The 60,038-nt window shown below is 41.1% G+C and overlaps 4 protein-coding genes across 6 annotated transcripts; 3 read left to right on the top strand and 1 right to left on the bottom strand.

Annotated features, from left to right (window-relative positions):
* The first annotated feature begins 25,888 nt into the window (after window positions 1-25,888).
* Window positions 25,889-52,437, top strand: LOC101169026. Of its 2 annotated transcripts, none has more exons than XM_020701953.2 (5): window positions 25,889-25,953; window positions 26,058-26,753; window positions 50,651-50,773; window positions 50,843-50,880; window positions 50,966-52,437. In XM_020701953.2, the coding sequence occupies exons 1-5, from the start codon at window positions 25,899-25,901 to the stop codon at window positions 51,092-51,094; spliced, it is 1,041 nt and encodes a 346-aa protein (XP_020557612.1). In that variant the 5' UTR covers window positions 25,889-25,898; the 3' UTR covers window positions 51,095-52,437. The 2 variants fall into 2 exon arrangements, with proteins under 2 accessions (XP_020557612.1, XP_011471722.1); XM_011473420.3 differs by lacking the exons at window positions 50,651-50,773; window positions 50,843-50,880; window positions 50,966-52,437 and adding exons at window positions 26,845-26,958; window positions 29,125-29,174; window positions 29,363-29,736.
* LOC101163310 (basement membrane-specific heparan sulfate proteoglycan core protein-like) lies at window positions 32,440-34,138 on the bottom strand. Its single transcript, XM_020701956.2, has 3 exons — window positions 34,042-34,138; window positions 33,604-33,969; window positions 32,440-33,506 (listed from the first exon to the last, which is right to left on the bottom strand). The coding sequence occupies exons 1-3, from the start codon at window positions 34,070-34,072 to the stop codon at window positions 33,049-33,051; spliced, it is 855 nt and encodes a 284-aa protein (XP_020557615.2). The 5' UTR covers window positions 34,073-34,138; the 3' UTR covers window positions 32,440-33,048.
* On the top strand, window positions 37,849-39,635 carry LOC101163558. Its single transcript, XM_004086748.3, has 6 exons — window positions 37,849-37,952; window positions 38,052-38,384; window positions 38,450-38,494; window positions 38,580-38,687; window positions 38,753-38,781; window positions 39,197-39,635. The coding sequence occupies exons 1-6, from the start codon at window positions 37,886-37,888 to the stop codon at window positions 39,317-39,319; spliced, it is 705 nt and encodes a 234-aa protein (XP_004086796.2). The 5' UTR covers window positions 37,849-37,885; the 3' UTR covers window positions 39,320-39,635.
* Window positions 52,438-55,125: 2,688 nt separating the features above from the next.
* On the top strand, window positions 55,126-56,972 carry LOC101164041. 2 transcript variants are annotated; one of them, XM_020701952.2, is made up of 5 exons: window positions 55,126-55,320; window positions 55,421-56,128; window positions 56,224-56,346; window positions 56,416-56,453; window positions 56,542-56,972. In XM_020701952.2, the coding sequence occupies exons 1-5, from the start codon at window positions 55,263-55,265 to the stop codon at window positions 56,668-56,670; spliced, it is 1,056 nt and encodes a 351-aa protein (XP_020557611.1). In that variant the 5' UTR covers window positions 55,126-55,262; the 3' UTR covers window positions 56,671-56,972. The 2 variants fall into 2 exon arrangements, with proteins under 2 accessions (XP_020557611.1, XP_004086798.1); XM_004086750.4 differs by having other exon boundaries at window positions 56,215-56,346; window positions 56,542-56,970.
* The last annotated feature ends 3,066 nt before the right edge of the window (window positions 56,973-60,038 follow it).

Genomic DNA, 60,038 nt, shown 5'->3' with positions numbered 1-60,038 from the left:
CCCAAGTGGTGGCACGCCTCTCGTCTGGGCGCCGGTGTAGGTCTTGAGCGGTCGGGGCATTGGATATAGCCCCGGAGTCCCTGCCCTTGCGGGGTCCGACTCTGTGTGCTCTCTGTTTCTCCTACTCCTCGGCCGGGGGCTGCCTGGTCTTTTCTCTGCCGGTGGGGCTCTTGGATGCCTGTATCGTGCGGGCTGGTACGCTGCCTGCCCCTGGCTCTGCGATGTTGGTGACTGGCCTCCTGCATGTGATCAAGGTACACTCTAAGAAGAACACATTCATTCAACCCACCTGCTTATGCCCTTTTTGCACAAATTTGGGCACCGGTTCCGGTTTAAAAAAGTAATAAAGCTAAGCCACAAATACAAAAGGGGTTTATACAAATATACAACTGTTTGTCTGAAGATCCATTAACACGTATTGTAACAGTAAAATCTGTCCAACACAAGAGGCCTTAAGCTCTGATCTGCTTGCCCTGCTGTTGGACAGGACAAGTTGGGGAGGAAAAAAAGAAAAAAGGTCCAGCTACGGTCCTTACCTTAGGTCGTGGTGTAGGTCCACGTTCAGGTCTAGGTCCAGGTCCTGTTCTATGTAAGGTAAAGTAAGGTCCAGTTAAGGATATATGACCTTATAATTCAGGTAAATTCAACTCTGTTCAATTTTCTTTGTATCGCCTAAATTCAAGGTCCAGGAAAGGGACTGATAAGGTCAGGTCTGGGTAAAGAAAGGTCCGTGTAATATACAGGAAAGGTCCAGGTAAGTTACAAAAAAGGTCCAGTAAGGTTCCAGGTCTGGGTCACGGTCCAGGTAAAAGTCCAAGTCCAGGTCCAAGTCCAGGTTCAGGTTGGGTCAAGGTGAGGGCCAGGTATGATAAGGTCCAGGTAAAGTAAAGTCCAGTTAGGGCAGTGCCTCTCAATTATTTTTGCAAGGCCCCCCCTAGAAAAAAAAAAAAAAAAAGATCCCCCCCGATCCCCCACACACTCGCTGCGGTGACTAAAAATAAGATCATTATCTATAAAAATTGTGTAAGTATACCTAAAATTGTATCTTTTTAACAATAACAAAAGAAAACAGCAATATAAATCCACTTTCAACAAATATTACATTTATTTAGCCACAGAAACCCTGGTATAGTCTAAAACAGAAAATGAAGCTTAAAGTGCCTGAAATAAAAAAATCTGTCAGTCCTTATTTAAACTAGAAACATTTTGACCAACTGAACCATTTGATGCTGAGAAAAATAATTCAATCAAAAAATAATATTAAATATAAATTAATCTTAAACATTAACACAGCAGCACCAATATATTTAACATTTTTAGTCTGAAGAAATAGGTAAAAAACATTGTTCTGATTTTTTTTCTAAATGACGGATTGTTTATTTCTGATCTCATAAAGTGCAGCAGTTTTCCTGCATTACCTGCTGCCTTTATGTCAAATACTGACACCAACTAAACCACACGTAGACAAATAATACATTTATTGAAAATAAAGATATATAACAAAAATGTCTGCAATAGTTAATAAAGAATGACATCTCTGTGTGTCAGACAGGAGCAGCTGCAGGGACGGCAGTTCACAGTTTCAGGCTGTTCCAAACTCTGTCATATAACAGATAATAGGAAACCAATAGTGGAGCAGATTTTTTTCCAAGCACTGAGCTGCTGTCCCCCCCCCCCCCCCCCCCCCCCCCCCGTTAAATTTGCACCCCGGGCAATTGCCCGTATTACCTGTGCCAAAAACTGCTGCTCACTGCCCCCCCGGCATCGCATCGCGCCCCACTATTTAAGAAGCACTGAGTTAGGGTAAGCTCAAGGGAAGGTCCAGATAGGGTGCAGATAATGTAAGGTTAGTATAACCTCCAGGTAAGGTCCAGATAAGGTCCAGGTAAGGTCCGGACCACTTTAATCCTGATCCAAAATTTCCAAAGGAGCACAGAGCTCACAATGTCCTTGTTGGGAGAGAACAATTTCAGTCGTCATCCTGTCCAAAACAGTGGACTGTGGCACTGTGTGATTGAAACATGCATTCAAATTTATTTTATGCTAAGTTCTGAAACAAAGAAAACAATAAGTAAAATAAATGGTATGGCTACCTAAACTGCCATAGTTTGTGTGGAAAAGGGGGTTTTGGCCAATATCCAGTTTCACCAGCAGGATGCGCTTGGTGCTCCATAGATCACTATGTGACGCCAACAAAAGAAGGTTAGTGGGACGTGTGATCTTGTGTGCTCCTATGACTATATGTTTTTCAGGTAAGCTGGTTAAAGTCTACACACAAATGATGTTTAACAGCACTGATGCATCTGAAGTACCTTAGAGAGTAATAGAAGTTAAGCTAATGTGTGTGGAAAGCCACAGGTCCAGATGGCATCTGCTCCAGACTGCTCAGGGACTGCGCTGACCAACTCTGCCTGGTTGTAGCATACTGTGCTGTGGAAAACCTCCTGCGTGGTCCCAGTACCAAAGACAGCACAGGCAAGGGAGCCCAACCATTACAGACCTGTGGCTTTAACGTCTCACCTAATGAAGACCCTAGAGAGACTTGTAACCCGGTTGAGATACTGCGTTTAGTCTCCTCTTGCATCTCCTACGTGATGACATCATCACCCTGCGTGCGTCGGTGCGTCACACGGTCATGTGACTCGGCCCGTGCAATCGGAACCCTTTAAAAACAGCTGTGGGTAGGTTGCCGGAAGAAGCGTGTGGGGAAGGCTCGGGTGTTTAGCTGGAGAAGCCAACTGCTGGCGCCGATTTGTCCGGAGACGAGCGAAACACGAACTTAGGAGAACAGAACTGGTCAGGTGATTAGTTTGGATGGCGAGCTACAGCCCAGGACCTAGAACCAACCGGAACTCTGGACAATTAGTCCGAAGCACTCTATGAATTCCACCTGCTCCTGTCGGGCTGGTAGGAGGCTTCTTACAGCCACCCTCTTTTCCTTCCCTTCAGTTCTCTTACGATTCAGCTACGCGGCCATTCACATCTTTACTCTTACAATCCCCATCCTTCACTCAGGATTACCCTCTGTTGGACACTTGGCCGTTGTAACGGACTCTGAACTCTTGCAATGAACTATTGAGTCGAATCGTGAGAAACTGAACTTTCTTGGAGGAGGAAAAAGTATCATTTACAAGGGTGAATTATTTTTTCCTGTAAATATTGTACGGCCATTCTATGCGTCGGTGATTGCAATTGTTTCTTTCCTTTTGTTTTTTTTCAATTACATGGTACCAACAAACGCAACTCAGTCTCGGTCTCTTTCTCCACTCCTAGAGTCGAACAGGGATCTTCTGATCTAGCCCGGTGTACATTGAATATCTACTGTGTATCTGATATTGATACACGTAAAGGTTACATAATTTGTGGCGAGCTAGCTAGGAGTGGAGTAAGTAGAGTTGAATCGTGTTGGTTATGTTGGTGAAAGAAATGGAAACATTGGAGAAACGTGGTATTAAAATCCCCAACTAGGTTTTGATACAAGATGCAACTAGAACAGAAACTGACGATGAGGTCGTCCAATTTTTGAAACGTTTTGGTTCAATTTCAAAGATCGAACTCTTTGACGTGTCCGACTCAATTTTTGATCAATCAATTGTGGTTGAATTCAATTTGGGTGCGCCGCTAGTTGCGTTGCGAAAGATTTTGCCTTACACGTATGTTTGTGAAGATGACAAGGTGACGTATGAAATTCTACATTTGTCTGTGGTTTGTGCAGAAGGAATAGGCAAAATGGAAACTAAAATTTACCTGGAAGAATTGCAAAAAATAGCAAAACTAACAGGGCAAGATTTTGCGGTTGTATTAAATGGGGTGATGCCTCTGCTTGGTCAAACTGTTGGCCGGCTCCATCCTGGTTCTGATGAGACTGAGAACGCAACAGAGGACACGGAGGGGGGGCCAAAAACTCCTGCACCAGTCACTACACTTCCTTCGGTCGTCAAGATGGGTCTTCAAAGTATCCCAGTTGCCACTGATGAGAACTCCAGTGGAGGCCAGCCGACAATCAAACCAGATCCCAGTTATTTGAATTCACCACGACTGTCACTGCCAGCTATGTCGCAGCATGATTTGAATCCACCTGAAGTCCAACGCTATATAGTGGAACATATAGTAAAGAATGAAGACAGCACAGGACATTTTTCTGCACGTGTCAGAGTCTTCTCAGGAAGAGTGCCTCGTCCCCAGAACGAATCAGACTACGACACCTGGAGATCCAGCATGGAACTATTATTTAAGGATTCTGCAGTGTCTGATTTACAACGCTCACGTAAAATTTTGGAAAGTTTGTTACCACCTGCTGCTGATATGGTGAAACATCTGTTACCAGATACTCCACCAATCACTTATCTTCACACTCTGGACTCAGCATATGGCGTCGTACAGGATGGTGAAGAATTATATGCAAAGTTCTTAGACACTTTTCAAGATGCTGGTGAAAAACCATCAGATTATTTGCAACGGCTGCAGGTTGCTTTGAACGCCGCAGTTAAGCGTGGAGGAATTTCAGATGAAGACACCGAAAGACATCTGTTGACTCAATTCTGCCGTGGTTGTTGGGATAACTCCCTCATAACAGAGCTGCAACTGAAACAACGGAAACACAACCCACCGACATTTGTTGATTTTCTACGACTTCTGCGAATGGAGGAAGATCGAGAAGCAGTTAAAGCAACTAGAAGGAGCTGCATTTCCAGAAGAAAATGCAGGGTTGAATGCTGTACTGCTGAATGAAAGCTAAATTTGCTGAAGAAATGTCTGAACTGTACTGGAAAAACCTTGAAAAGTTAAATGATCAAAAGTCCTAGTAGGAATAAGCTGAAAAAGGTGAACATTGTAATAGTAGAATGTCTAAAATAGGTCAAAATTTGTAGAAGGAGTTAAGCATTAAAGCTGAAATTGTTGAAAAAATGGCTGAACTGTTGAAAATTTGAAGATGTTGCTAAAATGGCTAAAAGTGCTAGCTGTGGAATCAGCATCATCAACCGACTCAAAAAAACACATTGTTTGAGAGTATCATATTGGTAAAAGCTACATGTCTAAGTTGATAGAAAATCCACTTTTTTCAAAATGGCGGCTTTTCTATTAATTCTATCTCCATAGCAACCATTTTATGTTTGGGTCGCCTGGGGATGACGAACCAATCGACGTCAGTTTCAGACAAATCAGAAAAAGTAAACCTTTTGACGTCCATAGCAACGAAGTTTGTTTGCTAACCACGCCCACATTCCTTATATGTCCAGATCCAGTGAATTTCAATATGTTCAGTTCCAGCCATGGATGAAGTTAAATGCAATATTTGCTTCAGATTTGGTCAAAAAAATGCCACCAAACAGTAGGTTGTGTCGACATCCCATAATGATTTCTAAACCTATTTTATAGTCCAAAGCCTTGTGATCAATTTAATGTTTGAACGGTATCTCTAGCTAAAGGCATGTTGAAGTTACAATGGTTGAAAGAACCAAAGGTTTTCAAGGATTCTCAATGTATTTAAATGGAGCGAAAATCTTGGAAAATCCTGGAATATCTTGAAAAGTTCAAAGATTTGAAGGACCAAAAGTAATAGCTGAAAGGAATAAGCTGAAGGAGTTGAACATTGAAATAGTAGAATGATTGAAATAGGTGAAAGTTTGAAGAAGTTTAAAATTGCCTCACATTTTGGCAAAAAATGGCCGCCAAACTGTAGGTGGTGTTGCCATCCCATAATAATTTTGAGCCTTATATTGAAGTCCAAAACCTTGTGAACATTTCAATGTTTGAACGGTGTCTCTAGCCAAAAGAATTTTAAAGTTACAATTGTTTAAAGAAGCAAAGGTGTGGCCAATGGAGCAAAAATATTGGAAAATCCGGGAATAACCGGGACTATCTGGAAAAGTTCAAGGATTTGAAGGACAAAATGTCATAGCTGGAATAAGATGAAAGAGCTGAACATTTTAATAGTTGAATGGTTAAAATAGGTGAAAAATTGTAGAAGTTCTGCACGAAAAATTCTCCATGTATTTCAATGGAGAAAAAATCATGGAAAATCCTGGAATATCTTAAAAAGTTCAAGGATTTGAAAAACCAAAAGTCATAGCAGTAATAAGCTGAAAGAGCTGAACAGTTTAATAGTTGAATGGTTAAAATAGGTTGAAAATTGTAGAAGGAGTTAAGTGCCGAAAAACGGCGGAAGATAGCGTAAGAGGAAAACAAAGGGTTGAATGCTTTACAGCATTCAACCAATAAGAATGAAGCAACATCTCGGCTCAGTAAGGCCCCGAGCTTCAGCGCATGCACAGTATGCTTACACAGACAACACAGAGAAAGGAGAGATTGCTGCTCTCACTGCTGTCACGCAGCAGCTTGCTCAACAAATGGCTGATATTCAGAAGAAGCTTGCCTCACTCACTGCTGCCCATACAAGATCCAGTCAAGCTGCTGTTGCCAAGCCTAGAACAGGATGCAAACCGGGGGAGGGTCAGAAGGCAGGTAAACAACCAAAGACCCCGCCTTCTGCACTCAAACCTGGATACTGCTATAGGTGTGGTGAAGACGGCCATATCAAACCTAATTGTGAGAACCCCCCATACTCTGCTCTTGTAGCATTCAAGAGGAAGCAATTCGCAGAAAGACGAGCAAAAAGGCAAGAATTTAATTCCACAATGAACTCTTTAAACTAGATCCAGGGCCTGTTGTGGGGCAAACTGGAATTGTTGTGGACCTGCAATGTCCCAACCAGAACAAGAACCATGGGAAGAATAAAACTGTGATTTGTGATGAACAAACGCAAAGCAGATGCAATGTTCCATTTCGATTACCAAACGGGTTAATTGGTTCTCGTTGCACAGCCAATATGAAGATTGCTAATGCAGAATGTAACTGTCTCCTCGATACAGGGTCACAAGTTACAACTGTTCCAGTTTCATTCTATAATCAGCACCTGTCAGACCAACCAGTGAAACAATTAAATGATCTATTACAAGTTGAAGGGGCTGCCGGACAAGCAATTCCTTACCTTGGATATGTGGAGATGATGGTTACATTCCCGAAAGAGTTCCTGGGGGTGGCCTTTGATGTTGTTACTCTGGCACTTGTTGTTCCTGACATCAAAACTGGACATTCATCCCCAGTATTAATCGGCATGAATACATTGGAGTCATTATACAGCCAGTACACTGGAAGTGAGTGTGCAGAGTTCCAGCCAGCTACTAACGGTTACAAGGCTGTGTTTAAACTGCTCCAGACACGTCACCAGCAACATCAGGCAGGCATCGATGGGGTTGTGAGATTAGCCACTAAATCTCCAGTTGTTATTCCTGCTGGGCAGACGATCGTCACCATTGGCTCAGTGTACAGTAGCATGCCAGCTCTCGGCGCTTGTGGAGCACCCAGCTTCACCACTGCCAGGTGGGCTGTGTGTTAAAAACTCACTCATAGTGCTCCCAAGTCAATCCCATGAGACTATTCCTGTCACACTTGCCAATGAGTCCGATCACGAGGTAACCATCCCACCATTCTCCACTATTGCCAAACTTGTATACTCACCTCAGATTCTGTCACACAGAGTGTCCCAAAATCATCCATTCTCTGGAAAGAAATCTCTGAAGCTGGATTTTGGAGCATCGCCTATTCTTCCAGAGTGGAAGAAAAGGATCATGTCCAAGCGTAACCCTTGTGCTATCCTAGGCACTTTAATGTTGGGAGTTGGGTCATCTAGACCCACTAGACAGTGCACTGAAGCTTTTATCTTCAATGATTTGTGATCTTCACTGGTGTCAATGGATTACATGAAATCTTTCCACCTTTATCCACCTTTGTCATGGTAGATAGAACACGTGAATTTAAGGGTGGGGTCATCTAAGATAGCACAAGGGTTAATGAGATTCCTGAAGTCTTTTCACACCATGACTTGGATTTCGGATGCACTGACAAGGTGAAACACCGAATTAAACTATATGACGAGACACCCTTCAAGCATAGAGCCCGACCCATTCATCCTCAAGACATTGAGGCGGTGCGGCAACATCTGCGCGATTTGCTGAAGGCTGGTGTCATCAGAGAATCAGAATCTCCATTCTCATCACCTATTGTTGTGGTCCGTAAGAAGAACGGGGACATTCGGTTGTGCATTGACAATCGCAAACTAAACCTACAGACTGTTAAAGATGCCTACGCCCTGCCAAACTTGGAGGAGTCGTTTTCAGCTATAACCGGTTCAAAGTGGTTCAGTGTGCTCGATTTAAAATCAGGATATTTTCAAATTGAGATGGAGGATTCTGACAAGGAGTAGACTGCATTTGTGACGCCAATTGGATTTTGGGAGTTCAACCGTATGCCCCAAGGAGTGACTAACGCGCCAAGTACCTTCCAGCGATTAATGGAAAAATGTGTGGGAGATCTCCATTTGAAGGAAGTACTTGTTTTTCTTGACGACCTTATTGTGTTCTCAAGCTCCTTGGAAGAGCATGAATGGAGACTTCTGAGAGTGCTCAACCGGTTGAAAGAATATGGTCTGAAATTATCCCCAGAGAAGTGCACGTTTTTCCAGACATCTGTGCGATACCTTGGACACATAGTCTCGGAGAAAGGAGTGGAGACTGATCCAGAAAAGCTCAAGGCTCTAAAATCCTGGCCAGTATCAAAAACTTTGAAAGAGCTCAAATCGTTCCTAGGGTTTGCTGGATACTACAGGAGGTTTATCCAGGGATATGCAGCCATCGCAAAACCCCTGAATGACCTTACACGTGGCTATACACCTGCCTCCAAATCCAGGAAAAGATCGAACACACTGGCATTATATGACATCAAACAGCGTTTTGGAGAGCGATGGTTACCTGCCTGTCAACATGCTTTCGAAACTCTAATTGAAAAGCTGACTAGTTCTCCAGTCCTTGGGTTCGCTAATCCAAAACTGCCATATACATTACACACAGATGCCAGCACTACAGTGCTCGGTGCAGCTTTATATCAGGAGCAAGACGGTCAGCTGAGAGTGATTGCTTATGCCAGCCGAGGTCTGTCCCCAAGTGAATCGAGGTATCCCGCTCACAAGCTTGAATTTCTTGCGTTGAAGTGGAGTGTGACAGAGAAGCTACATGACTACCTGTATGGAGCTAACTTTGTGGTGGTAATAGACAATAATCCTCTCACCTACCTGCTAACATCAGCAAAGTTAGACGCCACCAGCCATAGATGGTTTGCTGCTCTGTCCACCTACACTTTCAAACTGCAGTACAGAGCAGGAAAGCAGAATCTCGACGCATGACCGTGTGACGCACCGATGCACGCAGGGTGATGATGTCATCACGTAGGAGATGCAAGAGGAGACTAAACGCAGTATCTCACCCGGGTTACAGACTGATCCTGAATCACCTCCAGCCCCTAGTGAGCCCAGTGCTTGACCCCCTGCCGTTTGCATATCAACCTGGCATCGGAGCGGATGACGCTGTCATCTACTTGATGCACAGAACCCTGCTACACCTCGAGGAACCTGGAAGTACTGTCAGAATCATGTTCTTCGACTTCTCCAGCGCCTTCAACACAATTCAACCATCACTGCTGAGGGGAAAGCTGGAAGGTGCGGGGGTTGACAACCAGCTGACCTTGTGGATTGTTGACTACCTCACCAACAGACCACAGTACGAGAGGCTCCAGGACAGTGAGTCTGCCCAGGTGGTCTGCAGCACGGGGGCACCACAAGGGACAGTGCTCTCTCCTTTTCTCTTCACCCTCTACACATCTGACTTCCGCCATGACTCAAACAGCTGCCATATCCAGAAGTTCTCCGATGACACAGCCATCGTTGGACGCGTGTCAGAGGGAAATGATCTGGAATACAAGAAGGTGATCAAGGACTTTGTGGACTGGTGTGAACTCAATCACCTTCACATCAATGCCACCAAAACGAAAGAGATGGTGGTCGACTTCCGGAAAAAGGCTTCTCAGCCTCCCCCCGTAGTCATTCAGGGACTGGACCTCGAGAGGGTGGATGTGTACAAATATCTTGGTGTTCATATCAACAATAAACTGGACTGGTCAGACAACACAAAGGTCCTGCACAAGAAGGGCCAGAGTCGCCTCCACCTCCTGAGAAGACTGAGGTCCTTTGGTGTGTGCAGGCCACTACTCAAGACCTTCTATGAGACTGTCGTTGCATCAGCAACTTTCTATGCTGTGGTCTGCTGGTGTGGAGGCATTAGTGAAAGGGACAAAAAGAAACTGGACAAGCTGGTCAAGAGAGCTAGCTCTGTCCTGGGCTGTCCCCTGGACCCAGTGGACTCTGTAGGTGAGAGGAGGATGCTGACCAAGCTGTCCAGCATCCGGAACAACCCCTCCCACTACCTGTATGCGACGGTGAGGACTATGAAGAGCTCATTCAGCCAGAGACTGCTGCACCCCCAGTGCAAAAAAGAGCGTTACCGGAGGTCCTTCATCCCAACAGCAGTCAGACTATACAATAACACGGTCTAGGACTGATGAAAACCACTGCTGCTATTTATTGCCTTATTTAATCCGTTATTTGTAATGTACTTTTACTTCCACCTTGTATTATTTTTATTCTTACTCATTGCTACTTTGTTTTTCGTACTTTCCAACTGCTATTTTTTCTTGTTTTTGGCTGCTGTGACAACCCAATTTCCCCCCGGGGATCAATAAAGTCCTATCCTATTTTATCTTATCTTATCTTTAAACCAGTTGTCAGTTCTCAGACACCGCGCTTTGTTACTAAGACAGCAGACGTGAATCAGTGGCGAGCGCTGTAAAACATTGTTTGAGTAAGGCGTAAATTTAAAAGTAATAAGCTAAAGGCTGAGAAATGAATAAACATTTTGCACAACCCTGAGTTTATGGAGAAGACATGTCAACAAAGGTTGATTAAATTTGCTCAAAATTCAGGTAGAGAGGTGATCATGACTTTCTAGGTTTAGGTGTAGAGCGTGGAGGATGTCATGAGGCCTTGAGGCATTCAGATGTAAAACTCAATAGTTAGTAATGTTTTATAGACCCACCCCAATGAAAATGTTGTTTTTACATGTTTGTGTGGGATTTTTTTTTTCTTATGACGGAGGACATCTCTAAAAAAATTAGGATTAAAATAGCATTTCTGACTTTGTCTTTATTTAAATTATTGTGAATCAGGAGCAGACTAAAAAAGCAGTCAGAAAAAGTAGTTTTGACGTCAGTGGGCCACTGACTATGAGGTGCCGTGTAGGACATTATTCAGAATTAGCATTCACATACACATGTGAAATCTCTCACACACACTAGTGAAATGCTTGTATACATACAACTGAAAATGTATTCATTCACATACACATGTGAAATCTCTCACATACACATGTGAAATCTCTCACATACACATGTGAAATCTCTCACATACACATGTGAAAATGCTCTCACATACACATGTGAAAATGCTCTTACACACACTACTGAAAATGCTCTCACATACACATGTGAAAATCCTCTCACATACACTACTGAAAATGCTCTCACATACACTATCGAAAATGCTCTTACATACACTTGTAAAATGCTCTTACACACACTACTGAAAATGCTCTCACATACACTACTGAAAATCCTCTCACATACACATGTGAAAATCCTCTCACATACACATGTGAAAATCCTCTCACATACACATGTGAAAATCCTCTCACATACACATGTGAAAATGCTCTCACATACACTATCCAAAATGCTCTCACATACACTACTGAAATTTTCGACAGAAACGGAAGGCATTTCAGTAGAAACGGAAGTTGGCTGATTATCGCGAGATAATCATTCGTCTGAATCATTCGAAAATGGCAGCCGGTTGCGCAAGGAAAACCACCGAAACGTGTAAGTATATTAAAAAATATCCAGTATCTGTTGTAAAATATATTTGTAAATACTTAAGATGATGTGTTTAATATGTTATATTCCTCAATCAACAACCTAGATTGTTTTGAAGCTCATCAATTTCAGTAATGCTAAAGCTAACGCTAACGCGAATTAGCGCCGAAGGCTAAAAACAAACGCTAGATATTACATCAAAAAGCAGTGACTTCTAACCGTAGTCACAAGTTATTAACACATGTTTTAAATGTGTTCATATATGTAGGGACAGACGAGGATGAGGAAAATCGGATCCATTTGCGGATGAAGAAAGATAGCCTGTTTGTTTTCAAGCTAGCTCGTGCCAGATGGGTAGAGACATGATCAGATTTGACTTCATTTTAATAAACGGTTAATCGTTGTCGTACTGGGTTAAAGGTTTATGTTAAAGACCCAGAAGAGAGAGGAGGAAAGGGCTAGAAGGGAGGAACAGCGACAGGAGAGTCTGTTAAGTTTACTTGAGTTGAAATTATTGTTCTAAAATGTAATGCAGCCATTGTTTTTCCAATTTGTTTAATAAATGTATAAACAAAAATGAATAATTTTCATGTATTATTTAAATCTGAGCTATTTTTAACAATCTTAAAAGGATTTTCATATAAATATCAGATGTACATATTTAGAATTTCGTTTTATATGTTAATATTTATTTTTATACATGTTAACAATAATCCTGGTCTTCTAGAGTCATGTGTGTCACAGTTGGAGCTGAAAGGAAAGCAAAGATTTGTCCTTGCAGACAGACGTGACTCTGCTCGTCCTGCATGTTCCTGGTGTTGTCCTGCTGTGGCTCAACATCTGTGGCTAAGCAGTCGCCTTTGCTGATGCACAGAATGTGCAGAATTGAACTGCAGGCAATGATTTTCATTGCAAAGGTTGGTTTTACTTCCAGTGCCCCCAGAAATATTGCTCTCCTCCTCATCTTTATCATGCCAAATGCTCTCTTCACAACAGAGCGTGTTCTGGAGTGGTTCTGGTTGTAACTGCCTCAATGGCATTCCTCATGGGTTCCCTGTAGGGCAGGGGTCGGGAACCTATGGCTCGCGAGCCATATATGGCTCTTTTGATGGTCACATGTGGCTCGCAGACAAATCCTTAATTATACTTTTTTTTTTCATTAGACCAGTCCTTCTCGGGCGCGATGCGATGCCAGAGGCGCGCAGTAGTAGCGGTGCTTGGAGAGAAAACTATCAGTTTACTATTATCTATTATTTCACAGAGTTTGTACCACCCGGAAACCTGTGAATTGACGTGCCTAAAACTGCACGCACCCGTCTCTGAGGAAGAGCGCGCAGTATCGGGGACGGGATGTGTGAGGAAGAAAGCCGGGGGGGGGGGGGGGGGGGACCGGCAGCAGGTGAATTGCGCAGGGATGGTAAAAACGTAAAGCCGCTGCCCGTCACTCATTGCAGCGTGTGAGTGAGTGTTTGGTTCCTTGTCCACATCTAAAGAACATTCAGAACTAAGATCCCGTTTAAAGTCTCAACGCCTGCATGAAGCAGAAACTCACCACGTATCAACCAGACCAGACCATCAGCAGAACTACCACGAGAAATACTCATCATTTATTAGCAACAGCATAACAATGTTATTAAAAAGAATCCACAGACTTATTGTACTTTAAAAATGTTGAAATTACATCAAATGCACACATTCACTTGTATATTTAGTTTTAAACATATTTTCGCGGACTGAGTTTAACTTTGCTGTTGGGCCGCGTTAAAAGTTCTGGAGTTCATGGAACGCATCGATCAAGCAGAGATCTGATTGGCTCTCAGTTCTGTCGCTCAGCCTGTTGTTAGATAGTTTGGACCAATGGGGTTCAGCTATGGGCCGAATAAGGGAAATGGGGGGGGGGGGGGGGGGGGGGGGGGCTGGAGCGGGAGGGGGGAATATAAAGTTGGGAGAAGCGCTCTCTCGTCTCGGCGGGAGAGAATAAGGAGTTGCTGAATTAATTGAACGGCGTTTGTTGCGGTCTACAGTAACCAGAATAAAGAACCTTAAAAGAGGTTAAGTCTCCGTGCCTCAGTGTGAGAAAAGGACACAACATTATTGTATGGCTCTTTGGAAATCACATTTAAAAATATGTGGCGTTTATGGCTCTCTTGGCCAAAAAGGTTCCCGACCCCTGCTGTAGGGTGTCAGCAGCATGATGGGATGTGCAATGCAGGGATACCCACCATCACCCAAAAGGATCCTTCAGGTGGGTTTGTTTGATTTACATAAATTGGGCTTTTACGTAGAACCCGTGAATCATGGATTGATCCTGGATTCCCAACAAAAATATCTATAAATTTGGCATTAGAGTCACAAACAGCATGCATTTTAATGGAATAAAAAAGCTTCCTGTTAAAATAACAAGCTGCATTATCTTTTAGGGCCTTTATTCTTATGTGGCAGCCATCAATGCTCCTTGTGACCCTTTGGAAGGAGAAAGACCAAGCGAGCTGCTAAAATCCAGAGGCGACTTATGGTAGTTCATTCTCACTGGGAAGCTGGGTGACCCTGCTCATCAGCTGGAGGATGCGGTCTGCCGTCCTGTGGACAACATCGCTCACGGTGGACCGTGTCATGTCAAAGACTCTGGCTACCACACTGTAAGATGTGCCACACGCCAGCCAGAAAAGAAACACCAGGACGTCAGTCTCCTGTGACCCCCCAGAGTGTGAGGAACCCGAAGCTGATGCTTCAGGACCATCGACCCAGATGCTCGATGGTCCTGCGGGTCAACCGAAAATCCAGTCTTGTGTCGGACTGACCGTCAGCGTAAAGGGCCAGGACAGACACCTTTGTGTTGGTAAAGCAGTAGAGACGTGGAAGACCCTGGAAAATGCAACATTAATTATTTCATTGAGGAAATTAAATCACATTTTTTTAATGTTTCTATTTATTTTGATGTCTTACATTTTAGATTATGAAGTATTTATTAATTCTGGAAAATCTCGTGGTTTTTATTTGGCTGGGTTTTTGGATTTTCATTTTAACTTTTAAAAATGAAAGTTTTTGTTTTGTTTTTGTTTAAAACAAGTGATATGGTTTGACTCTGAATAAAAAATTCTAAACTTTGAACTCACAAGTGTTTCATGTAATTGGACTACACAACTCACTTGAAAAAGAATGTTAAACTCTTACCCAGCAGACTGTGTAACCTTGAGCATGATTAGTAACAAAGTTTAAGTTAAAGTTTAAGTTTAACTAAAAAAAAAGCTTTAAGTTTAACTCACAAGTTATTCTGTCTGGTCAGGGCATCCAGAGGAAATCTTCTGAGATGTCTGCTTGTCCTTGCCGTCCTGTGATGCTGCATATCTGCTCGTTTTCAGTTTGATCTCACGAAAAACGGTTGAATTATTGCCAGGAACACGGACAGATTCATTTTCAAAGCCATTTTCAGTAAGGTGTAAGAAAACTACAGAAAAAAATGCCTCCTTGCAAGAGCCCGTTAATCGTTCAGCGGCACAAAAACAAAATAAATATTGGCATGAAAAAATAACTTGGGGGTTTATTTATGAACAAATACATTAAATCAACACCAAAGTGTTTGTAATTTAATTATTTATAAATCAGTCACGTTTTCCATGATCAGAACACAGCAAATTCATAAATAGTCTCTGTAAAATGTTCATATTTATTATGTTTTTACTCTGACAAATAAGTGTCATTCTCCGCGTTAAATAGGAGTAGTTCGCCTCCAGACCAGGTGGTGGCGGTAATGCGCCACTTTGTTTCCGTGTCAAGCGCGTTATGAACAACACCCAAAAGAAAAAAAGTACTGAGCACGGGTGTCTGAATTGCTTTTAAATTCAGAGAACTATATATAGTTCTGCACTATATAGGGTTTTAGTAGTTAGGGATCAGGGCAGGAATTCGGACACAGGTTCATTTCCACTGAAATGCCTTCACTTGACCAACTTCGTTTCTAACAATAAAGTAAAAAAAAAATGTTGTTTCTACTGAAATGCCTTCCGTTTCTATTGAAATTTTCACATGTGTATGTGAGAGCATTTTGGATAGTGTATGTGAGAGCATTTTCACATGTGTATGTGAGAGGATTTTCACATGTGTATGTGAGAGCATTTTCAGTAGTGTGTGTGAGAGCATTTCACATGTGTATGTGAGAGCATTTTCAGTAGTGTGTGTGAGAGCATTTTCAGTAGTGTGTGTGAGAGCATTTCACATGTGTATGTGAGAGCATTTTCAGTAGTGTGTGTGAGAGCATTTTCAGTAGTGTGTGTGAGAGCATTTTCAGTAGTGTGTGTGAGAGCATTTTCAGTAGTGTGTGTGACAGCATTTCACATGTGTATGTGAGAGCATTTTCAGTAGTGTGTGTGAGAGCCTTTCACATGTGTATGTGAGAGCATTTTCAGTAGTGTGTGTAAGAGCATTTTCACATGTGTATGTGAGAGCATTTTCACATGTGTATGTGAGAGATTTCACATGTGTATGTGAGAGGATTTTCACATGTGTATGTGAGAGGATTTTCACATGTGTATGTGAGAGGATTTTCACATGTGTATGTGAGAGCATTTTCACATGTGTATGTGAGAGCATTTTCAGTAGTGTGTGTGAGAGCATTTCACATGTGTATGTGAGAGCATTTTCAGTAGTGTGTGTGAGAGCATTTTCAGTAGTGTGTGTGAGAGCATTTCACATGTGTATGTGAGAGCATTTTCAGTAGTGTGTGTGAGAGCATTTCACATGTGTATGTGAGAGCATTTTCAGTAGTGTGTGTGAGAGCATTTTCAGTAGTGTGTGTGAGAGCATTTCACATGTGTATGTGAGAGCATTTTCAGTAGTGTCTGTGAGAGCATTTTCAGTAGTGTGTGTGACAGCATTTTCAGTAGTGTGTGTGAGAGCATTTCACATGTGTATGTGAGAGCATTTTCAGTAGTGTGTGTGAGAGCATTTTCAGTAGTGTGTGTGAGAGCATTTTCAGTAGTGTGTGTGACAGCATTTCACATGTGTATGTGAGAGCATTTTCAGTAGTGTGTGTGAGAGCATTTTCAGTAGTGTGTGTGAGAGCATTTCACATGTGTATGTGAGAGCATTTTCAGTAGTGTGTGTGAGAGCATTTCACATGTGTATGTGAGAGCATTTTGGATAGTGTATGTGAGAGCATTTTCACATGTGTATGTGAGAGGATTTTCACATGTGTATGTGAGAGGATTTTCACATGTGTATGTGAGAGGATTTTCACATGTGTATGTGAATGAATACATTTTCAGTTGTATGTATACAAGCATTTCACTAGTGTGTGTGAGAGATTTCACATGTGTTTATGAATGCTAATTCTGAATAATGTCCTACACGGCACCTCATAACTGACTTCCTTCTGATGCAGACAAATTCTATGCAGACAAATAGATCCATGTTCGTCTTCTGGCATCTGGCTCAAAACTGTACGGTTGGGTAGCTCAGATACTGCTAGCCATTTTTGTTGCACTGCAAATTACACAGTTAATTATGATTATTTTATTATATTAAAATAAAAAAAGACCGCTTGAAAGTAGATCAAAAGATGATCTTTCAAATTGTAAATCTTTAGTCTGGACTTTAAATTGTAAATCAGACAGATTTGTCCCGAACATGACAGGAGGGTTACTGAATTCACAATTTCTCTACCTTATAAACAGGATTTCTGTTTTTAATGGTGCAGTTAAGCTGTTGGCCAGCAGGGGGCAGTGATGCACCAACAAATGACATTAATGCTGCTGAGGTTTTCCGCATAAAGAGATGATCTGGATAAGAGAAAACTAAAGGTTTTTTAACAGGATCCCACATCCCTCAGATGTGGTCGTGGCAGTAGATGACACATTCAAAGACTTCAGGTGTGTAAAGAGAAGATGAAGAAGAGAAAATCTAAACATTAGGTCTTGTTTTTGTGGGTGTTCAAAAGCTCTGCAGTTCATACAAACTCTGTGCTGTGATGTTAACCTGCAGCATTAGCACAGAAACTAACACAACAGCAGAAACCATCAGTGTCTGTTTTTATAAATTTCTCAAAGCAGAAAAAAATCTACATTAGGTAAAATCTCTTGAATCTTCCCTCAAGTTTGGACTTTTAAAGACAGATTAGTGTTTTCAGATGCTGCAGCAAACAGCAAAAAGCCCTGGAGTCTTAGTTCCCGCCCGCTCTTACTTCAGACGCTGTGGTTTGGTCAGTCCCTCCTCCCCCCCTGTCCTGACAGGATGCTGATGCGGTCGCATTTATGATGCAGTTCGTTTGCTTCAGTGGCCCGTTCACTCCCACACACACACTCTCACAGCTTTGTAGCAAACACAACTTAAACTAACTCAGAAACAACAAACATACCACACATTATGAGTTCAACAGGAAACATGAATACGTTGTTAAAAATAAATCAATGTGTTTTAGGAGCATCTTCTCTTTGCACTGTCTGTGTGTGCTCACAATTTCACATTCTCCATTAGCAAATACCTCATCATAATGTTTAATTCGTTCATTTTATATGGTTAGTTTCCGTGTCTGTGAACGCAAGTTTGCTTTAACTTGAATATTTGCTCAGATGTCAAACAAAACAGATTATATTCAGAAAAACAGTTTCTTTTCTAAATTTAGAATGCTCCTGTTGGAGCAGAAGAGCCACAATTTACCTAACCTAACTACTGAACTTAATAAATAATAGCTACATGTTTATGTGGTTTTCAAGTGACACTTTATAATAGAATGCCTGCAGCATCACAGAGCAACACCTAGAAGCAACAGAAGCTGCAGTTTTGGTAACGCCCACCCCTCCCTGTGCTAAACTGTTTTGAACTTCATCAGGTTTCTTCCTTTGATTCTGAATTGGTCTTTCTGTTTGCGCTCATCTCTTGTGGTGAAGGTGGTGAGATGTCCGCTGCAGAAGTTTCCACCAGTGGAAACTTGACTCTAAGTTGACGACAGGAAGACGGGCCAGAAAACATCAAGGCCACAGCAACTTTCAGCTGAACAAACCAGAAGCTGTGATTGCAGACATGAAACAGTTATGATGAGGATGAGGATGATGAAGGTTCAGAGAAAGGGGTGAGAGCATTAATTCCCTATGTGCTTCAGATCTCCTTGCTGTTGCTCCATAATGAAGATGCAACAAAATATCTATCTAACTATAATTTGAACTTGTAACAGTAAATCACCAATGTGCAAACTCTGTTTGTGCACATGCATGTTTTTCTGTGTGTGTGTGTGGGGTGGGGTGGGGGGGCACACTGAGCTGCTCCACATTTAACATTCTTCCTTGGCCCATTGTGAACCTGCTATGAGTTTGGAAAGAATTCTACAATGAAATATGAAACACAATTAGTAGTTAGCAAATAGATTGGGTTTTGCGCTGAAAGACGCAGCACCTCCCCAGCCCCACGCCTCACCGCACGTCTCTGGTGTGTCCCACTTTCATTGTCAGATCTTACTCGTCTGGTTTTGGTTCGTCTCAACCAACACGCATGTCTTAAAACTTTTGGCCCGCCTATCGCTCCCAGAAGCCTTTGCACAGGACCTGCCTACCCTTTGACCCACACCTTCATCTTCAGCTTTTGGTCTCCCTCTGGTCCCATAAATCCTCCTGCCTGAGTTGGTGACACCGCTAACCCACCAGATTCTGATTTCGGAATACTGTTGTGGGCTGCACAGTGGTGTAGTGGTAAGCAATCTCACATCCCTGTGAGAAGGTCCATGGTTGGAATCCCAGCTGGGTCCTCTCTGTATGGATTGTACACGTTCCAGCAATCCTGTGAAGTGAGTTTAAGAAATGGATGTGGATGTTGCTGTTCTGGATCATTTGGATTAGCCTTGAGTTCCCCATCACTCGACTCATCCAGGTTATCACTCAAATATCATATCTGCAGCTCTCATCAGAGGGCTCTTGGACGCCCTCTGCTGCCAGAAAGATTTTCTTTCCCAACTGTTTGAACTTTCCTCCTGAGAAATAAACTGTTTTTTTACTCGGTCTCAAGTCATTGCATTCTGGGTTCAGCCTTTTGTGTAAGTAAATCTAACAAGAGAAACCTTGATTGGTTTGTGTTTTTATAGGACAATTTTTTTCTGTGTATACAGAGGATTTGTTTGCATTTTATATAATGTCAGCCTTTTGTTTTTCAGCAGTTGACCTTTTTGACCAAATGTTTCAGTTTTACCATCATTAGAAACTTCTGTCTGCCTTCTTGTATTGAACCAATAATAATTGTGAACTTTTATTCAGTTTACTTTGATTTTTGTCTGTATTTACAGGTCAAATCTTGTGGTTGACATAAAAAGATCAGACTTTTTCACTCATAAACTCTCTGCTCCCTTTGTGGTCTCCCACATCTGCCACAGCTCCTCTGTCTTGTGGGGTTCTTCAGGGCTCAATTTTAGGACCTCTTCTTTTTTCATTATACTTCCATCCCTTGGTCTCCATCATAAGAAAGCATGTTTCCTTTCATTGTTATGCTGATGATATCCAGGTATATGTTTCCAGTAATAAGAAAGGTTCCTCTAAAACACCACTCTTGAGTCGTCTACACACCATCAAAGATTTGATGGGCCTCAGCTTTTTGAGATCGGATGACCAAAAAACAGAAGTGATGGTGTTTAGTTCAAGCGGCTCCTGTGACCCCCTCCAAGGTGGATTTGGGTCATTTGGCTCCACGTGTTAAACAGTCTGTTTTCAGCTTGGATTTTAAAATGGATAGTGATATTAGCTTGACCGTCTCATCAGCTCAGGGGTAAAGACCAGCTTCTTCCAGCTGAGGCGCTTAACTAAGGTGAAGTCCTTTTTATCCCTAAGGCATTGTAACCCTTGTGCTATCCTAGGCACTTTAACATTGGGAATGGGGTCATCTAGACCCACTAGACAGTGCGCTGAACCTTTTTTCTTCAATGATTTGTGATCTTCACTGGTGTCCATGGATTACATGAAATCTTTCCACCTTTATCCACCTTTGTCATGGTGGGAAGAACACGTCAACGGTCATCTTGACCCCATAGGATGGCACAAGGGTTAAGACAGTTAAGTCAGCAAGAATTATCATCACTGCTGTTTCCCTATCAGTGTGACATGTTCACTCATGCAAAACTAAACGAATATAACTAACCATAAAGCATAACTGAAGATCAGAAAGTATATTTAAAACTGCACCAATCCTCAGAGAAACCTCACCTGAAAAGTCACCAAGGAAATCAGTCTGATCCACATGACACAATCATGAAACTGGACGAGGACCAGAACAAGAGCTGAACCAGGAATCCAGACGGGACTCGATATGACTTAAAAAAATGACATTGTAAACAGTACTGTAATACCTTTTCAGACAGTTGGTGATCAAAGAACAAAATAAATACTCGATTCACTTACCCAAAGCAAAAAGACTATTCTGGAGCTTCTTCAGATCAACTTCCTGTTTTTATTTGGTTTCAACCCATGTACTGTTTAGATCCAAAGTAGAGATTATTTACACCAGATAAAGGACTCACAATTTCTCAAAGTGAGTCAAATCGCTCTACTTTGGCTCTGCTTCAGAGAGGCTTTGTACCACAGAAGACTTCCCCGTTCTGTCTCAACCATGTCAATGGTCTTGTACATTCATATATGGTGAAATGTGAAAAGCTCCATGTCTTGTTGTAGACAAATTACCTTACCGTTCAATTTCATCTGCATAGTTTGGTACATTTGACCACAACACTGTAATTTGTAGTCTTCTGGCACATTATTGCTTCTTTAAATGTTTTTAACTGGATCAATGCAGGTAGGGCAGCACAATGATGGAGTGCTTTGCACTCTTGCTTCACTGCGTTGACGTCCTGGTTCAAACCCATTTCTGTGTGGAGTTTGGATGTTCTCCCTGTGGATAAGTGGGTCCTCTCTGGGCACTGAGGCTTCCCCCCAAAGTCCATAAAGATGCTTCGTACATTAATCTGTGAGTGCGTGTGGTTGTGTGGCCCAGCTATAGACTGAAGAATTGTCCACTTGTCCCAACAGTGGCTGGGATAGGCTCCAGCTAACCTGTGACTCTGAAAGGTTCAGAAAAGGGATGATGAATGGATGGGTGATAAAAATTACTGTTTTTCTTACACATTTATAAAGAGAAACTTGTTACTTCAGTGACAGTAGAGAGGTTTCTACAACTCCTTTTGGTTGTTGCTTCAGAAAGCTTAGCGAAAGAAAAAACAAAAACTAGTTGCTTATTTATTGCAAAACAGCACACATTTTAAAAGCTGAAATGATAATATACAACACCATGTTACTGTGTCTAGGATGACATGGGACCCGTTGACACTTTAACCCTTGTGTTATCTTAGATGACCCCACCCTTAAGGCCCGTACACACCGGGACGAATATTCGCCAGGCGTTATTCGCCAGTGTTTTTCGCCACGTCTTTTGTGTTCACACCCAGGCGATTTTCGCTGACGATGAGCCGAGCGAACATGCAATTTCATTCCCTGACATTAGATGGCGCTTAATGTAAACAGAAATACTCCTGTACACAAGGTGGCGCTGCGCAACTTTACGATTCTTAAAGTCGCTTTTCACTCAGAAGAAGAGAGCAAGTATTTACGCGCTTGTCAGAATAATACAAAGAAAACATGAATATTTCAAGCACCAGTAGCTCCAACTGGTACTTGGTAAGGGGATATTTTAGAATGTCCGTCATTATTTCTTTGCAGCAGTGTAGACGCTACTTGGCGTCTATCTTCTTCGCTGGTATGTGTGCTCAGCAAGGCAGTTTTGTGTTTGAGCGCCCCCAAGTTGTGTTTTACTGTAACTTCAAAAGCTCCAGACACGTGTGCAAAAGCGCAATTCTCATTGGTCAAATAGATTTCGACGCGACGCGTCGAAAAAAAAAAACGAACCCGAGGCGTTTTTTTTTTTTGACGCTTTGGCGCGTGGCGTTTTTTCGCGTCGGTGTGCACACTCACATTGGTGCCCTTTGTTTAGTCACGAGGCGTTAAACGTCGGCGAAAATCGCCGGCGAAATTCGTCCCGGTGTGAACAGTTCTTTACATTGATGTGTTCTCCCTACCATGACAAAGGTGGATAAAGGTGGAAAGATTTCATGTAATCCATGGACACCAGTGAAGATCACAAATCATTGAAGAAAAAAGGTTCAGAGCACTGTCTAGTGGGTCTAGATGACCCAACTCCCAACGTTAAAGTGCCTAGGATAGCACAAGGGTTAAAAAAATCTGCAGCTGATATTAAAAGTAGAGAATGTCCTTCAAGAAATCAGAACAGAACTGATTTGTTGGTCCTGATCCTTAAAAGGGGGTAAGGTAAAAATAAAGTAACACATATTAAAACCTGAGACAAAGTCAGGAACCTCAAGGTGACACTTAATACAGTTCTCAGCTTTTAGCCCACATTGACAATGTACCAAAGATTTTATCATCTCAAAATATCTAGAGCATGACCCCCCTTTTTTCCAGGGTTCTGGGAAGAGTAAATTGAGGAAAAGAAGAAAGACTGTATAACGATTCTGCCATGTTTTGCTTGTGTGAATGTTTTCTCTTCTCATTTAGTCTCTTTGAGTTTCTGTGCAAGCTGCCTGTTACTCCACCGAGTCACCAGTGGGTCCTGTTGAGCAGTCCCGGCTGCCTGCACTTAGCTAATCCACCATTCAGTATTTACGGGACTTACCCTCAACCTTCAGTGTTGGCTCGTCTTGTGTGAAATCCAGTCTTTATGTGTCTATGTTCTATAGGTATGTATCTTGTAAATACATTTTTGGGACTTTGCTACATCCTTGCTTATTATTCTTGCTCAATTTATTTCTTCTCTGCTAGCTGAATCGTGACAGATTCCGGGAAACCACCCAACACCTCAGGAGGGGGAGCATATTTTTTGACTGCACCATTTTGGTGCAAGTGTAGAGCTGTTGAGTTTGACTGGGGATATTGTTGAACAGTGGAAGACATCCTTCCAGGCTCTGCTCAACAATGTTAACATGGATTCTGTTGAAGCTGCAGAGACTAGAGACTCCGTGGCTGGGCTGTCCATCATCCTATATGACCTCACCAAATCAAAGAGGTCCTCGGTGGCAAGGCATAAGAAGGTAGATGAAGTCCACCCTGAGTACCTCAAGTCTTTGGATGCAATTGGACTGTTTTTGCTGCTAAATTTTTATTTAATTTTTATTTTTACACAATGTGTCAAAGCAATAAATCCCCTGACAGTGCCTCACAGTACAAATGTATGCAGCATTGCATGGCAGTTAGGGATTGGCAATCAAGAAAGGTGGTTCCTATTTTTGAAAAGAGAACCCAGAGGGTGTGTTCTAACAACCAGGAAGTTTGGCCAATTGTCAAACTTTAGACAAACAAAAGTGTATTTTCCTTTTTGTGGAACAGAGAAACAGCTCTATCATTTCTATAGAGTACTGGAAGGTTTGTGAGAGTTTGCCCATCCAGTCCATGTGTGTTTTGTTGATTTGGAGAAGGCATTTGACCACGTCCCCCATGGTGTCCTGTGGAGGATGCTCTGTGAGTATGGAGTCCAGGGAACCTTACTGATGGTAATTTGGTCTCTGAATGACCAGAGCAGGAGCTTTGCTCGAACGGCCAGCAGGAAGTCGAACTCGTTCTCTCTGCATGTTGGACTTCAGCAGGGCTGCCCTTTATCTCTGATTCTGTTTAAAATCTTGATGGACATAATTTTTTAAAACTCACTTCTCTGATTCTCTCATGAAGAGTGCCTTGAGAAACTGAGGGGGGTGGTATGAAGGAGGAAGCTGAAAAACCTCAAAGGTTGGAGAGGTCCAGGGGGAGATCTGGCATTGGGCTTGAAGCTAGGGAGAGGATAGTCCAATTTGAAGATCCAGTTCTAGGAGAATAAGGAGATGGAATAGGAGGAACCTGTAAGCCGGTCCAAAGTCTCACTCCAAAATGGCTCAAAGGTATGTCCCTCCAGACGGAGACTGTGGGGAAGACCCAGGACAAGAGAGACTATGTCTCTCGGCTGGCTCTATTTTATTACCCCCCCCTCTTTTTTTAAGAAGATTGTGTTCTTCTGTTTTAATATTTGAAAGTCTTGTCAGGTGCTTTGAGATGCAACATTACACGTTTTATATCTGGTTTGACTTTAGCTCTGATTTGTGTGCGTGGCTCAGGAATAAGAACAATCAGAAGTGTTTTCTTAATGCTCACATTGAGTTAGCATCATTTTTTTTATGGATGGAAAACTTCCCAACATCTTTGTTAGCGATTCCTAACTTTTATCGGATAGTCAAAGCTTAAATTTAGGAACAAGAGTTCTGTTTTTTGGTAGTGAAACTGTGGATCAGGTTTCTGACTTTTTACCAGGTTTTTTTTAACAGGATTTTTGGCTTTTGTGGAATTTCAGTTTAGTCTGCGCATAAATGCCTTTTAGAGATGTATGATATTGTTTCATCAAGTGGAGATCTTGTGAAGGTGTTGAGGAATACATAGGAGTCCGAAGAAGACAACGTGAAACAAAGAACTTACTGACACGAGCTCTGGAGGTTTTACCTCCTGAGCTGTTTGAGCATGATGAAACATGCCGTTTTGCAAAAAATATTCTGTTTCTCATAAAGCTAAAGTCTAGGACTTGTTGAACCAGAATTGCTTGGAAAAAAAATACTTAAACATACGGCAATGAACAATCACATCTTTTGTTTTTTCTTTTAAATGTTCTTGTGACTTTTTCTCATGATTAAGGACATATATTTAAAGAAAAATGAAGATTAATACTCCTGATTCACCACTGTTGTGATGAATCAGTAGCAGATGAACAAATTGCATTTAGTTGTAGTTTTACTTTGCTTCTACAAAGTATCATACATTTTCTTTTTAAAAATTTTTTAGACAAATATTCAGGTCTCATATTCAATCAGATCTTTCAACACTGCAAACTTTGTGTTCATTTTGTTAAATTTGTAATTACAACTCACTTTTCCCTTCTCTGATTTTCTACTGTAAAATAATGTATTAAGATGTTATAGAGCATGTGATTGTTCAGTCACTTCTGATTGGCCGATCACATCCAGTCCTGACACTTAAAAGTAGAGAACTAACTAGCCTCTCTCAGTGAGACTCAGCAGGTTCAGAAAAATGACTCTTGTCGTGTTTGCTGGCTGTGTGACATGTCTGCTCCTGGGAACAGTGGGTGAGTTTCATTCTTTTAAGAGCTTTGATAAATATTTGTTACACCGAACTATAAAAGTTGAAAGATTAAAAATAGAAATGCATGTTTGTTAATTTTTTTCTCAGCTAATTCTTGGGCTCAGGAATCGTCTGCTTCTTTACATTTTGAATCAGTTTTTGTTGGACAAGAAGTGACTTTAAAATGTTTTCTTGAAGGCACTGGGGCAAATGTCTTTTTCTGGTATAAACAACCTCTGGGACAGAAACCACAACTCATGTCTGAATTTTTCAATCATAAGGAAATTGGAACTTTTGCAGATGATTTCAAGAAGGATCCACGGTTTGAACTGCAGACAAATGAAGACAAAAACAACTTGAAGATCTCAAATGTGAAAATGTCAGATTCTGCTACGTACTACTGCATCAGTTCTTACACGTATACACTCACATTTTTGGAGGCCTATAGTCTCCATGTGAGGGACACGTCGTCTGACATCCAGACTTCAGTGGATCAGTCGTCCTCTGAGAACATCCATGCAGGAGACTCTGTGACTCTGAACTGTACAGTACACACTGGGAGCTGTGATGAAGAACACAGAGTTTACTGGTTCAAAGACTCTGAAGACTCTCATCCAGGACTCATTTACACTCATGGAGGCAGGAATGATCAGTGTGAGAGAAAGAACAACACACAAACACACAGCTGTTTCTACAAGCTGTCCATAAAGAACCTGACAGAGTCTCATGCTGGGATCTACTACTGTGCTGTTGTCTCATGTGGACACATACTGTTTGGAAACGGGACCAAGCTGGACCTCACAGGTGAGAACCTATTATAAAGCAATTAGTTTGATAAAGATGATTTATTTGTTGTAAATTTCAAATAGTTTAAATGTTTTTTTATATGTCCCAGCACAAGAAGGGAATCTTCTTCCCTTTGTGTATTTCCTGAGTGGAGCTCTGACAGCTTCGTTGATCTTCCTCACATCTTACGCAATACACAAGACAAAGAGCTGCAAATCCAAGGGTGGGTGAATTTAAATTCTTTACCTGTCACGACTAAAGATTCTACCATGAAAATGCTTTTGATTAATAGAGGCTGCTTCAGAATATTCTAGTATTCTAAATCTTTGTTCTCACCAGATGCGATTCGCACATCAGGGGTGACAAGATTCAATGTTAAGTGAATGTACAGATTTAATCTGAGGTCCTGCGGAGCGTTTTCAGCATCAGGTGTGGCACGTCAGTCCAGCAGCAGCGAGCTGAGAGAGCCGCTGTGAGATGGGCTGTTAGCCTGGTCAGGCCTCCTGAACCTTATGATATTTTTCTTATTTTCATTGAGACAATAATAATATGATCCATTAGTTTGATTCATGTTTTATTGATTCCCGTCTTGAACCAATAGGACAGAAAGACATCAAACTAGGCCACAGAAATACAGAAGTAGTAGTAGGAAGCGGCCGTCATTCAGACTCAGTTCTGGCTGCTGGAAAGACTGAATGATCTTATGAACCCAGACATGAAGACTTGATTACCAATGCTTTTGTAAAGCTTTTTAAAAGAAATTTCTAAACATCCTCCGTGTCTTCCATTAGATATACACGGAACCTGCTCCATGTAGCGGAAACAGTTGGTGGTTGTTCCTCCTGCAGGCGTCTGGGGCGTCAAGGTGCCAAATACATTTTTGGATAGGCATCAAGCAGTAAATTTCACGAGCGCCAAATGTGAATTTGACGTACGAATCGCCCTCGATGTGAATCCAGCTTTATGGATCAATTCCAATAATATTTTGTGCTACGTTCAAAGAGCTTCCAGTGGTCTTTTAGAAATAAGGATGCTGTTCTAAGCCAAAATAAAACAAAACTTGTGTCGTTTTCTCTGACAATTTCAGCAGAGCGGCAGTAGTTCATTAGAAATACAACTTAGCAGGTGTGTTTATAACATTTGAGTGTGTGTGTGGACAGGCCCCACCCTTTGAGATTTGTATTACATCTGATACCGTAATGATAAACATCCAGTAGCTTGTTGCTTTATGCTGCTTCATCGTTTAACCCCCCCCCCCCCCCCCCTCCTATGATCACCCTACTATCCCCCCCCCTAACATCCCCCTCTCTTCTTCCCTCCTTTCCTTTTCCTTCTGGTCCAACACAAAAGATTTTCAAATACGATTAAAATGAATAAAGTTTGGCCTCAATTACAAAAGGGGTTTATTCAGACATACCTCTAGTTTGTCAGAAGATTCATAACCCCTGTTGTAAAAGTAAAATATGTCCAACAAAAGATGCCGTCAGCTCTCATCTGTCTGCCCAGCTGTTGGACAGGACAAGTTTAAAAAAAAAATCACCTTAGAGTTGTGGGCAGGACTGTTGGCATGGAACAACCCCCCTCCCCCCATGATTGAGAGCTCTCTGTTTTCACATTTTCCTGCTAGCTCACAGCTCCCCCACAACCCTAAACCTAACATTACTGGTGCAACAAAAGTGGCGAACAATATCGGAGCTATCCAACCGTATCGTTTTGAGGCAGATGTCAGCTCGGTGAAGCAAAATGTACATCCAAAACAAACTTGAACCAAACTGAGACCCCAAATGAGAACGTTTCAGTCTGCCTTCTGAGTCTTCAAATAAAAGAAGACATTAAAGAAACCAGCTCCTGGAATGTGGTGGACTGGCTGGTTAATCGGCATGTGTCTCTTCTTCCTCTTTCGGCTTCTCCCATCAGGGGTCGCCACAGCGAACAAGTCGCATGGGAAACTTGGCAATGTTTTACGCCGGATGGTTAATCGGCATGTGTCTGTATTTTGTAAATCCTCCTGGTACCTGTACTCAAAGAACCAAGAACTTGTACATGATCAGGATGGGTTGACATTCAAAAGAGTCCTTGGATTGCCTTAATATTTCTCTGATTAAAGGCATCTTCAAGTAATTCATACACCACTTATCCCTAACCTTCTTGTTTTCAAAGTGAGTGTATTCACAGCCTTCAATAATAACTTGAATCTTCACTTATAGTGAAGTTCTTAGTAAAGTAAGTAAGTAAATCTTTATAATATATAGCACTTTTCTCAGAGAGCGACTCACAATGTTCTTCTTTTGGAAGTATAGCAACAGTTTACTGGTGACTTCTATTTCAGAAACCCTTCCATCTGAAAAACACAACTTTTCCTAAAGAAAGTTTTGTTGATATTTTACAGCAACAGATCGTCAGGACAGGCCTGCTGATGCTTCAGGACTGAATGCAGAGGTAAAAGTTCAGTTTACAACAACGGAGTCAAAAGAAGAAAAACTAAATATAATGTCAGTGTTTATGAAGTTCAACAGATTATATCCTCATTAACTTTGTTTCACTGTGATTTAAAGTGGTAAATATTAATCCTGATATTGACTCTGGTGTCAAAACAAAATCACATGTTGTGTGTTCATGTCTACTAGGGGACAGAAGATCTCCATTACGCTGCTTTAAGTCACAATAAGGCCAACAAATCAAGAAGACAGAAGACAGACATCACCAATGAAGCTGTGTACTCCAGCATAAAGCTGTAGAGCTGGATTTGTTCCTGTTTCTATGAATTAAACTGTTTATATCACTCATATTAATGACTCAATGCCAGATTTATTCAGAATCACTTTCTTCTCAAATCAGATTTAATAGACTGTATTTTAACAAAGTTATATATTAATTCTGTTATAAAGCTCTGCTGTATTCATGTAATAAGTGATTTATTAAAATTCAATTTTTCGTTTCTGATTGTATTAATGAACATGTAAACCTTTATTTTTATATTTGCTTTGAGTCACAAAGTTCTAAAAGTTCAACCAAAATAAAAAAAGTAAATTTCTTGGTGTCTCCATTAGTTTGTCAGCGTTCTTTCATTGTGTCTTAGTCAGCGCTGCCCTCACTGCTAAATAGTGGGTTTCTGCAGGAGAAAAGTGGACAAATCTATATGTGGCAGTCTCTAAGCACGCATGGCATACAGACTGCTCAGTAAACATGCTTGACACCTTTAAAAATTAACGGATTTGAGCACAATAAACTGTTTTTCAAGCTTTACTCAGTAAAAACTGGGCATGATGGCTGTGCAGATTGTGTCTAAGTTGTCTCGGTCAGAAACCGTTTCTGTATGTCTACAGGAGGAGACTTACTCAGTCTGACGTCCACTAATCGGACGACTGACCACGACCTCACTAGAATGCAGTTTAAAAATGTCTTAATAAAGTTCTTGATATTTAATTTTTCAATCACTGGTTATTTAAAATACATACATTTTAGACTGTGTCAAATGTGATCATCCTAATTTGAACCACTTCAATTCATTATAATATAAACATTCAGCCCCAGCTTACATTTCTGTTTTGCAGAATCTTTCACTCAGCGATCCAACATTTTTCATGCTTCTGACTGGTTTCATATGAAGCAACGTTTTTACCGATTATCATTAAAAAAATAAATAACTAGAACATGCATATAATGTTGTACCGACCCGTCCCACTGCAGGCATTCAGTGGCCGAGCACTGTGGGACGTCCTTCTCTGCCGCTGCTCTTCAATAGTGATAGTTTTGGTTTATCAAGATTAACTAAGATGTTTTTTTCTTCCTTCAGCATTTGTGTAGTTTCTTGTGTCGCCATGAACCAATCTGGTAGATAAAAAGAGCAGACAGGAGGCAAAATGTATATCTGTCCGCCTCTTTTTTATTAATTCATTGTTTAATTACTTTGTTAAATAATTCATTAATTACTTCATTCACTCTGGCTGCTTTGAGTGAATGAAACGTCTTTTATACCTCTGATGGTAACAGACTGCAGGCGTGGATCGTTAGGGTTGACCAAACCAGAAATGCTTTTTTCTGTTCAACAAAAAAGTGCCACAAAAGTGGCCTTTCAATTCAGTTGTCATCTTCTTGATCGACATTTTCCTTTTGCAGATGGGTATTGATTGGAACTTGTTATCTACAAAGCAGGAGAAAATGCAGTGATTTTATGTAGGAAATTCTCTTCTTCAGTCCACAGAACAGACATGTGTGAGCTGTAACCTTGTAAACAGCTTGAAGAACAATAAATTCAAACATAGAACACAATGCTCTCCTCTGTGGGGAATAATGCTTATATACCAGGATGCTTCTTTTAACTTCTTTGTGTGGTTAACAGTACAAAGATAAGGCAGGTTTGTTATTTTTGTCTCAAGCTGCTATTCTATTTTTCTGCAGCCTTAGCAGAAATTATGTAATTGAAGATCACACTCTCAATGTGGTGAAACTGAAAGTTTCTGACCCCAAATTTACCACTTCAGTCAATGAATAAATAAAGACCGACTTAGTGACAGGCTGAAGAAAACAGTAAAATGTGTCTGCAGAGAAAACTATAAATGTAAATAAATGAATTTGTCAGGTGGGGACGGTTGTTGAAGGACCCAAAATGCAGAGATGAGGAGGCATGTGGTTCCAAACATAAAGGGGTTTTAATACTCAAACAAAAAGCGCTGCTGAGCTGGGTAAACCAACCAACCAACCAACCAACCAACCAACCAACCAACCAACCAACCAACCAACCAACCAACCAACCAACCAACCAACCGTCGGGGTAACCAGGAACTCAGGGAATCAGACACTCAGGTAAATGACGGTACAGACCAGCACAAGAGGAAGGCAGAGACAACACTTAAATACAAAAAGAACCGACAAGACACAGGTGAAAGCGATCAGGAGAGATTGGGACCAGGGAAATAAAACTCAAAACTATGACATAAAGGGAAACCTTCAAAATAAACAGGAAACAGAACTCAAATCATGACAGAACTAAATAGAAGCCAAAACCAAGGCAAAAAGCCCATATGTTGACACAATTAAAAGTAAACTTTGCTTTTAACCCTAGTGCTATCCTAGGCACTTTAACATTGGTAGTTGGGTCATCTAGACCCACTAGACAGTGCTCTGAACCTTTTTTCTTCAATGATTTGTGATCTTCACTGGTGTCCATGGATTACATGAAATCTTTCCACCTTTATCCACCTTTGTCATGGTAGGGAGAACACGTCAATGCAAGGGTGGGGTCATCTAAGATAGCACAAGGGTTAAAATGCTGAAACAAATCCTGTGCAGCTGAATCACCTAAAAATAGTGATCCAAAATATCTTAATTGGACAAAGTCATTTAACCAGTAAGTGTCACATTAAACTGAACGGCAGAGACGCTTAGATGAAATCCACCAATAAGATAATTAACAAGACTAGTCTAATTAAGTACAAACGTTTTTTGTGGCAAGTTTTACTCCTCCATCAGTAAATTTGGTCTTATTTGGCACCTAGCAAGTTTTTTTTCTTTTACAACTTTGTGGATTGAACATTTTTTATTAAACACACATAAAGAGTGTATAACGAAATATATATATAAAAAAGGACGATGCTGTATAAAAATAAAAACACTCGGATGTCAACCCATCGCACCCACCCACCCACCTAACAACAACAACCCCCTAAAGGTTGGGCCAAACACCGGAAAAACTGTATTTTGTCTCTGTTTTGGTGTTTGGACGTAAAGTCTTACTGCCTTTTTAATAATGTTGGTTATAATGTTGTTTTGTTGTTAATCTGTGAGCAAAATTAAATTCAAGAGAGCAGAACCTTTCATTTTATTAAGATCCTTGATTCAATACTGCACAAAACAAAGTTTTTCTTTTCAAAATAATGGCATAAAATAAACGTGCGCCCCTAAAGTTGCATAACTGTGAATAAAGCTGAAACAGTTTGCTAATCCGGTGGTTCCTCTGGGTTTATTATAAAATTAACCCCCAAAATGTGAAACTACAAAGTAGGATTACAGGTGTGTTCACTAAACATTTTATAGATTTTTCTCACACATACATGAATATTCTCACACTTTACTCGCTTGTTTAAACATAAAGTTCAAATCTTTGCAGAAAAATACGTCTAGATCAACAGCCAATCAGGGCACAGAGCATGGTGAACTGTGTAAAAGAAAATTATCCAAAACCGCATTGAAAATAAATTGCAAAACGAAAAGACCATGAAAGGTGAATTGTGATAAAGCGAAGGAGCACTGTACTGTGTATTGATTTCAATGAAAGTTTCAACCCCCAAATGTCAGAAATCTGCATTGGAACTCATGGACTTGGATCACTTTTTCTGACAAAGAGCACACAACTGAGGAGAAAGAGCAGAAGAACCCCGGTTCTGATGACAGAGAGCTGGACTAACACTTTAATCTGAGCTGCTTGGCCTTCAGTTTGATTTGTCATGATCAGCTTGGTTCCACTGCCAAACAGCATTTTCCCACAAGAGGCCACAGCACAGAAGTAGGTTCCAGCATCAGAGGAGTTCAGGTCTTTCTTCTGCAAACTGTAGGTGCAGCTCTGTGAAGGAGGCCCTGGAGCAGCGACAGGTCTGCAGTCTTTTCTCTGTGTGTGGAGGACCCCCGGTTGAGAGCCACGTCTGAACCAGCAGACAGTTTGTGCTTCCCCACAGTTCCCTGAATGAACGGTACAGCTGAAGGTGATGGAGCCTCCAGGCTGGATGGTCTCTGACGTCGGTTCCTGGATGATGATTTCTGTGGGGCTTTTTCCTACAGAGAATCAGCTTAGTGAAAATCAGAATCCTTCCTTGTAGAATCACAGCATTTAGCTAAAATTAAACCAGTGAAAAACATCAAAGGTGCTCACCTTCAACGCTCAGAAAGAGGCCATCCCCAAATTCCACCATGTTGGAGTGCGAGCTTCCACAGAAATAAGTGGCTGAATCTGAGAGCTGCACATCAGAGATGTGTAAGTGGTTGATGCCTTCCTCCCTCTGCAGAGAGAATCGAGGTTTCTTCTGCAACCAGTGGTCCACTTTAGATGGGTTATCGTATTTGTAAAAGAAAGACAGGAGTTCAGGTCTTCCTCCAAGAGGCTGCTGGTACCAGGAGAAGTGCATCGCCATCACGTTTTCATAGAAACATTGCAGAGTCACATTTTCCCCGACAGAGACGGATCTGACACCAGTGTCCTGTTTAACTGCTCCAGCCCAGATCACAGCTGACAGATGGACTGAAGAAGAGAATATCAGAGATATGGTTTCATGTTTAAACTGTAAGCGTGAAAAACAACTAATATACTCACATAATCCACAGAGGATCACACGCAGCTGCATCTTCTCAGAGCTCTCGATGTCTGAATGTCCGGAGACAAATCGCTGACAACAGTCGAAAAATGAGGTCACATTTAATTGGGTGTTTAGAAGGTCAATCTGTATAAAAGCCCTCCATCCTGCTATTAAAATGACAAACGATTTAAAGACCGACTGCTCTGAAAATCGTGTTTTGGTGTTTTTGACATGTTCTTGTGGCATTTTTCTCAAGATGGAAGACATAGTTCAAGAAGCAGAGACAGGCTTACTCTGGGCCAGGGGTGCTCATTAAGTCGATCGCGTTCTATGGTGTTTCCTCTCTGCCATAAAGTGAACGAGCGCAAAGACAACTGAGCAGGTGTGTTCAGGAACTGAGTGAGGAACCTTATAACCGCGCAGGCGCGACCACGCATTTTAAAACTGCACCCTGCAATCCTAACTGAGCGGTGATCCTGCACGCTCACTTCCCCTTTGCGTGCTTACCTGGATTTGCGCGCAGTGTCAAGGGCCCGTTTTTGTCACTTGGGGGCAGAAACCATTCTGGTTGATCTGATTGGCTGCAATTTGCATGTCAAATCTGGCGAGGCAGCGGGGCGGGACTTTCATTTAGAGCAGGGGGGGCTAACAAGTTTGACACCAAGAGCCGAAGATTTTAACTGTGAGAGTCAAAGAGCCACACCACACACTGACCTGTCAAGACGTACACACACAAACACGCAATTAAAGCCGTATTATTTTCCATAACACACTCCTCTCCTTACAACACAACAGCAAGTATTGTACTTGTGTTTATTTAGAGGAAAGTGTCCACCCTCAATACACACATCAAATGCAGCTTAGCCAGAGTTAACACAGAGACTACCCTGGAGGTCAGATACCCCCCCACACACACAGGCACCTCTCTCTCATCTCACAAACACACATACACACACCAACACACCCACCCACATACACACACACACACGCACACACACACAAACACACACACACTCTTTTCTCTGCCTCTCTCTGACACACACAACTACTCAGTGACATGCAGTGAGGTTGATGGCTGGTGAGGCACTGACTCCTCTGAAATCTGATTTATGATGAAAAACTGAATATTTCACCGTTCATCCAACAGTATTTAACTGGTAATTCTTTGTATCTCAACATTCCCCTTTCAATGACCTTTATACCAACAAATACACAAACATCTGGACAGAGCATCTTTCTGGTGTCTAAGTAATTCCTATTCACAATAAACTCATTAAAGACATTACATTTCAGATGTGTGCAGCATAAATTTAATTTTAACCTTCAGTAATAATGTTTTACTTCTGTAACTTTTCTTTTTATTTAAAAACTAATGATTGCCTTTTTGCATGAAAAACTGATGGAACATTAAAATACTCACACCAGCATGCTCAGTCAGCTGTGTTTTCCAAAATACATATTAGAATTTCTTACCCTGCAGTAGTGATGGATGATGATCTCAGTGGTTCTCTTGTTTCTAGTAATCCTCTGCAGATCAGGTTTATATTCATTCGTAGCCTCTCTGAGCAGTTCCTTTACGTGTCAGTCAGAACTGACCGATGCCTTGATTTCATGTATTTCAGGGTAGAAAACAGGGACTGGCAGAGATATATTGAGGAGAAAACGACGACAGCAGCTTGAGAGCAGCTATTTTACACACGGGTATTTCTGTTCTCCTAAACGTAACAGGACAGACAGAGATTTCAGTCTGTCGTCTTCACATAGCTCAACTATCTCCAGTTCTCTCGCTGCCTCATCAGTGACAAGCAGGGATCTCAGGCTGTCAGTCTCTGCATTAAAAGGGTCGATGAGAAAAATGATCTGCGGTCGTTTCTGCTGCAGGTCCTCAAACCGCAGCGTAAAGTTTCTGTCCAGTTGCGCAAGCAGCGTCACGTAATGTGCTGTGTTCATTTGGATTGCAGCCTTCTGCTGTGAGCTCCGCAAAGAAGGAAAGTGGAATGATGGCCGTTTTGAATGTGCACTTTGAAAAGCTTCAACTTGTTAATAAAGGAGACAATTTGTGTCTGATCAGGAATTTTTTCCATTTTCTCCGGGATATGTTTTGTTCTTTTCTGCCATGACCAATGTTACTGCTTCCAAAAGCTCATAATAATAAACATAGTGACTTGCCATTCTGTTCAGTATAAAAGTAAGAATCTTCCCATTCTTCCAGAAACATCCTGTGTTTATCTTTATACTCCGAATTACACCATTTTGACCATGAGGGTAACAGTCTGCACGCACATCAAGTGTTTATTTATGTGTTCCGGTATTGGGCGTAACCCGCGCAAATGATTGGCGATCACTTATGTGTCGGGAGAAGCATCAAAACACACACACTGCCAAATTAATTTTATTATTATTTATTTTTAATACCCTCTGATGGATTTGAGTGTGGTTTACGAGGGAAAAAACTATGAAATTAGGCACGGTATATAGAAAACATGATGAGAGGCAAAGATGCACCTTGGGGGGGGGGGGGGGGGTACTTGGCAGTGGTCCTCCTCCCATGGTTCCTGTATGGAAACAGGACTCCTCTTTTCGGTTTTAACTACACTTCAGACATTTAGGACCCTTGGTAGGGGGGGTGCTTGGACATCACTGCCAGCAAGCAGGAGATCTCAGTGCCCTACCCGCCAATTTTAGCCGCACCTCCTTAGTTGCCCTTGGCAACGGCGGCCTTGTTCCCTGGGTCCTGGCTTTCTGGGCCCGGCAGCCCTCTCTCCACGCAGGTAGAGGGATCCCTGAGCTTTCTGGCAAGACAAAGAGCCGGGGATCACATCGCACCTGAGCTGGGGGGTGTCCGAGTCCCTGTGGTGTGGGTCCTTGACCCTGAATGCTGGGCCTCGCCAAATTTCCAACTGTGGCCGAGCCTGGTCGGGCCATGTTTACAACACCTCTTGTGGACCACCTCTTCTCCTGAGTGTCCTCCTCCTGGGCAGGGATGGCCGGCCCCTCCCTTGCTCTCTCTTGGACCAACCATGGGCCCTGTGGGTGGCTGCCTGGAGCGTGGGGCGGGTTACCCTTTGGGGATCCAACAGCCCCTTTGGGGATCAGCAACCTCCAACCGCAACTGGGAGAACATCAGGAGGGCCTGGTTTGCTCTACAAATGACACTTGGTCGTTTAAGTTTTTAAAAACAACTTTTTCTGTTTATCCATTTGTTTTTCACCAAAATTGGCCCCCAGTCTAATGTTGAGTTCCTAATTTGTTCTTAATTTGGCTACAAAAACTTTGAGAACCCCTGATTTAGAGCCAAACAAATGACCTGTGAAGCATGTTTATCGACTGTTGGAGGAAACCGGAGTGCCTGGACAAAACCCACATAAGCACAAGAAGAACATAAAAATTGCACATAGAAAAGCAGCTGGGATTATTTTGAACAAGGACCATCTAACTGTGAGGCCACAGCGTTAACCACTGCACCACCCTTTATTCCATTCAATCTTCTGTTTTTGTGATACTTTCTTTTTTCTAGAAATGGATGAATATATTTTTAAATAATCCAAGCTGTCATCTTCAGTTTTACTTGTATGACACACAGACAGTTCCAGCAAATGGGTGATGATTTCAAAAAGAAAAGAAAAAAACTAAAGTCCACAGCAGTTTGATGTTCCTCAAAACCTTTTAGTCTGCAGTCAAACAAACAGGAAATAAAGGAACAGTGATTTTTTTCTCTGTCAATCATGTAAAAGGTTTGGTGTGAAGAAGCATCTGATATTTCAGATAAGATGCTGTAGATATGAGATAAAGGAGTCTTTAGACATACGTGTCTGAATACCACGCCCTAATGAAACGCCCTCTTGACTATAAAGTGTCCTGATGGTGACAGTTCAGCACAGAATGTGGAGCCTCGCCATAATAACAGTTTTCCTGCTCTGCAGCCGCAGTAAGTAATCTGATGAACTCTGCGGCAGTAAAGTTGCTGTTTGACTTTCTAATCAAGAATAATTATTTTCAGTGAGGTAGTGTCTGCTGTCTGTTTCAGGCTGCTTCTGTGAGTCTAAGACTGTGGAGGTCCAGTCTGGAGAAAACGTCACTCTGCTCTGCTCTGATTTCACCAAAAACAGACAACAGACTGACTGGTTCAGAATGGTCAACAGCTCCAAAGTCAGCTGTATCTCCTCCATGTTTGGTGTTGATGGTGATCCTTCCTTCTGTGATGGATTTGATGGTGGAAAATTTAATATGAGTTCCAACAGCAGCTCTGTGTCTCTGAAAATCAGTGGAGTGGATGAGTCTGATTCTGGGCTGTACTTCTGTGGATTCTACAGAAACAGACATACAGTCATTGGAGATGTAACACAACTGATCATTAAAGGTAAGATCATGATTCTCTGATATATTTCTGCTTATCAATTCAATAAAGTCCTTAATTCTTGACAGGGGAAGATAATGATTCCAATGCTGAAGAGCAGGGGAGCTCTCACAGTAAGATTCCTCTTTTCCTGGAGATTCTGTGATTGTTTGAGTATCTGTCACATAAACCAGAATGTAACCTGTCAATGCTTCATAGAGAGGCATGTGAGGATGGACCTGCTGAGTGTCCTCCTGGCTGCTCTGACTGTCCTCCTCTCTGCAGTGGTTGTTGTTCTGGCCGTAAAGATCAGGAAACTTCTGACAGGTAACTTAATAAATAAATACATTTAGTAAAAACTGAACTAATCCATGTTTTGTGTTTACATTCAGCTGCACGAAAAGAACAAGAAAATACAAAGGTAAAGTTTTTTTTTATTTATAGAAAAAGTTCGGTTGCAGTTAGAGACTATCAGCTGTGTCACTGCGATATAAGCAAACTTTACTGTGTACTTTTCCCATTTTGATATAATTTCTTTTTTTCTTTCTTAAGTACAATGAAAACTCAGTCTAGAATGTGTTCCATTTGTGTGTCTTAAACTAAATGAGCTGCTTGTTTGTCATTTTTAAATTGTGACTGTAAAGTTTAGAAAAATGTTTTTGTGTACATTGAATTAATAGGTGAATATTTAGATTATTCAAGCATCAAATTAACAAAGAAAGTGACAAAAAAACTGTAATTTGATTAAATGACTTTGCAAGTCTTTCCCCCTCATGATAGTCAGACTCATAAACTGTTTTTTCTCAGGTTTTGACTGAATGTTCTGATTTGTTTAGAATCTGGACTCGAATGATCTGAACTACGCCGCTCTCAGTTTCAATCAGAAACCAAAGAAAGGCGGCAGGTCTCCATCAGACAGAGAGCTGCAGCCACATGTTCTGTATGCTCCCACCAGGTAGAGTCAGGAAGCTGCTGGAACTTCATGAACACGAGTTCTTCTTGTCTTTTTTATATCTGATCAGGTTTCATGTCTTTAACCTCAAAGTCTGCGTCTGCCTCAGAGTTCAGAGGCTGTAATGGGGCTTTGTTGTTCTGTTCCTGTGTCATGTATGTCATTTGACTGTGTCATCACACACGTGCAGCCAGAGCCTCCTAAACAGGCAGAAAGTGTGTTTTATTACTTAAGATTTTGTTTTCTGACTCTGCAACTCTGAAGCTCCTCATAACCCCAAATGACCTGCAGACATCAGTGCTGTTGTTTTGCTGCAGAAATGTGTTTGTTTCTGTTTGAACTGCATGTTTGAAATAAAGTTCAAAAGTTTTTGCCATCTATACTGAAGCGGATGAAAGGGAGTAGACAAACAGGATATGATGATTGGAGAATTGGTTCATACCAAGAACTGCGTGGTCTGCAGAGGATGGGGGTGGGGGTCATTTTACAGGAAGAGACAACACAGTGTGGTTTGTGTGTTTGTGACACACAACTAGCAAACGTTTAAAAATAAGACTGTTTGCCTATTGCAATGTCAGATTTTGCAATTACAAACTTGATGAAAGCAGAAATAAAGCAGAATTACTGAAGCAGTCTTTGATAACATGCAACAAAGTTTTACATTTGGTAAAGTATCAAGCCACCAGATTACCTGGGGAGCTAACCTGTCTAAAGGTCAGTTACTGATGAGAAAAGGTGTTAAAGTCATTGCTGTGGGTGAAATGTGTGATCACAACCACAGCAGAACTAACTGCAGCTTGATCTTATTACCTTTAAACTTTTTTCCTGACTCCAACCCATTGTTTGTACAAGATAAGAGTTTCTGACGTCACACAAGGAAAATGACTTAATTCAGGCTCCAACCAAATGAACCTAATTCAGTCCCCATTTTTTTGCCATATGGACGTGCCAAGTTGAAATCAAAGGACGTTAGAAAGTAGTGATTGGTCTGGATTGGTCGGAGTCATTGTTTTTTTTGGCAACCACTGTCGCCCATCAGATGTGAGCTTGTTGATAAGCCACACCTCTGAACGCAGGCTCGGTAGAATCTGTAAAATGCTTTAAATACCCAATTTAAGACCACATACTTTTATTGAGGCATCTGATTGGTCATTTTATAACTTTAATAACTTGTACTACAGAAAAAACATTGTAAAAAAAAAATCAAGATTATCTAGAAGGTGTTATAAATCTATCAGAGCAAGAATGATTATTCTGACCAAACAATTATTTATCCCACAGTGAAAATCATAATAACTGAGTTCTTGTTCACCTTCGCCACAGCAAATCAGCTTTCATATATTTGCACAGGTGGTTTGGCAGCGATTTTACTTTAGATGCCTTTCCTGACACAATCCTGTATTTCATATAAATACATACTGTACATAGTTTGGTATAAAGGGTTTGCCCATGGACCCACACTGGATTAAGCTCATTGTGCCCCTGGGGAAGGGGACCGTGGTTTTTTGCATACCAGTCCTACATGCAGCCAACAGCCATCCAGCCGCTTATCAAAATGACTGAGTACTAGCTGTTTATTTCTCAACAGAAGTTAATTGGATTTTGGCTTTTTGGAACCAGCAGGTACTGGCAGTACCACATTTGAAAACTCTGAAGATTTTCTTCACAAGAACGGTCCTCCTTTGCCTGCATGGGGGCCAGAAAATTGAAAAACAGAAGCTGGTGACACGGAGTGTAACAGTGTCCTTTCACGCAGCACATCAGAGAGAGCGTTAGTGTGAACGGGCGTCTGTGTCTCTGCTTCTCTGTCTTTATTTATAAACCAAAATAACCCACAACGTCTGACTGAAAGTTGTGATCTTGTTGAGCAGTAAAGAAGCTGGTTTAAAACATTTGGCTGGAACTTTCATTAAAAGGTGTCTGTGCTCAGGTTCCCGTCAAACGTCCGACTCTAACTTCTCAATGTTTTTAGTTACTGGTTGGTAACCGGAAAAACTAGTGTGAAGTGTGAAGAACCACAAAGAGACACTCGTAAAAGGAGCCACTTATTCTACCTTAAACTGCTTGATGTTATCATCAGAAATGGATCAAACTTTGTGGATCTTTGTTTAAACTAAAACTGTCAAAAAGCTACTTAAAATCTGGATGACCGTCTTTTTGCTTGTCTGGTTTTCTGTCAGTAGATGAACAGATAAAATCAACGGATGTGCAGTTTAGAGCAGTGTTTGCATGCATATGTGGGCAAAAACAGGTCTGCACCTTAGCCCCCCCCCTCCTTTTTCCACTGTGGCTGCAGACACACAATAGCCTTTCAGTCATTGCAGAAACGACACGTGCAACAAACACTGCCGTCATTTTACAGCAGGCTTCTTTCTTTCTTTGCTTTGATATGTAAACACTAAAAACACACCAAACGCGGCTCTCAGTGCCTACCTCTTCTTTCTATTTATTTGGCAGACAAATCCCCACTCATGTTGAGTCCATGAGTGCAGCATATTAGTTGTAGCCCAAAGTTATTTTCTGCCTATACAGTTTTATTTGAATAAAACAACAAATAAACCAACATTACTCTTCAACCAGCACTGATTTTCTAAAAGAAAAAAAAGTACTTCCCTTTAAACCCTACAAAATAAAAGAAGGGGTTTCAACTAAAGTTGAAAGGAAAGCATTTGCAGATATATGAAACCAATTTTCACTACCAACTGTGGCACAGATTCAGTGTGGTTATGTGTTTTTAGGCATGACAATTAACGCATGCATTAGGAAAGGTTCTGCCTAAACCCTTTGATTTTTAGGAAGGAGTGTGTCCAGCTTAGCAGTAAAGAGTTTGTTCAACAAACATCAATCTACGTTGAAGATAATAATGTATCGGTCTATTATTTCATTCTGTTCAAAAACATTGAATGGTATCTGGAAATGATTAAGCTCATTGGTCAATATGGACCAATATGGACCAAACAGTTCTAAAGGCAAATGGGGGTCCCACCCGGTACGAGCGAGGTGTTCCCTAAGAAAGTGGCAACTGAGTGCACTGGTCCAAATGAACCTTTAAAGCTCCCGTTTGTCAGTAAAGCTTTGAATTACATTTTATATTGTTGAAAAAATGTATATGTTATCTCATATTTGCTTTTAAGCATTACCTAGCTATAGGTAATATAATCATGCATGCAAAAGTGTCTGTGTCCACGTTTGTTTCACAGGGAGGTGAAGGTGAAACTCTTGGGAGGAGACAGACTGTCTTAGCGTCTTGCCAGCATCACTGTGAAGGCGATCTGTTATCTTTGTCAAGACCGAAATCGAAGACCTCTCTGTGTCAGTTATCTGTGAGAAAAGACTTTGCAGGTCAAAAGATAATGTGGGAAGACTGTGAAAAGACAGACATGTTGCAATACTGATCGCACTGCAGCTGTTTTTATCTGTTTACCCTCCGTAGAGTTCAGCGCATCTGTAAATTAGGGAATACCCAACTAACTTAATAAAAGAGAAGGTGACAGAATATGCGCCAGAGCGGAGAGAGATTGTTGCTGGGTATTATCTCTGTTCTTTCTCCTCGTAAAAATTTACATTTGGTCTTATGTTGTTATTCTAATGTTGCAGGTTGTTTTAACCCAACACATATTTCAAGAATGGAATATGAATTCTATTCAGAAAACAGTCCACTAGCTGTACAGAAAAGATCTGAAATGAAATGAAAAGTTTTAAACTGAGATTAATGGTTATAAATAGAAAGGAGTGGTTTAAAAGAAAAACACTGATTTACAGGTATAGAATCAGTGAGGGATTTGGGAAGGGAGAAAACTTGAAATGACAGCTCAAGGTCCAGGGATTTTATTGAGGTCCGTGATCAATGCATCATGATGCCAGATCAGTACATTGAGGTCCGAGACCTGTGGTCAGTGTGGAGAAGTCTGTGATCTGTCCGACGTGGTCTAACAGAAACGTATAGAATCAAACTAAACTACAAGTCAGTGGACATAAACATAAATGTACCTGAAGATAAAAACTGGTTGGTGGAGGTAAAAATAAAGGATTACTTTTAATTCATACCCATTTTTACCACCTGAAGCAAAATGCTTAGCAAAAATTAGTCTAAAGTGATTTTATTCTTGGATTCTGGGACTTCTTGCACTGCCCTCAGTGCCTTTCATTCAAAAAAAAAAAAAAAAAAAAAAAAAACTTCAACTAATGGGAAAAAGTCCCACAGAAACCCCTTCTACCCTTTAAGTATGTGCCAGATCTGAGTGAAAAATTTCCTAAAGCACTAACAAAAAAGGCATTTAAGGAGCAAAATATTTTTTGTTAAGCAAGAGAAACATACACTTTATACTGCAACACAAATATTTTGTTGGTAAAATTTGGGTTTTGCTTTAAAAGACAGACATGTTGCAATACTGATCGCACTGCAGCTGTGTTTTATCTATTTCCCCTCCGTAGAGTTCATTAAAATGTAGAAAAAGCAGTGGTGCTTCAACTAATGCTTTGTTACAACTATCCTTACAAGTGAACACGAGCTGGTGAAAAATGGATAATTCTGTACAGAACACTCAGGAGGCCTGCACCAAATGCTGTAAATGAAAAATACTTGTATAGCACTTTTCTACATCCTGGAAGGCCCAGTGCGCTTTACAGTCACATTCACCCACACATTCACAAACTGACTCCGCTGCCGAACCCTGGCACACTCACAAACCACTGTTGCTGGGAGTTTAGACTTGATTTTTGGGGCTTGTAAGTGGATTTCAGGTTAATGTAAAAATAAACATGACTAGACTAGACTAGACTAGAAATCTGCAAACCAGGTTTGTCCAATAACAATTTTTGCATCTGCCTCTCTTCATTTGTCCATCTGTAAGTGTTAGTAGGAACTAGTTTTTACTGCTGGTTTAAGTTCCCCACTCATGATCACAAAACTGGCAGACAGCATGTTTCAATTGGAGCAGGTTTCATTAGCACGGCTAAAAGTCCACAAATCTAAATCTGAAGATGGTAGGACACAGGGCTGATTTGTTTGGTTATTTTGGAACAGAGCGATGTACCTGGAACTAAGCTTTTGGCAGGGGAGCTGTAGCCGAAGGTCTTGGGTGGAGAGCCAGACCCACTGACCGGGAACCAGATTGGGTCCTGTGCTGGTCGGACTGTTCTTGGGTCCGATGGATTGCATGCTGGAGCTGTACTTGAGTAGCCACTCGTCCACTGCTGGCAACTCCTGGGGTTCTCCTGAATAGGGAAAGAACAGTGGTTAAACCCCCGGCACACACTGAAAGGCAAAGAGCTCCGTGGTTGCCTTCCTGAAGGAATTCTGGGCATATTCAGCGCAAACCAGGAATTAAATTCAGTCCTTTTGATGTTAGCCAGAGTAGGTATGGAGAATCCGCATGATTTCCTGGTTCAGGCGTTCCACTTGGCCATTGGATTGAGTGTGGTAGCCGTAGGTGAGACTCACGTTTATACCTAGACTCTTGCACATCTCACGCCATGCCCGTGAGGTGAACCAGTGGCCACGGTCCAACAAGATATCCTCCAGGAGACTGTAGTGCTGGAACACGTGGTTGATGAAATGTTCTGCTGAGTCTAGAGCTGTGGGCAGTTTGGGCAAAGGAATAGGCCTGCATGACTTTGTGTTACCTCTCGAACGTTGTAGACAAGTGATGAACTCCACCATGATGTGTGACCACGGACACTGTAGTAGGGGGAGTGGATGCATGAGGCCGGCTGGAAGCTGTTGAGGAAACTAAGCCATTTGACAGGATACATGTCAGGTTAAGTACTGGGCTACGTCTGCCTGCAGCGTGGGCCACCAGAAAAAGTTTACAGTAATTGTGTGCTGGCCATACCTGGGTGTCCCGCTGCAGGCAAATCATGCACACGGTGGAGTATCCATTGGATATGAGACAGAGGGACATATACCCTATTAGCCGGGCCCTCAGTTGTATTGTGTTCATTCAACTCTTTTAATATGTCTCACTGTACAAGAGCCAGGATCAATGACCAGGGCATGACGGATTCTGGTGCGACTGGTTCATCAGACGGGTCGTCGTATAGAAACTCCTGCTGCTGGATCCAATTTTGGCGAATTATTCTGTCACAAAACGGGCAGACGACTTTATTAGCTCAGCTAAATGTCCACAAATCTAAATCAGGGTCAGGCAGGCAGGGGTCAATAATGAGCATGGGAGCATCAGGAAAGACACTAAAGTAGTCCAGGTGAGAATCGGGGCAGGCGGCAGGCAAAAGGAGTCGGAGAAAAACCAGGGCCAGGGATTCAGAATGTCTGGTCCAGGAGAAACACTTCGTAATGCAGGTAGAGTGTGTTTAAAAAAGGTTTAGAATGAGCTCAAGTAAGCAGACAGCATGACGATTTTACAGGCCTTTTATTAATGCGTTTTATTCAGCTGGGGCTCTGCACATAACCCTGTTAGGATTCCTTGCCACCACTCTGACCTGCTGCAGATCTGAGCAAAATTTTCAGCACTAGACTGTTACATTCACTTTGCCGAATGTTGGGAAAAACTGTAGACTCCAGCATTGTTCATTTCTCCTGACAGCGGTCACTGCTCTTGGCAGTGTTGCTGCTCCTTACCTATTGGTGGGGTGTAAGGGCTGGTGGTCGGGACCTTGTGGCGTCAGGTAGGAGGGGCATCTGGGTGGATGGTACAGTGCCTGTCTAACCTATCAATGGACGTAATTTCTGAGTCAGCGTAAACCAGTGCTTGATTGTTGCTCGCCCTTTTTTGGTATTAGCCTGATTGCTAATACCTAACTTAGTGTTTTCTGGTTTAGTATAAACATTTCATCTATAGCAGGGGTCAGCAATGTTTATGAACTGAAGTGCCACTTTCAAATCTTCTCATTAACAACTGTGCCATCACCAACTATAATGCAAAGTCTAATAAAAACATGGTCAATTTATCCGAAATTTTATTTACTTTAATTCACAAACAGCAGGTCAAATAGCTCTTTTAAACATATTTTGGCATCAACTCAAAAAAGTGCTTTCATAACAATATTGCACAAGGAAAGTAGGCCAAAGTTGAAATAGTATTGAAACTATGTTTGTTTGAAACCAAAAGTACTGCATTTGGGGCATGAACAAAATATCATCAACACTTCTAAGAACTTCACAATTGAAATGAAAAAAGAAATGAGTGTATTTTGGCTTCTTCTTCTTTTGTTACATCATACGGCAGGGCCTGAGTCACTTAATGTAAGTTCATTCTGTGATGGTGCTTTTATTGCATGTAAAATTGAATGTTTTTTATTGTTCATTAGTTTTTATATAATTATAGTAATATGTCACAATAGGAAAATGTCATTATTCATTATTTTCATCCCCAGTAAATGAAGTGGTGATCAGCTGTAGTATTAATTTTAAAACTTGTTCACATTTCATACTGACATTTATTTGGCAGAACAGAAAGAAAGTCTGGGTTTAATCTGACATCCATTGGTTATTATTCAGCAAACTGAATTTAAAACTAAACTTGAAACTTTATAAATGTCGGCCACTAAGACACCAAAACATCACCTAGAAGAATTTCACACCACCTACCATCTTATAGGCAAAACATGTTTTTTTTCTCTGACCGTGCGCGTTAATTGATTAAAATTAATTAATTAGTTAATTAATTTAAAGCACTTAAACGGTGACGTGCTGAAAAGTGGCAGTATTTATAGGCTATAGGTGGGCGGGGTCAAAGTAACAGTGCTGTGTGATTGGACCCTTTCTTTATGACCCCAAAGGGGAAAAAAAGATCATTTTGAGATGATCACTCAAACCCAATTTAGCTTCCAATCTGAATAATACAAATAGGCAACAAATCAAAAGCTTTATGTCGTCACCCCCTCGCGTGCCACTACTGTCTTTCCCTCCGTGTGCCACCTGTGGCACGCATGCCGTAGGTTGTTGACCCCTGATCTATGGCATACTAGTAAGTAAACTACTGTGTTAACCACCTGCTGTCCACGCTATTCAAAGCTTGCAACGTAATTGCTTCTCCTTGCTTCTCCTTAGAAAAGCAGAGGGTTCGTCATTCAGAGCGGGGAGAAGGAGAATCAACCTGTCAGTCAACTGAGCCATCAATCAACTGGCTGCCCTGGAGAAATATCCATATCCCATGAACCACACGACTCCGAACACTCTCAGAGAGGAGGAGGCAAAGAGAAAAACTGAATCCATTTACTCATTTCCAGTATCAAGTCTATTTACTTTGACACACCCACAAGCAGCCAAACAGCATTGACGTCACTTCTACTCTCAAGCCCTCACTCATGATGCAACAAAAAGAAACACCCAAGCTCAGCTCTATTTTGGCCGCATCCCACAATCCCTTGCTGCCATTAGACTCAACGTGCACGTGAGCACCACTACAACATAATGCAGCTTTCAAGTTAAAAGCAATCATTAAAAGCAGTGTTAAAAAAACCACCATCACCAACGGGTTTGGAAAAGCTGGTCTGATGCATGACGGAGAGGAGAGGACAGCGCAAGCTCAGGAGTGAATTTGTCTCAGGATGAGAGTGACAAACTGACAGCGACAGCGAAGGAGAGACGAAGAGAGTGTGACAAAGAATGTCTGGCGCTATTCCAATCCGACACTGAGGAGGAAAACTTCCATGGTTTCAGTGCACAGGAGGAGTTACTGCTGCTCTCAGTGACTTTTAATGGTATGTTGTTTTAACTTGCCCCGTTAGTGCTGTTAATGCCATATTGCTGCCGTGTTACTGCCGCGTCACATGCACTGTTTGGAATATTTCTTTGTTTTCAGTAGCTACTTGGAAAAAAATGTAAGACTAAGGTGAATTAAAAACCTGTGCTCCTAACACATGCTAATGAAAAAGCAACACAATACGATGTCTCTACTTTGAGTTGTTGACAAATGTCCTGAGACAAGTCCTTAAAATGAAGTGACACTGTTTTATGAAATACCTATTTGGGAATAAAGATGGATACATTATTGACACAGCTGTGGAAACGCATTCCTTAACAAAATTCCCATTAAAAACTGATGCCCTTCTCACAGTTAGCTCTAAAGTTTCTTTGCTAGCCCACGTGGTGCTGTCTTTGACTGTCAAGGGTGACATGAGGGTCTTACTTTTCCATTGAGTTGTTATGATTCTGTCCTGGGCCTTCACTGTCACCCTCCCTTTTCCCTTCACTCTGATTTCACTCACTTGTAATGTGTGATAACTCATTTTGCTCCAGTATTTAATAGGCTCAGGTTCACTCCTTCACTGCAAGCTCATTGACTCAGTTCACATCCCAGCATGTCCTATTTAATGTCTACTTTAACGTTTATGACCCTGTTTCTGGTTTGAGTTAAGTGTTCTCCCTGTTCCTTTTGGAAATTTCTTGCTTGTGTTTTACCCCTTTGCTTTGGCCTGGGAGTTCGAGGAGTGTTGGTTTCCTTGCCTCATTATTCTGTTGAGAAGCATTGCTTAACACCGTTAATCATTGGTTCTACGAATTCCCGCCCTGTCTTTTAGGTCTGAAGGAATCTCCTGCTCATCCAATTGACGTTATCTGCTCTGTGCTGCAGGATTATTCTGTAGCCTCTGTAGTATAAGGAAACATAACCGTAAGCTATCATCTTGCAACTTGGATCTGAACTCAAGATTAATATTGACTTCAGTTTATCTGATTTTCAGGCTCACCTGTGCATCTGGCTGCAATCAAACTTCCTCCCAAATTTACTAAAAACACTATAAACCTAGACTTACTTGGGTTGTCCTCCTTTACTCTAAACATAGATCGGCACATACCTGTTGCCAGAGAGCCTGGACAGGTGTGCAGAACATCAGTGCATGCATGTAACTGTCAGGTAGATTACTATCACAGTGCTCACAAATGTCTGAGTTACTGAGACCCATCTTGAACATCCTCTGTCCAGTGTAGTAAATTCTGTGAAGAGTTTTGAATTGGATTAGTCGGAAGTTTAGACTTTTTGTCAGTTTAAAGGTGTTTAGACAAAATTCTGACCTCAAGCGTTGATCTGTGCTGCTGCATTTCATTAGCCGCGGTTATGTCTGTGAAACTTTGACGTTTTCCTTAATTAACTTTAACAGTTACTTGACTACATGATGGACTCGCTGAGCTAAACTTAAATATTACAAAAATACATTTAATTTAATTTCATAATCTATCAATATGTTTACTTGAATTCTAGAACTTGAACCAAAGGTTCCTCAACTTTCTTTCCATCCCTGCACTGATCTTGTTTAGATAAAATCTTGACATGGTTGGTTTCTGTGAACATGTGATCATATTTCCTAAGAAGGCAAAGTGTGTGACTTCAGACGGACCAATCAGACGCAGTCTCTCATCTATAAAGTAGAGAGAGTCAAGCTTTTTGTCATTCAGCGCCAGAATCCAAACATGGTGACACCTGCTCAGTTTGTCGTCATGCTGACATGTTTGCTTTCAGGGAACTCTGGTGAGTTATGATATTTCATGCTTAAAAAATATTTGAATATCTTCATTTGTGCCAAGAGAGTGAAAACATTTGAAGAAAGGTTTGAATTTTAATTCTTTATTTCAGCACAGAGCCCTCCTCTGGGATCATCTTCATCTGATCACCAAGAAAGTGTTTTTCTATCAGCTCACATTGGAGAAACTGTGACTTTACAATGTTTCTATGATGGAGTTTTTCTGCAATATATTTTATGGTACAAACATATTCTGGGACGAAAACCAAAACTTATCGCATATTTCACCAAATATGAAACACCATTAAAAATTTCCCATGAATACCAGAACAATCCACGCTTTACACTAAAATCATCACAACAAAGTAGTAATTTGACAATTTCAGATCTGAAACCATCAGACTCAGCTACTTACTTCTGCATTTCAGATCATCAAACATATTTGTTTTTTAAATCAGCTTTTACACTTGATGTAAAAGGTTCAGGTTTAACCATCCAGACTTCAGTGAGTCAGTCGTCCTCTGAGAACATCCATGCAGGAGACTCTGTGACTCTGAACTGTACAGTACACACTGGGAGCTGTGATGAAGAACACAGAGTTTACTGGTTCAAAGACTCTGAAGACTCTCATCCAGGACTCATTTACACTCATGGAGGCAGGAATGATCAGTGTGAGAGAAAGAACAACACACAAACACACAGCTGTGTCTATGAGCTGCACATAAAGAACCTGACAGAGTCTCATGCTGGGATCTACTACTGTGCTGTTGTCTCATGTGGACACATACTGTTTGGAAACGGAACCAAGCTGGACCTCACAGGTGAGTTTTACCTTTGAAGAATAAAGTTGTGGATGAAACAATAGTCAAGCCAATTTAAAGTTAAATCATTATTCTTCTGTTGCCTGACTCTGCAGCTCCTCTGAACTCTGTGATTCTGAACACTTTGGTTGGATTATTGACGGTCATGAGCGTCCTCGTTGTTTTTCTGCTTTTTCTGCTGTGGAAAATCCACAAGAGCAACAACTGCACCTCCACAGGTACACAAACTTCTCTCACTGTTTCACAAATGTGTTCTTGAATTAAACTTTTCTGTCTTCAATAACCAGAGGAAAGATCACCTGCTGCCCCCTTAAGAAGCTCAGAGGTGAGACTCAACTCTCTTCAGTTATGTTAATCTTGGATTCCCACAAAGTTCACACTGTGATTCTCTTCTGTCAATTTGGTTTCAGGCTGAGAACAAAGACACAGAAAGCCTCCATTATGCTGCTGTTAATGTTAAGAAGTCCAACAGATCAAGGAGACAGAAGAACGAAGCCAAAACCGACTATCTGTATGCGAGTGTGAGACAGCAGAACTAAACCTTTAGGTCACTGAAGAGACTTTAATGATTTTTTTTCTAAATTAAATTTAAAAAAGGTAAAAACTGTTTTTTCCATGTAGTTTTTGGTGAAGAGAGTAACACTGGTTTTTTTTTTAGGAAATTTTGTTTGGTATGTCCAATATATTTTTATTCCTAGTGTTTTATGTATATTGAGTTATAGCCCTTTTGCTCATTACTTACGAAAGATCAAACATCTTTTTTTTTATTTGATAGAGATCTTTTTTAGGAAATTTTTTAGGATCCACTGTTGTTTATCCTTCAGACATTTGGAAATTACTCTCAAGTTTTACACACCAACATAAGTTTCATTTTCTGTGTTTTGTAACCTTTAGGCTCAAAAACTAAAGATTGTTTTAGAAACAAATCAAACACAGATTAATGTTTTTTTTAATTTAACGAATGATATAATAATGCCCTTTCCATATTTAACCCCTCTTTTATCATTTAGTAGAAGGGTAGGCTCCAGCAACACCATGATCCTGTACTGAAATTAGCAGGTATCCAAAATGTTGGTTGAATAACTGTGAAAAGCTGCTGACAATATCATGTTAGCCAAGATTTAGTTATTCTAAACAGCTGTTTGTAATGCTGTAATTTTGCATTGTGTGTTTCTGTGGCTGGGGCAAGGGAAGTCTGAGAAGTCTGGGCATCTCTTGTTAGACTGCTGCCCCAGCGGCCCAGTCCCAGATAAGCGGAGGAAGATGGATGGATGGTGTTTCTGTGAAATGAAAACTGTATTTATTTTGACAACAGGAAACAAATAGAACAGATATTTAAGGGATTTTGTGTTTGTTCCTTTACTTCCTATTTTTCATCTGCTGGTGTTACTGGCCTGCATGTTTACCTTTCTGCACATCTTCCTGTTTCTTTTGGTGGAAATGTGGGGTAAAGAAAACAACCATCAATGGCTGTGTTATTTTAAAGATTCATACAAAATGCTATTAGATCAAGAGTAAATACACAGCTCAAAGGTTTGCTGAATCTGAGGAATGAAAAAGGCACAGCATTTTGGTAAGAAAAAACAATACAGCTCATGCAAACAGAATACGGGATGAAGTCACTACTACCCTGCCCTTGTGTGGAGGGTAAACATAAAATTTCACACTACATTATCACATTTCTGATGAAATGACAATGAACACTGAAAATCCAGTCAAATGTTTAAGAGGATTAACATTAATGTTGTCACAGTCATAACATATGTTGCCTTCCTACTCCTGAAGAGATTTCAAATGTAAACATCATTAAACTTTGTAAGAGTTACACTTCAAAGATTGTAGTTTCTTCTTTGGGGAGCACATTAGTGGTGTCGCCTGGCCTGGGCATCCCGAGCTCTAACACCAAACTGTTGTAAAACGATCCCCAAATGTTTTTTCATCCGAGAACTTCCCTATAACTTTATTGATGAAGAGACATTTCTTTCTTTTTCTGGCTGAATGCAACATAGAAAGCAGTCTGACCAATCACAGAAGAGCTTTTATTCATTGGGCCCCCCACCACCACTTCCCACCCACTTCCTGGAGTTTAGTAGGAACAATAACCTTTTAGTGGGAAAGATTGCTGAAACAATCTTTCACTTGGGGATACAAGCAACAAATTTGGCATATATGTGGAACAGAACCTACTAAAGGTACGTTATCCAACCTAAAAGACAAAATGGTGGCCAATTTTTAAGATGGCCGCCTCCTGCATACCTATGTCCACAGAATTTGGTCTATATTTTCATATAATAAATCTATTCTGATGATCTACTTATCAAAACACATAGTTTTGGATATTATGGATTGCATACAGCAATCAAAAAATGTACATAATATAATGCTAAAGTAGTATAATAAGAATTTGATGCAAAAATGAACTGTCACAGCAAAGTTGCTGATCGACGTGTTGTTATACATGATCCCACCTTGCACTGATGTAGTATAGAATCTAGCTGTCTTGTATGCATGCTTATCCCTTCTTTTACTCCATGCATTTGCAACTGCAGAGTTGTGTGTTTTTCAAGGTGTTGCAGTAGTTTTTGCATGGCCCCCGACATTCACCGGTGTAGCAGCAGTTTGTCAACCGCTGGCATGACTGATTAATGGGTGGGAGGGTTGACGAAATAATTTCCCAGACCTGACCATTCTTTTGCCAGCCCCAGTTGGCTGGGCTTTCAGGTTGGATGTTGCACTCTGTTGCCTGGCCCCCATATGCATGAAGCTTGTAAGGCAGAGCATTTTACATTATGAGCTCGAGATATACTGGTTGCTAGAATTGAATCCTAAGACCTTTGCTTCAGAGCAAAGAAGTGCTGTTTTGCCTCATCGGCCTTACTTGTATTACTGTGTTTGTCATACATTGTCACAACAAACTTCTCAAGAATGTTTAGGTCAGCATCTGCAATGGTAGGTGTGTACTGACTGAGCTTCCTGAAGACTGAGCTAACTTCAGGGCACACGACCCATCTTTGCCATACTTGCATTTACCTCGAAAGGATGTGACATCACAACAGGTGAATGCATGAAAGAACAGAATGCAACTAGATTTTTCTGGACCGGGATTCTCTACCAGGTCATGAATGTGGAGCCATCTGATGGGCTGACCAAGGCCAAATTCTACTCACATTATTTCCAAACCTACATCTTGGAGAATATCTGTGTTTCATGCTTTTATCAACAGAGATGTTGTGTTGCTTGGCTACACGGTAAGCATGTGTGAATATCCTCAAGTCTGCTTCCTTCCTGGTTGCACAGACTCAGTCCTCCCAGGTTGATGACTTTTTTTGAAAGTGCCTGCTCTGCTTTGGTCACAACTGTGACATTGTTGGGACCCAGGGCTGCAATCTTGAAAGAGCTCAGTCTTGTTGTCACTTTCTCTCAGAAAGCTCGACCAGATTGGCGGTAATTTTTTTTTTCCGGCCACTTTTAAGCCTAGAATGCTTTGACCTTGCTTTAGCTTTCAAGCTTGAAGTCCTATGGACATCGAAAACAACATCTGTCCATTAAAACTCTGTTGAGTAATTCTGTATCTTTGGCACCACATCACGGATATCATTTTCCTCAAAGGTGCTTGATGCCTTTGGTACAGAGGGTGTCAAGAGCAGAACCATCAATGATGATAGCATCACATTCTGGCTGACTATTAGGAAGAGAAATAATACCTCATAGAACAGGGGTCTCAAACTCAATTTACCTGGGGGCCACTGAAGGCAGGGTCTAGCTGAGGGAGGGCCGCAACGTCAACGAACACACACACGCACACACACGCAACTTGTGAGTGTGTGAGAGCCAATACATTTTTTATGGAACATGTATATACTATTAACTATACTAATATTATTAACTGTTTTCTGTACAAAATGTAGTGATAAAACTCTCATTCAAATAAAATACATGAATAAAAAAATCAAGAAATAAATAAATCGGTAATAGATTTCTGTTTATTTAATCTTCTATATCTGCTGTTTACTGATTTAAACATCCTTATTAACACAGTTCAGTTAACACCGTTGATTTATAACTATTAAACACAAAAGAAGACTCCAATTCTACAGTTCCTTCACTTCCATCAATGGGTTCTTCTGAACATTCTCTTGTCTACTTCTTACTGCTGGACACTTGGCAGCAGAGTTTGATTGAAGATGATTGTCAGTAGATCCGGACTGTACTTGGACTTATTGAAATTTAAGGTGGAGAAGTCAGAAACTATGTGCTCCCAATTTTGAGTCTGTGTTGAATATTTTTGTGTAAAGTTTACTCTTTAAACCACAAATCGGTAAAGGAAAAATAAAATTCAGAAACCATTTTTGGATTTTCTTTCTTATGACTTTTTGCACATTAAAAACCCTATCAGAAGTTACTGTAGGGCAGCTGGTCAGCCACTCCTATATTTTTATACTAAATTCAAACTGTGGTTCGTAAAATAGCGCTTCATATCCTCTGACTTTACTTCTAGAACTTGAACCAAAGGTTCCTCAACTTTCTTTCCATCCCTGCCCTTATCTTGTCTAGATAAAATCTTGACATAGTTGGTTTCTGTGAACATGTGATCATATTTCCTAAGAAGGGAAAGTGTGTGACTTCAGACGGACCAATCAGACGCAGTCTCTCATCTATAAAGTAGAGAGAGTCAAGCTTTTTGTCATTCAGCGCCAGAATCCAAACATGGTGACACCTGCTCAGTTTGTCGTCATTCTGACATGTTTGCTTTCAGGGAACTCTGGTGAGTTATGATATTTCATGTTAAGAAATAATGAATTTTTAAACTGTATTAAGATTGAGAAAAAAATGGAAAAAGTTTGATTTTTTAATCTTTATTTCAGCACAGAGCCCTCCTCTGGGATCATCTTCATCTGATCACCAAGAAAGTGCTTTTCTATCAGCTCACATTGGAGAAACTGTGACTCTACCATGTTTCTATGACGGAATTTATTTGCGATATATTTTATGGTACAAACATATTCTGGGACGAAACCCAACATTTATTGCATATTTCACCAAATATAGTCCAGAAAAAGAAATTTCCCATGAATACCAGAACAATCCACGCTTTACACTAAAAACATCAGAACAAAGTAGTAATTTGACAATTTCAGATCTGAACCTATCCTACTCCGCTACGTACTTCTGCATTTCACATCATTATACGTATTTGTTTTCTCAAGCAGCTTTTACACTTGATGTAAAAGGTTCAGGTTCAACCATCCAGACTTCAGTGAGTCAGTCGTCCTCTGAGAACATCCATGCAGGAGACTCTGTGACTCTGAACTGTACAGTACACACTGGGAGCTGTGATGAAGAACACAGAGTTTACTGGTTCAAAGACTCTGAAGACTCTCATCCAGGACTCATTTACACTCATGGAGGCAGGAATGATCAGTGTGAGAGAAAGAACAACACACAAACACACAACTGTGTCTACAAGCTGTCCATAAAGAACCTGACAGAGTCTCATAATGGGATCTACTTCTGTGCTGTTGTCTCATGTGGACACATACTGTTTGGAAACGGAACCAAGCTGGACCTCACAGGTGAGTTTTACCTTTGAAGAATAAAGTTGTGGATGAAACAATAGTCAAGTGAATTTAAGGTTAAATTGATTTTAATCTGGTTCCAGACTCTGCAGCTCCTCTGAACTCTGTGATTCTGAACACTTTGGTTGGATTATTGACGGTCATGAGCGTCCTCGTTGCTTTTCTGCTTTTTCTGCTGTGGAAAATCCACAAGAGCAACAACTGCACCTCCACAGGTACACAAACTTCTCTCACTGTTTAACAAATGTGTTCTTGAATTAAACTTTTCTCTGTTTAATAACCAGAGGAAAGATCACCTGCTGCCCCCTTAAGAAGCACAGAGGTGAGACTCAACTCTCTTCAGTTATCATGTTAATCTTGGATTCCCACAAAGTTCACTCTGTGATTCTCTTCTGTTAATTTGGTTTCAGGCTGAGAACAAAGACGCAGAAAGCCTCCATTATGCTGCTGTTAATGTTAAGAAGTCCAACAGATCAAGAAGACAGAATGATAACTCCAACAACGACTGTCTGTATGCGAGTGTGAGACAGCAGAACTGAAGCTTTAAATCACTGAACAGATTTCAATTATCTTTTTGCTCTATAGATTTTTAAAAAGTAAAATCACCATCACAAGGAATTCCTACATTTCATCAGTTTATCACTCTTTTTATTATGGTGTGTGTATGTGTGCATGTTGTTGGCATTGTGCGGTTTTTAGACAAAATATTTGTTGGTCTTGTCCTTTTGTTGTTAAATTTAATTATGTTTTTGTGTGAAGCACTTTGAGTTACCTGAGTTGTAAAAGTTCTATACAAATTAAGGTTTGATAATTTCTTGTCATATAATGCTGATAATATTATGTTAGCCAAGATTTTATTTTTTCAAATAGCTCCTTATAATGCTGTAATTTTGAAATTTGTGTTTCTGTGAAATGAAGACTGTCTATTTCAGTCAGACAACTCATGCAGTAGAGCAGGGGTGAGCAATTATTTTAACTCGCGGGCCACATTGGGTTCTAAAATTTGATAGAAGGGCCGGTCCACGAGCCGATGCGTGGAGTGAGAATGATATAACATAGAATGTAGATGAAAACATTTGGATTGAAAATTATATTCTGAAACAGAATATTCTAGAGTTTTTAGTTTAAAACTTTTGTTCCCATTTTAGATCTCTTTTTTATTGTGAAGCCCTTTGGTACCTTCAAGGAGTTGTAAAGTGCTGTATGAATAAAGTTTCATTCATTCATGATCCTTTTAATAAAGTAAATAACACAATTTATGAAATAAAACTGACCAAATTACACTTGATTTTCAAAGACAAAAATTCAGGAAAAATATACTGATACATTTAAAAAAGAAATAATAACAAAAATAATAAATAGTGGATCCTCTCCCATCATAATTACGCAGTCACTTTGAGCTCATCATGCGTCTCACAGTTTGAGCAGCTGCGCTGTGTCCTGCGCGTCTGTTTCTCATCCAGTAGTAATGAAAAAACAAATTTCTATCTCTTCTGCTGCAGCTCCGCATATTTCTGCGTTACCTTTTCACCAGAACAGAGGTCCCTTCTTTATTGCCGGAGTTACGGTCTAAAAATAACCCGTGATCGGTGAAATCCACTGAGTATGATTACAGAAGTTTATGGCAGTAAAACTCCTCACTGCCCACTTTCTACACTATTCTCATCCAGACATGAACATTTTCATAGTTTTCTCTTGTTGAAATTCTCAAACCTTCATAGAAATTAGGTCCAAGATCTGATCGATCACAGATTTTTGCAGATCTGAAAAGCTCCGTGTTTCTGTACAGGAGACACGGACTGAGGAGATTGATTGACAAGGTCTCCAGCCAATCAGGACACAGAACAGGGTGCGCTGTTTAAAAAAGCAGCATAATTGCTCCAAAATAATGAGCTAAACCGGGAAAGATGAACTGCGATGTAGAAAGAGAAGACTGTCTTCTGTTTTATTTCACAGGGATTTTGAGAGGGTTTCAGATTGGGATACAGACTGCAAAAGGGGGGTAATAAAATGTCACATCTTGATTGTGTGGCCAGATTAAAAAAAAAAAAAAAATGGGTCTCTGATATTGTTCAGTGGGCCGGACCAAACATGGAGGCGGGCTGGATCCAGCCTGCAGGCCATAGTTTGCCTACCCCTGGAGTAGAGAATGCTTTATTTTCTCTCTCTTTTTCTATTGGTTTGGCAAAAGGCTCCGTTCAGATATAATAAAACAAGATCTCCACAGAAAAATATATAAACTACTCCTAATGGAGCTCACAGGTGGAAGCTGGGGAGGAGGGTGGGGCGACAAACGCAGCGCTCACGGAAATGGATGAAGAGGACCTAGAGCGCACACCTGGTTCTTAAGTAGGACGCGGAACAGGTGAGTTAATTGGGCTGATCCGCCCGTGTTGACATTTGTCAACAGGAAACAAAAAGAACAGATGTTTGCAGGATTTTGTGTTTTTTCCTTTACTTCCTGTTTTCCATTTGGTGCTGTTACTGACCTACATGTTTGCCTTTCTGCACACCTTCCAGTAAAAAATTCCAACATTATCAGTTTATCGGAGCCTAGCTTGAAGATGAAAGATGTGGAGCATTTTGTGAAGCTTTATTTCCGAATAGGTTTCAAAAACAAAGAATTGTAAATGGTGTATACTTTTATAGCACTTTTCTACCTACAAGGCCCAAAGCGCTTTACAGTCACAGACACATTCACCCAGTCACACACACATTCACACCACTGGTGGCAGCTCTGCTGCCGAACACTGGCGCCAACCTGCATCCAGAGGCAAGGTGGGGTTCAGTGTTTTGCACAAGGACACTTCGACACATGGGCCTGCAAGGCGGGAGACGAACCTGCAATCTTACGATCATGGGTCGACCGCCCTACCGCTGTACAACAGCCGCCCCTCAAGCAGAAATTCTGACTTAAAACCAGATTATTGTTTGTGTAGCTGTCTTTCTGGGGTTCAGTAAAGTGGAATGTAAAATAAGGAGCTCAGAGACATGTTTGGAAGATTGCAGTCACCTTTCAGGACCTGCTTCTTCTTGTCACTGGAAGATACATCTAGTTGTTATTGAACTAAGTCTGTCTTGTTCTTTTCATGGACTTGTATGAGGAAACCTTTTCGCCAATCGCACTGAAAGTCTTTGAAGGCAACCTAACCTATCTAAAAATGTAATTGAACTAGCTCTTCAGCACTAGGATGTGCAATAATCTTTGTGTCCAGCACAAGTACTGTAGGTCTTTGGACTCTTCCAGAAAAGGATTGGCCAGATCCTTCATGGCACCAAACAACTTCCTGACCTTGTCAGTGAAGGATTTTTGGGCCTGACTGTTTTGTTCATGATGCCTGTTGTCTTCATTTGCAGCTTTTATCTGGGAAGCTAGCTCGTACTGGCTGACTAACTGGCTGACTTCTAGGCCAGACAACATCCAACGCCTGAGTACAGATTGGTCCTCAGTGACTCCAATTGCACCAACAACGCTCACAACAGCATTGGCTTGTTCATGTGCTTGATCAGTTGCTAGGCCTGAAAATTCCCCGTGTGTCTTATGGACAACAAACTTTCAGATCGTTCATCATTTATTCCTGTGTGATCTGTGGGCGATCCGGGTAACCAAAAGCCCCATTATCCTTGGCTTGGCTCTCCCTCGCTGGCACACCCTGTCAATTCAGACGCGGCTATCTAACTAACCCTACTCTACAATTAATATATAAACATTGTGTATGTGGGGCATAATAAATAGCATTTTGGACACTACGATAACACCGTCTGGAAGTTGCACAACTACAATAGTCATATCAGTACCTACAACTACAGCTAGTACGCTAGTACATTACAAGCCGATGCTGAAACCCATGCTGAGTTACACAGCAGTGATGTCATCAGTGTGCCCTGGTTGTGCTTTAACATTACT

Source organism: Oryzias latipes, chromosome 18, assembly GCF_002234675.1.
Source record: "Oryzias latipes chromosome 18, ASM223467v1".
NCBI lineage: Eukaryota > Metazoa > Chordata > Actinopteri > Beloniformes > Adrianichthyidae > Oryzias > Oryzias latipes.
The sequence above is the reverse complement of the archived record's forward strand: the minus strand, read 5'-3'. Positions and strand labels throughout refer to the sequence as shown.

Excerpts from the sequence above, each read along its gene's own strand:
- LOC101164041 (XM_004086750.4), top strand. The coding sequence starts at position 55,263 with ATGGTGACACCTGCTCAGTTTGTCGTCATTCTGACATGTTTGCTTTCA. Across the intron at positions 55,321-55,420 it reads TTTGCTTTCAGGGAACTCTG|CACAGAGCCCTCCTCTGGGA; the intron begins GTGAGTTATGAT and ends TCTTTATTTCAG. Across the intron at positions 56,347-56,415 it reads CAACAACTGCACCTCCACAG|AGGAAAGATCACCTGCTGCC; the intron begins GTACACAAACTT and ends TTTAATAACCAG.
- LOC101163310 (XM_020701956.2), bottom strand. The coding sequence starts at position 34,072 with ATGCAGCTGCGTGTGATCCTCTGTGGATTAT. Across the intron at positions 33,970-34,041 it reads TGTGATCCTCTGTGGATTAT|TCCATCTGTCAGCTGTGATC; the intron begins GTGAGTATATTA and ends TCTCTTCTTCAG. Across the intron at positions 33,507-33,603 it reads CCTCTTTCTGAGCGTTGAAG|GAAAAAGCCCCACAGAAATC; the intron begins GTGAGCACCTTT and ends GATTCTCTGTAG.
- LOC101169026 (XM_020701953.2), top strand. The coding sequence starts at position 25,899 with ATGACTCTTGTCGTGTTTGCTGGCTGTGTGACATGTCTGCTCCTGGGA. Across the intron at positions 26,754-50,650 it reads GACCAAGCTGGACCTCACAG|CTCCTCTGAACTCTGTGATT; the intron begins GTGAGAACCTAT and ends CTGACTCTGCAG. Across the intron at positions 50,774-50,842 it reads CAACAACTGCACCTCCACAG|AGGAAAGATCACCTGCTGCC; the intron begins GTACACAAACTT and ends TTCAATAACCAG.
- LOC101163558 (XM_004086748.3), top strand. The coding sequence starts at position 37,886 with ATGGTGACAGTTCAGCACAGAATGTGGAGCCTCGCCATAATAACAGTT. Across the intron at positions 38,385-38,449 it reads AACACAACTGATCATTAAAG|GGGAAGATAATGATTCCAAT; the intron begins GTAAGATCATGA and ends AATTCTTGACAG. Across the intron at positions 38,782-39,196 it reads AAGAACAAGAAAATACAAAG|AATCTGGACTCGAATGATCT; the intron begins GTAAAGTTTTTT and ends TGATTTGTTTAG.